General features: G+C 39.7%; 1 long non-coding RNA gene and 1 other non-coding gene across 2 annotated transcripts; both read right to left on the bottom strand.

The window, feature by feature from the left end:
* Positions 1–36151: 36151 nt before the first annotated feature.
* On the bottom strand, positions 36152–36258 carry LOC141593492 (small nucleolar RNA R71). Its single transcript, XR_012521572.1, has one exon. It is a non-coding gene; the product is annotated as a small nucleolar RNA R71 (small nucleolar RNA).
* A 31898-nt stretch (positions 36259–68156) lies between these two features.
* Positions 68157–71470, bottom strand: LOC141591051 (uncharacterized). The gene is made up of 3 exons (XR_012520616.1): positions 71113–71470; positions 68701–70957; positions 68157–68417 (listed from the first exon to the last, which is right to left on the bottom strand). It is a non-coding gene; the product is annotated as an uncharacterized LOC141591051 (long non-coding RNA).
* Between the last annotated feature and the right edge of the window lie 619 nt (positions 71471–72089).

Genomic DNA, 72089 nt, shown 5'->3' with positions numbered 1-72089 from the left:
GTACCAAATTAGTAAAACATTTGGCAAAGATGTAACACCCCCACATACCAAGGTGCTTTACCAGGACCACCCTAGCATGAGAGAATGTTACCATCTCGGTTTTCCGAGGCTAGTATATCAAAAGTAACCATTCCAAAACATTTATTAAAGTATAAAGAGTTAACGATTTTATGTTCCAAAACCAAATCCAAAACAAATGTTCACTAGTACTCAAACAACTGAAGCTAAAAAAGTAAATCTCATGACAACGGAAGCTAGACTCGAAGTGATGACTCCCAAGCTCGTCCCCAAAACTAAAGACCATCATCACTTGTCACAATCTGCTCACTATCCTCGAATGGATTACCACATATTTTAGAAAACAACAACGGAGGTAGTTCACTTCATAATCAAATAAGACAACTACGGTAAAGTTAAATTGTTGTTCCACAATCCACCTCCAACTCCCAATCACATCTCGTAACTGACTATACACTAAAGTGTGAAGCCCTGCTAGTGTGGGACCGCAGCCTTGCCCACCTAAGCCCCCGCTCATCATTGAGCGATAACCTTGTTCGTTAATGTGCACATCCCCTCCTATGGTGAGTTCCACATAGGGCGAATCTAGGGCGTGAAGGCACTCCCGCAAGTGACTCCGATCAGTCGAGGACGCACCTCGCGAACATCAACAACCATCTCAACACCAATACCATACTCCAATCAACTAACAACAATCAATCACAATATCAATCGTACAATCAATTACAACACATATCTTAAATCAATTAAATAGTAAACCGAGTAGGGAAACCCTACCTTAGCACAAATCTGACACGAGGCAATCAAGCAAGCTAAAACGGCTCCTCTACGAAATCTTCACCTAACAATAACCATACAATTCCAATTACAAACATGCCAAAATCCCCTTTCCTCCAAATCACAAACTAGGGCAAACCCTAAAAGACAAATTGCTAAAACTCATAGAACTAGAGGCTTACTGACACAATCGATGCGAAAGAAGGATGAACAAGACTCATGAAAGATCCACGAACTTGAGAGAGATTTGGAGATAATTGGAGTTACGTTGCAAGTTTAGGTTTTCGTAAAAGTGATTAAGAACTATAAATCTCGTTTATATAACTCTAATCCTCTCTAAATCAAATAACGGAAATAAACACTGTCAGACTGGATACTCGGTCGAGTATAGAGTATACTCAGCCGAGTATCCTCTACTTGGTCGAGTATTCCCTTACTCGGCCGAGTATTCCTGGACAGTAGCCTGACCAGAAATACACGACGCACTTACTCGGTCGAGTAAGCCATATTCGGCCGTGTAACAGACTTAGAAAATAATAGTATTACCGTCTTCCCTCCTAAAAAGAACTTCGTCCCCGAAGTTCACGCTATACACACAAAATAAAACCAACAACTACGATACAACTCCTCAACAACTACTCCCAGTACCAAACAACTCCCACTATAAAGGACAAAACACCTAACTCAAACTGAAAAGATGATAAAAACATAGCTAAGCTAACTCAAACTAACCCAAAACAAGTATGCGACCATCTCCTACCCCCCTTAAAAGACAACGGTTACGTCCCCGTAACCAAACATACCTGATCAAAAAGGTGAGGGAAACGCTCTCTTATCGACTCCTCTGGTTCCCATGTGGCCTCTTCCACATTGTGATTAGACCAAAGGACCTTTAGTAAGACGGGCTCACCGTTCCTTGTCTTGCGCACTTTGCGGTCTAAGATCTCCTTAGGGACCTCCGCATAAGTTAGAGACTCGTCAAGATCTATGTTCTCAACCTCAAGCACATGTGATGGATCACTCACATACTTCCGGAGCTGTGAAACATGAAACACGTTGTGGACTCGATCCAACGCTAGTGGTAAAGCTAACCAGTAGCCTACTTCTCCTACACGATCTAAGATCTCATACGGGCCGATAAACCTCTGGCTCAACTTCTCTTTCTTGCCAAACCGCATCACCTCTCGCATAGGTGACACTTTCAAAAGGACCTTGTCACCCACTGCGAACTTGATGTCCCTGCGGTGCAAACCTGCATAACTCTTTTGGCGATCTTGAGCTGATTTCATATTTTGACGAATCAGACGAACTTGCTTAATCATATCTTGTACCATCTGTGGTCCTAAAACCACCACCTCTGCACTGCCGTCCCAACAAAATGGACTCCTGCACTTCCTGCCATACAAAGCCTCGAACGGTGCCATTCCAATGCTGGTGTGATAGTTGTTGTTGTAAGAAAACTCAATCAAGTCCAGCCTATCTTCCCAACTCCCACCGAACTTCATGGCACAAGCCCTCAACATATCCTCCAAAGTCTTGATAGTCCTCTCAGTCTGACCATCTGTCGCCGGATGAAAATTTGTACTCATCTTTAAGGTCGTTCCCATCAAATCCTGCAACTCTTGCCATAACCGTGATATAAAACCTTGCATCTCGATCCGACACTATATCCTTTGGCACACCATGTAACCGAACCACATGTTTCCTATAACCCAAAGCTAGATGTATCTTGGTCCAAGTATCCTTCATCGGAATGAAGTGAGTTGACTTTGTTAAACGATCGACGATCATCCAAATCATATTGTTACCTTGCTATGTCCTTGGTTACCCCACGATAAAGTCCATAGAGATCGACTCCCACTTCCACTTTGGTACCTCAAGTGATTGAATCTTACCTTGCGGTCTTCGTTGCTCACCCTTTACTCTCTGGCATGTTAGACACTTAGCCACAAACTCGGCCACATCTCTCTTTATATTATGCCACCAAAACGTTTTCTTTAGATCCTTATAAACCTTGTCACCCCTGGGTGAACTGAATAAAGGGTGCAATGAGCCTCTGTCATGATTACCCTCCTTAAATCTACATCATTAGGAACACACCATCTCCCATCAAAACGAACACTCCCATCTGTGTGGATAGAAAACCTCGAAACCGTTCCACTCTCTACCCTTGACTTCTATTCTTGAATCTTTGGATCAAGCTCTTGTTTCCTCTTTATGTCATCATACAAGTCTAGCTCGATCGTCAAGTACACGATGGTATCCCCTTTCCGAATCATATGAATCCCCATCTTGGACATCACATCCCTCAGCTTCAGCAAAGACATAGTTGTATACAATGAATGGACACTTTTCCTACTCAAAGCATCTGCCACCACATTGGCCTTACCCCCGTGATAGATGATCTCCATGTCATAGTCCCCAATCAGCTCCATCCATCTCCTCTGTCGCATGTTAAGCTCTTTCTGAGTATAAATATATTTGAGACTCTTATGATCTAAAAACACCTTAATGGTTGCCCCATAAAGATAGTGCCTCCAAATCTTAAGATAAAAAACAATTGCACCCAGTTCCAAATCATGAGTAGGATAGTTATCCTCATACGGCTTCAGCTGCCTTGACGCATAAGCTATAACCTTCCCATTCTGCATCAAAACACAACCCAACCATTCTTTAAAGCATCGGTGTATACTTTAAAGTTCTCACTTCCCTCAGGTAAAGCAAGGATAGGAGCTGTGGCAAACGCCCCTTTAAGGTTTGGAACGCGGTCTCACAACTCTCATCCCAATGAAATATAGTCTCTTTTCTCATCAAATATGTCATAGGCCTCGCGATTATAGAAAAGTCTGTCACGAACCTCTTGTAGTAGCCAGCTAAACTCAAGAAACTCTGAATCTCAGCTATATTCTTCGGTGATTCCCACTTGGTCACTGCCTCAATCTTGCTAGGATCCACCGACACACCCTCTTTAGATATCACGTGACCCAGAAACGGCACCTTCTCTAGCCAAAATGCGCACTTGGTTAACTTGGCATACAACTGATTATCTCGCAAGGTCTGTGAAACTAACCTTAGATGCTCCTCATGCTCCACCTTAGTCTTAGAGTAGACCAAGATGTCATCAATGAAGATGACCACAAACCTATCCAAGAACGAGCTGAAAATCCGGTTCATAAGATCCATGAAGACTACTGGTGCATTCGTCAACCCAAAAGGCATCACTAAGTACTCATAGTGACCATAACGTGACCGAAAAGTTGTCTTAGGAATATCCTCATTTCCTATCCTCAACTGATGATAACCTGACCTCAGTCAATCTTAGAAAACACTCTTGCGCCACTCAACTGTGTCAAAAAGGTCATTGATCCTTAGCAAAGGATACTTGTTCTTCACCGTGACATGATTCAGCTCTCTATAGTCGATGCATAGCCTCATGCTCCCATCTTTCTTTTTGATAAACAACATTGGTGCTCTCCACGGTGACACACTAGGCCGTATATACCCTTTGTCTAACAGATCATGCAGCCGTTTCTTCAACTCTTCTAATTCTTTAGGTGCCATACGGTACGGTGCTTTAGATATATTACCTGTCCCCGGTTTGAGTTCAACATTGAAGTTGATATCCCTCTTAGGTGGTAACCCCGGTATCTCATCTGGAAAGACATCACTAAACTCCCCAACCACATGTATATCAGATGTCGTCAGCGTCTCCGCATGCATATCTCTCACTTGGCAAAGAATCAAGGGACACTTCTTCCTTAGACATGACTTCAAAGTCATTACAGATATGAACTTACACTTTGATCTCACAACAAACCCCTTATATGACACTCTGACACCCTTAGGACCCTTTAAGGACACCTTCTTTTGTCTGCAATCTATCGTAGCATCATACTTACCCAACCAGTCCATCTCGACGATGACCTCAAACCCATCCAAAGGAAACTCTAATAAGTTGACCAGTAAATCTACCTCCCCCACCAACATGGACACATCTCTATACAGCTTAACACAAGACACCGACTCCCCAGAAGGTATAAACACATTATCTTTTACAAGTTTATACTCCCCCCAAACCCATAGCTAAGGCATGACCCCTGGACACAAAAGAAAGGGTTGCCCCTGAGTCAAACAAAACAAAAGATGGTATATTATGAACAAGAAAGGTATCGGTAACCACATGAGCATCATTCTCTGCCTCCTGTTTCCCCATCATATAGAGCTTCCGGCTGCTTTTCTGACCTCCACCCTGAACCGAGGTGTTCGAAGTAGTCGGCTTAGCCGCCGAGTTCTGAGTCACACTGATGTTCGGGCGCTGATAGGATCCTCCACTATTGTGGTTGAAACCGCCATTGTTGTTGTTCTGCCCTCCACGGTTGTCCCATGACCCAGATGTCATGTTGCTAGCAAAACTCTGGCTCGGAGCCTAAGAAAAACTCCCCTGGTAAGCTCCTAAAACGCCTCCAACTCTGGCACTGGTATAGTCGTGCCTCTTGTGACCCACTCCGCCACAGTTGAAGCAGGTAAGGTTGGACTTGTCACTACTACTCCGTCTACCACCTCTTTCCCATGCTCAAAATCCCCCTGAATATCCAGACTCTCTAGAAAAAGCTCTAGACGGACCATGATTGCTTTTCTTGTGGCCTGACTGATTGCCATTCTCGCTCTCTGCCTTTTTCTTTTCAGTGTTTCTTTCCTTACCCTCCTTGGCTAAGTCCACCAACCTCTCAGCATGCCTAGCTCATGCGTAAAACTCCTTCAGATCGCTAAGTACCCCAGCCAGTTATATATCCATGATCTTAGGAGCTAACCCATTTTCGAAACGAAGAGTTAAACCTCGCTGGCCCAGCTGCATATCCTCTGCGTAACGTGACAACTCTGGGAACCGGTGATAGTACTCTGTGCCAGTCATATCATCAGCCATGGTGAAAGAATCGAACTCGGCCCTCAGCTTGTAGCGGATGTGCTCCGGCATAAATTGCTCCCTCATAACACTCTTTAGACCTGCCCATGGTATAGCATTGAGTCCCTCATCCTTGTAGTATGCCCTGGAATCCTCTTTTACGTTCTGCCACCAAACCGCAGCCTCACCTCTTAGGTAGTACACCACATATTCGACAGCCAACTCCACCGGACACTTCACAACCTCAAGAAGACTCTTCATCTCGCGGTGTTAGTTATCGAGCAGGTTAGGATCTCCGGTGCCCTCATAAGTTGAAGGGTTGAAGCGAGCAATGATGGTGCTTAGATGGGTTGCGTCCACCGGTTTCTCACCCCCATTTCCCACGTTCTTAAGAGCCTCCAGGAGTGCATCCTGCTACTAAATCATACGGGCGACCTCATCCATAGTTATCTCAGTGGCTTGGATGTATGTTGCTGACTTCTTTGGCGGCATATTGAGCTGATAGAAGCAAGGAAGCGTAAGCATATAGCCTACGGCTTAAAATAAACAAAACTCTCCGCCAAAGAAGTACTCGATCGAGTACGGTTAAATACTCGGTCGAGTACTGGTACTACTCGGCCGAGTGTTCCACTCTAGTAGACAACGTCAAAAACACATAGAACATACTCGGCCGAGTATGGATACTACTCGGTCGAGTATGCCTCACTCGTTCGAGTATGCCTATTACTCGGTCGAGTGATCACAACCAGTAGCTACTGCTATGTACACAACAACCAACACTCGGTCGAGTGCCTGGTTACTCGACTAAGTATCCCCTACTCGGTCGAGTACCCGCCCTGCTCGGCCGAGTCATGCCAAAACGAGCTATAAACTTGTGTTAACATACTTTATCATGCAATTATATATATATATATATATATATATATATATATATATATATATATATATATATATATATATATATATATATATATATATATATATATATATAATACTTCACTACCCTTTTGAAAGCCAAGTAATAAACACATATCATGCTCAAAGTCTATTATGTTCAACTACGCAATTCACTTTCTCATATATCACCATGTTCACATTACACAATTCTCTTTTCACTTCATCCAACAATTCACAAGATTAACAGCTACAAGTACGACACACATAACTTTAAACACACAATGGTTCCCAAGATTCCCACATGTTGACCGGCTCGAGATCGTAAGGGCCTGAATGCGACTTCGGGACGTCTCCCAAGTCTTTGCGGTAGCCCCAAACAACTCTCCCCGGGTTCATTTTATTTAGACTCCCTATGTTCATTAGGTTCATTGGTTTTAGGTTCCAGAACCGTCGTTCTGATACCACTTTGTAACACCCCCACATACCAAGGTGCCTTAACAGGACCACCCTATCATGATAGACTGTTACCATTTCGATTTCCCGAGGCTAGTATATCAAAAGTAACCATTCCAAAACATTTATTAAAGTATAAAGAGTTAACGATTACATGTTCTAAAACCAAATCCAAAACAAATGTTCACTAGTACTAAAACAACTGAAGCTAAAATAGCAAATCTCATGACAGCGGAAGATAGACTCGAAGTGATGACTCCCCATCTCATCCCCAAAGCTAAAGACCATCATCACCTGTCACAATCTGCTCACCATCCTCGAATGGATCACCACAGATTTTACAAAATAACAACGGAGTCAGTTCACTGCATAATCAAAATAAGACAAGTACGGTAAAGATAAACAGTTGTTCCACAATCCACCTCCAACTCCCAATCACATCTCAAAACTGACTACACACTAAAGTGTGAAGCCCTGCTAGTGGGGGACCGCAGCCTTGCCCACCTAATCCCCCGCTCATCAACGAGCGATAACCTTGTTCGTTAATGTGCACATCCCCTCCTGTGGCGAGTTCCACAGAGGGAGAATCTAGGACGTGAAGGCACTCTCGCAAGTGACTCCGATCAATCGAGGACGCACCTCGCGAACATCAACAACCATCTCAACACCAATACCATACTCCAATCAACTAACAACAATCAATCACAATATCAATCGTACAATCAATTACAACACATATCTTAAATCAATTAAATAGTAAACCGAGTAAGGAAACCCTACTTTAGCACAAATCTGACACGAGGCAATCAAGCAAGCTAAAACGACTCCTCTATGAAATATTCACCTAACAAGAACCATACAGTTCAAATTACAAATCCGCCAAAATCCCTTTTTCCCCCAAATCACAAACTAAGGCAAACCCTAAAAGAAAAATTGCTAATACTCATAGAACTAGAGACTTGCCGACACAATCGATGCGAAAGAAGGATGAACAAGACTCACGAAAGATTCACGAACTTAAGAGAGATTTGGAAATGATTAGAGTTACGTTGCAAGTTTAGGTTTTGGTAAAAGTGATTAAGAACTGTAAATCTCGTTTATATAACTCTAATCCTCTCTAAATCAAGCCGCGGAAATAAACACCATCAAACTGGATACTCGGTCGAGTATAGAATATACTCGGCCGAGTATTCCTAGACAGTAGCCTGACCAGAAATACACGACGCACTTACTCGGCCGAGTAAGCCATATTCGGCCGAGTAACAGACTTAGAAAACTGTAGTATTACAAAACATATGGATATTTTGCCACCATGTCAACCGAGGATAAGTGATAAGTGCAGGATGACTACAATATTTCTTCTTCAGCACATTCCACTTCATATGACATTCATCAACCGTTTTAGCTTCATCAACGTTTTTCAAAGCGCAATGTTCTACCGCTTTCCTAAAATTACCATTCTTTTCCATGTTCGTTGCTTTGGCCTCAAGTGCGTAAATGTGAAATAGGCACAAAAAATGATTGGAAGTGTGAAATACGAGAGAGAGAGAGAGAGAGAGAGAGAGAGAGCAGCAGCAATTAGACCACGCTCGTGATCAGTGACAATGACTGTTGGCATCACATATGGTCCCAACAATGATTCTAACCTTCTCGGAACCCAAGTATACCCTTGAGTAGTCTCTTAATTAACGCGTAACCTATTAAAATACTTTTTCCAACAGGTGTAATGCTTATACATTAAACCAATATAAGGTCGTACTTATTTGTCTTGTATGTAGAGTCGATTAGAACAACATCGGGCCACGCTTTAAACATCTCCACTCCCTCAGGATGAGCAAACCAAACATGTGTAAGAGCTTTTGTTTCTTCATCCACCATGAATTCATGGAGATAATTAACTTCGCTTGCTAGATGTAACATATATTGCACACTGTTTCTCCCATCCCTTTCCTTTGCACTCAATCGGGCATTCTCATTGTAAATTTGTTTCAATACTGGAACCGGATGATCAGAAAACCTAAGCGTAAATGCATGTCTAACCATCTCCGGTTTCACATGAGATTGTCGTTGCTGCTTAATAAATTCTTTCTATTCATCGGTTAACTTTGCTTCACGTCTATGACCTTCAAGAAACTTTCCAAACTTGTTAAAAAAAACCCCACTTAGGAACTACTTCCCACACATCTGAACTTCTATTTATCACCCTTATTGCAAATGGACACTCAAATCTCTTCGTTTTTTACTTTCTTTGCGGTTTCTTGGGAACCTTAGCATGACTTTTGTAAAGTGCATAACGCTCACAAGCAACAATTTTATACGAAGGACTCTTTTCCATGTAATACTTATATTTTACCAAATGACACCTTAACCCGTAAGCAACTTGATTAGAATGATCAAATGCTTCTTCGAAAGTGTGAAACGTATAATCAAATACAAAATTATGAGTATAATCAACACCGTCTCCTTGGTATTATTCAGCATTTTCCTAAATTAAAAATATTTACGCAAATAATTAAAAAAAGGACGAAACGTGTGAAAACCACAAAAAGGTCTCGGCCAAAACGTGTGAAAAACACGAAATTGCCTGGGCTGATTCGGGTGAATCACACGAAATTACCTGGGCTAACTCGTGTAGATTACATGTCTGGGCCTGGGCTCATTCGTGTAATCCACACGAATAGGCCTGGTTTGTTTTGTGTGATTTACACGAATAGGCCTAGGCTCACACGTGTATTTCACACGTTTTCGCCTGGGCAAGGACATACATCTGACCCGAATTCTTATTTTTAGCACGTCGACATAAAAAAAGGTGAAAAATTTAAGATACTCGATTAATACCTTATTTTCAGCTTGTCCTTCATTTTTCGTGTTACCCGTATTGTTATCATTGTAACCAAACCCGCTTCCCTCGCCTTTATCATAACTATAATACTCATTGTAATGTCGATAATGTTTTTCGGCATTCCAATCATTTTCGAATTGATTTCTGTCGTTATTGTGCGAATTTTCATTAGTATACGATTCACACGTGTATCGGAAAAATGGGTTGTCGTCACCCATTTCCGATTAATTGATAAAAAAATGTTAGGAATATTTTTTAGAAAGAGAAGGCAAAGTTGTCAATTTGAAAATGAAATTAGGGGCGGAATGCATAAAATAGGGGCGAAATTTAGCAATTTTGATTTGGCTCTAAATTACGGATTTCTTGAGCTCTATTTAAGTTGGGCCTTTAGCAGTGCACACTAGGGAATTTAAATGACTTTACAAATTGTTAGATAAGACTATTTTATGCATAGAGCTAGTTCAATAACAAAAAGTTCACATAAATTAGTTAGTAAATTTGAAAAACCAAATATTTTATATTGAGAATTTGCAAATTTAAATACGTCAGTTTTTATCATAAGATAACGGGTTATCAAAATAATGTTAATATAAATAAAACTATATACTCGGCCTATTATCCTACTGGGCTAGACTAATAAATGGCTAGTCCTATGTTATAAAACGGTTCTATAAAAGAGTAGCTGAAATGACCTAGTTTAGATTTAGGATTACCGGCAATTGGATTGTAATTGGTTCAATACTCTAATGAGCTTTGAGGTTATATTATCAATTATTGAGGTCATTTATCTTCGAAAATATCGTGAGGCGTAATATAACTCATGTTCTTTTGAATTTAATTTAATTTTATGTTTGTTCACTTAAATTTATTTTTGTTTTTATTTTGGTTTTTTCAGGTTCAATTAAATTTTGTTCGGGTTATATAAGATTGATTTTATTAAATTAACTTTAATACCTTATAGTGAAAAAGAATATCATGAGACCATTTCTTACGAGAGTTACTCCTAGTCTCCTAGCGTTGGCAAGTCGGACCCGACCCGAGTGACCTGGCCCGAATTCGAGCAAACCCGATCCGGCAGAACCCGAGAATATTGCAACCCGAAACCGACCCGACCTGATGACGACTCATAACCCGACATGACTCGATGATCAGTGACCCGAAACCGACTTGACCTGACCCGTTGGTGACCCGTAACCCGATATGACCCGATGATCAGTGACCCGAACCCGACCCTGACCTGATCCGATAATGACCCGGCCCGATTAAATTGATGAATCGACAATTATTAAGCTTAATATTGATTAAATAAAAGTGATTTTGTATTTAGATTGATATGTTTGACTTAATAATGAAGTAATTAGACCAAATAATGATTAAAAACTAAATTTAATTGTCAAAAATTGAAGTAATATGATAAAGTAATCCAACCCGATCCCGACCCGACACATAATTTAACCCCAAATGACCCAACCCGATAATGACTCGGCACAAACCCGACCCAACCCGTTACAACAAATGACCCGACCCCGACCCAATATGACCCGAAACCGATATGACCCGATTCGTCTTGACCTGACCCGACTGACCCGATTGCCACCCCTAATTACTGCCAACATAATCTTGTTATATCCCAATTAGCCCTATGACCCGACTCGTCTTGACCTGACCCGACTGACCCGATTGCCACCCCTAATTACTGCCAACATAATCTTGTTATATCCCAATTAGCCCTGTGAAGGACAATACTCATATGTAAGACCAACTAAAATTCATATACATTTCTCTTTCGACGACATGCCAATGAGTAGGGATGTCAGCGGGGCGGGTATGGGTACAACTTCCGCGGGTAATGGAGCGGATACGGGTACAAAAATTCCTCCCGCCATAAATGGTGGGGCGGGGATTGGTTTTACGTCATACCCACCAAATATCCGCCTACCCACCAATTATTAAAATATATATATATATATATATATATATATATATATATATATATATATATATATATATATATATAGAGAGAGAGAGAGAGAGAGAGAGAGAGAGAGAGGCAAGATCCGGTGAGTCCATCTATATATTTGAGTCCATAAGTCCATAAAACAATATCACGCACTATATAACACAATATCACGATTTTTTTTTTCGAAATTTTTTTTTTCAATTTTTTTTTTCGATTTTTTTTTTTTAAATTTTTTTTTTTCGAAATTTTTTTTTCAAATTTTTTTTTTTCGATTTTTTTTTCAAATTTTTTTTTTCTAAAAAGTTTTTTTTTTCTAAAAATTTTTTTTTTTTTTTTAGTGTAAGCTGTGATATTGTTTAGTATAACGTGTGATATTGTATTACAAAACAATATCACGATTTTTTTTTCAAAAACTTTAATTTCAGCTATGATATTGATTACCATAACGTGTGATACTGTAAGCTGTGATATTGTGTAACATAACGGGTGATATTATATTACAAAATAATATCACGATTTTTTTTTTTGTAGCATAAGCTGTGATATTGTTTAATATAACGTGTGATATTGTATCATGGACTCACGGACTCAAAAAGATAGGGTGGACTCATGTGATCCTAATTCTATATATATATATATATATATATATATATATATATATATATATATATATATATATATATATATATATATATATATATATATATATATATATATATATATAAACGACTACAAAAGAGTTGTTGCTCTTCCTACCAAAGGAACGTTGCACCATATATCCCATATAAGGGAATTAGTGATTATTTCTTTGTTTAAATATTATATAGCCATTGACAATATTCTTTCCGTAAAGAAGCGATATTTTTTATGTAATATATAGTTACATATACACATTGTATCAAACACAATAAGAAAGACAATAATATATTTCATGCTTCAATACTATCACGTTTCTAATATGGTATCAGGCTTAAGGATTTTTCAATATAATTCTTGCGCCTCCATCTCTCAAAATACCGTCACCGTGACAAATTCCGATCAAACTCAAACCGACACAAAAACAACCTCCTGTTTTTCTATTGTTCCGGTCGAAAATCCTGGCAGTAAAATCACCCAAGTCTTCTTCAATTGCGCCAATTACGATGAATAGTGTCGCGATCTTCGACTAGCTCTCCTTGCCAAAGGAAAGTTAGACTATATTGATGGCACGATCTCTAAACCTGCCACAACCGGTCCCGACTACAATTCTTGGCGCTCTGTGAATGCGTTGGTGACGGCTTGAATCTTTAATTCTATCGAAAAGGATCTCAAGAATTCGATTTCTCTACGCGATGAGGCCACGGAACTTTCGGCCGACATCAAATATTGCTTCACTCTGGTAAACGATGCTCAAATTTTTCAATTAGAATCTGACATAATTGCTTGCAAGCAGGGGCCAACGGAGAAAATCATGTCTTAATACGGCCGAATTAAGAAGCTTTGGGACGATTTGTTTGCTAATGATCCTATTCCCACTTGTAGATCCAACCCCTGCTCTTGCAATTTAGTCACTCTCCTGGTCCGTCGCAAAGAAAAGAAATGGGTACGCTCTTTCCTTATGGGTCTCGATACCCGTTTTGCTGTCCTTCGATCACATATTATTGGTACCGATCCCCTTCCGAATATGAATCATATTTATAGTCGTCTTTTAATTAAAAGAGGAATGCGTAATACTTTATAAAACTGTAATACTACAGTTTTATAAGTCTCTGGGTACTCTATCGAGTGGACCTTACTCTGTCGAGTAAGGGTGTTTTGAGTTACGAAACAATAGTCTGCCTGTAGGGTACTCGATCGAGTAGCCTTGGCACTCGATCGAGTAAGTGGCACTCGATCGAGTACGTTAGTTACTCGATCGAGTAGCTCGGTTGACGGGTAATATTTTGACGGGTTTTGTTAATGACATGGATTAGTATATATTTTATATCGTCTTCTCCCCTAAACACTTTTCATAATTCTAATTCACTCAAAGGAGGTTTAAAACTACGTTGTTCTCTTCATCCACGTTATTGACAAATCCCGGAGCTTGAGAGGTCGGATTTCATCGTTCTTTGTGTCCTTGTGATCCTTGCGTCAAGGGTAAGATCTACATACCAATTTTATAGCATTTAATTAACTTTGTTTAAACCCTAATTTGGGGGGTTGGGGATTTTTATGGTTAGTTGTACTAGTAGTAATTATGTGATCATGTGATAGGAGGAGGATTCGTAGAGGAGAGGTTTTGATACAGCTGTTGAGATCGTCTGCTTGTGTTTGCATTCCAGGTAGGGTTTTCCCTACTCAGTATTAGTCACATAATGTGGTTTGTTGTTGATTGTGATTGTTTTTAAAGTATCGTATTTGCATTGTGACGGTTGTTGGATTTGGTTGTTGTGGATTGTTGTTGATTGTATCCGTTTGTGTTCTTCGGGGTGCGTCCCTGGCTAAGTAGAGTCACTGGCGGGAGTGGCTTCACGCCCATTATTTTCCTTCTGTAGAACCCGCCACAGAAGGGATGTGCACATTAATGGATTTGGGTTTATCGCTCGATGGAGATAAGCGGGCTTAGGTGGGAACGGTTGCGGTCACCCACTGGCGGCGAGGAGTAACCTGTTGCGATGGGTATTCTGGCAGGGCTACACACTTTAGTGTGTAGTCAGTATTGAGGAGTTGGTGATGGAGTTCGGGTTGAAGTGACGATTAAGCTGTGTTGATTTCTGTCTTATGGTGATTATATAATTGTGTGATTAGTACTGACCCCGTCTTTGATTTATAAAACCGTGGTGATCCATTCGGGGATGGTGAGCCGTTGTTGAGCAGGTTTGATATGGTGCTTATGGGCTAGCTGGGATGAGTCATCACTTGCAGTTAGAAGAGTCTTTCGTTGTTGTCAGACATTGTTGTTTAGTTTTTAGACATTTAGTTTTTGGAGAACTTGTATCGTATTTTATCAGTTTGGTTTTGGATTGTAATCACTTAAACTTTATTACTATTTAAATTATGTTTCGTTATTGTCTTTTGATTATCATTGCCTCGGAAAATTGAGATGGTGATGTCCCTATACCTGAGTGGTCCTGGTAAGGCACTTGGAGTATGGGAGTGTCACAAAGTGGTATCAGAGCGATGATCCTGAAACCTGTAACCAATGAATCTAATGAACATAGGGAGTCAATTAAAATGAACCCGGGGTAAAAGTCGTAGGAGCTAATACAAAGGCTTGGGAGACGTCCTGAAGTCGCGAACTCGCCCTGCAATTTTGAACCGGTCATATGGGGGTACGTGTCAGAGTCGTATGTGTTGTCTTTTGTTCTGTATGTGTACCTAATAGCATGTGTTGTGAACTGTTCGATGTTGGATATGGAGAATTAGAAGTATGGATAAAAGTTGAAGGAGACGTGTTTGCATGTTGAATTGAATGAAAAGTATGTTGCGTGTTTATAATGTGACATTTTGATAACATGAATAGATCGTTTTAATGATTATATAAGGAATTGCGTGTATTTGCATGCGTAGTTATGTTTATTTTGTTAAACTTATATAACTTGTATATTATGTTGGGAAAGTGAGATGAACATGCAGGTAGTTTATACGAGTCTGCATGACTCGATCGAGTGGGGGGCACTCGATCGAGTGGGTGAGGCACTCGATCGAGTGGGTGTGACTCGGTCGAGTAGGTAGTTTGATGGTTTCTGGAAAGAACCGTGTTTTTGGGTACTTGATCGAGTACATAGGGGCACTCGATCGAGTAGGGGGCGCTCGATCGAGTGTCTTGTCAGCTCGGTCGAGTATGTTTTTGGGCAGGAGTCTGATTAGGTTCTGGACTCGAGGTACTCGATCGAGTAGGTTGGGCACTCGATCGAGTGGCCTCAACTCGATCGAATGGGTTCCGGTACTCGATCGAGTGGGGTCTGTGCAAGTGATATACTTGTTTTGGGTTATAGTTTGCGTGTTTATATCTACCTTTTCTTTTATAGTTACAAGATGCCGCCAAAGAGAAACGCCCTTTATGCTAGAGCTGAGAGCATGACCACCGATGACATAGTTAAGATGTTGGAGCACCAAGATGCTCTTACGGAAGCTTTGAAGAGGGTGGAGAAGGATAAGGATGTTGATCATTCAAAGATTAGTCTCTACATAGCGAGGTTTAACCCAAAAGAATACAAGGGGACCGGGGAGCAAATTATTCTGGATAAATGGCACAGAGAGATGGAGAACATCCTGGATTTGGTGCACTGCCCGGATGAGATGAAAGTGGAACAAGTTGCGTTCTACTTGAGGGAGGCAGCAGGAGAGTGGTGGGACAAAGTAAAGGTGAATGCTAGAGATATGTATGCGAGGCAGGGGTTACCTGCTATTCCTTGGAAAGAGTTTAGAAAGGCTATGAGGCGAGAGTTCGTGCCGGAGCATGTGAGGAGTAAGCTGAGAAAGGAGTTCGATGGGTTTAAGATGAATGCTGACATGACGGTGGCTGAGTACTACTGACAGTTTAATGAGAAGGCTAGGTATGCTGAGGATATAGGATTGAGTGATGAGAACCGAGCTCTGAGGTTTGAGAAGGGGCTGATCCCCAAGATCACGGAGAAGTTACCCGTGGGAATCCTTACGGATGTTAAGGAAGCTTATGAGAGAGCTGGGAGAGCTGAGAGGCTGGTAGAGATGACCCGAGAGAGGGGTGCTGAGAAAAGAAAGGCTGAGAGTGAGGGTGGTGGCCAATCTAACTACAAGAAGGGCAACCACACTCAGGCTAGGGCATATTCATCTGGTTCGGGGTTTAGTGCTGGGGCTTCCTATGGGCGTGGCCGTGGGAATAGTAGCAGTAGCTGGGGAATGACCTGTTTTAATTGTGGCGGTGTAGGCCACAAGAGACATGAGTGTACCAGTGCGGTGCCAGGAGGTTTTTAGAGATCGGCTCAGGGAAGCTTTTATCAGGGTCCGGCACAGAGTTATGCGAGCAACAGACCAGCTGGGTCATGGAACAACAGGGGAGGTCAGAGCAACAACGGTGGGGGCAACCGCAATGGCGGTAACTCTTATCAGAAACCAGCTATGAACACCAACAACAACCAGGGGTCGGGTGCTAAACCGGCTACTTCACTAGTAATCTTGTCAAGGAGAGTAGGCGAAAGACCGGTGGCAAGTCTGTTCACGATGGAGAAGAAAGCGATTGAGGACGACGCTCATGTTATCACCGGTACTTTTCTTGTTAATGGTATTTATACCTTTGTTTTGTTTGATTCGGGGCATCATCAATCGTTTGTATCTTGAGTCATGTTAAACAGTTGGGTCTGAGAGAGTATGAGTCTGTAAGAGAGGAAGTTTTTATACCTTCGAGTGAGTCTGTATCGTGTAGGGGGTTGTATAGAGATGTATCCATGATAGTTGGGCAAGTTGATCTACCTGTAGACTTGCTAGAGTTTCTTTTAGACGTTTTGAGATGATAGTCGAGATGGATTGGTTGGGAAAGTACAAAGCTACGATAGACTGTCATCAAAAGAAAGTGTCTCTAAGAGGTCCTAAGGGCATTAGTGTGTCTTATCGTGGGTTTATTGTCATACCCAAAGATAAGTTGATTGCAGCTGTCACCTTGAAGTCCTATCTGAGGAAGGGGTGCCCGATGATCTTGTGCCATGTGAGAGATGACAGGATGGAGAGTCCGGCAGTTGATCAGATACCAGTTGTGGGGGAGTTTCCAGATGTCTTTCCAGAGGAGATTCCGGGGTTGCCACCGAAGAGGGAGAAAGATTTCAGTGTTAAGCTGAAACCGGGGACGGGGCCAATCTCTAAGACACCGTACCGGATGGGCCCTAAGGAGTTGGAGGAGCTCAGGAAGCAGTTAGATGATTTGTTTGAGAGGGGATACAGTAGAATTAGTACATCACCGTGGGGAGCGCCAATTCTGTTTGTGAAAAAGAAAGATGGGAGCCTGAGGTTGTGCATAGATTACAGAGAGTTGAACAGAGTAACGGTAAAGAACAAGTATCCTTTGCCAAGGATAGATGACCTGTTTGATCAGTTGAGTAGTGCAGCAGTCTTCTCTAAGATTGATTTGAGGTCGGGGTACCATCAGGTGAATATTAGAGAGGACATACCAAAGACAACTTTCACGTCGAGGTATGGCCATTATGAGTATGTGGTGATGCCGTTTGGGTTATCTAATGCACCTGCTGTGTTTATGGATTTGATGAACAGAGTCTTCAATCAGTTTTTGTACAAGTTTGTGGTGGTTTTCATTGATGACATCTTAGTCTATTATAAGACTAAGGAGAAGCATGAGGAGCATCTCAGGATTGTGTTGCAGACCTTGAGGGAGCATGAGTTGTATGCCAAGTTGTCCAAGTGTGAGTTTTGGTTAGAGAAAGTTGCCTTTCTAGGGCATGTGATTTCAAAGGAAGGGGTAGTTGTGGATCCTGCAAAGATTGAGGCAGTTACCAAGTGAGAAGCACCAAAGAATGTAGCTGAGATCAGAAGTTTCTTGGGTTTAGCAGGATATTACAGACGGTTCGTGAAAGATTTCTCCAAGATTGCCAGACCTATGACAGCTTTGATGAGGAAAGAGAACAGGTTTCGTTGGGATGAAAGTTGTGAGACGGCGTTCCAGACATTAAAGGAGCGTTTGACCATGGCTCCAATCTTAGCATTGCCTGAAGGCAGTGAAAACTTTGAGGTTTATACAGATGCCTCAAAGAATGGGTTGGGGTGTGTGTTGATGCAGAACAGTAAAGTGATTGCCTATGCTTCTAGGCAATTGAAGCCCTATGAGGAGAATTATCCTACACACGATCTAGAATTGGGTGCAGTTGTGTTCTCACGATTTGGAGACATTACCTTTATGGGGCAACCTTTAAGGTATTTTCTGATCACAAGAGTCTCAAGTACATCTTCACTCAAAAGGAGTGGAACATGAGACAGAGGAGGTGGATGGAGTTGATTGGCGATTATGACATGGATATTATCTACCATGAAGGGAAAGCCAATATAGTTGCAGATGCTTTGAGCAGGAAGAGTGTACATTCTTTTTGCACAGCTATATACTTGATGAGGTTGAGAGATGAGGTTGGGAAGTTTGGGATACATATGATCCAAAAAGGGGATGCCATTGGAGATTTGACAGTGCAGCCTGATCTATATGATGATATTCGTGGTAAAAAGGTGTTAGATCCCAAGATGGTGGAGTGGATGGCTGGAGTAGAGAAAGGGACAGTGTCTAGATTCTCTATTCATACAGACGGTAGTTTAAGGTTTGATGGGAGGTAGTGTGTCCCTAATGATGAGGAGCTGAAAAAGACAATCATGACAGAGGCACATTGTACACCATATTCGGTACATCCAGGTGGTGACAAGCTGTACAAGGATTTAAAGAAGACTTTCTGGTGGCCTGATATGAAGAAAGAAACAGATGAGTTTATGGCCCATTGTTTGACATGTCAGAGAGTTAAAGGGGAGCAGCGACTACCACAAGGTAAGATTCAATCTTTAGAGTTACCTGAGTGGAAGTGGGAATCTATTTCCATGGATTTTATCGTGGGTTTGCCAAAGAGCCAGCAGGGTAACAACATGATATGGGTTATAGTGGATCGACTGGCCAAGTCAGCTCATTTTGTGCCAATGAAAGATACATGGACTAAGGCACAATTAGCTATGGCGTATCGGGAGAATGTGCTAAGGTTATATGGGTGCCTAAAGACATAGTATCTGACAGAGATTCGAGGTTTATCTCAAGGTTTTGGAAAGAGTTGCAGGAGTCTTTGGGAACGACATTGAAGATGAGTACAACATTTCATCTTGTGACAGATGGTCAGACAGAGAGAACAATCAAGACTCTTGAGGATATGTTACGAGCTTGTGTGATGGATTTTGGTGGTAGCTGGGAACAGAGGTTAGATTTGATTGAGTTTTTCTACAGCAACAGCTATCACACTAGTATTGGCATGGCGCCATTTGAGGCTTTATATGGGAGGATATGTAGGTGTCCGATTTATTGGGACGACAGTGCTGAGACAGTGGTTTTAGGACCAGAGATGGTACATGAGATGGTTGAGCAGATTAAGATGATCAGGGAAAGGATGAGAGCAGCTCAGGAGGCAAAAGAGTTATGCAGATCTACATCGCCGGGATATAGAGTTTCAGGTTGGGGACAAGGTTCTTCTGAAAGTGTCTCATATGCGTGGGGTCATGATATTTGGGAAGAAAGGCAATCTGAGTCAGAAGTTCGTAGGACCATATGAGATCTTAGACCAATTTGGAGAGGTTGCTTACCGTTTGGCTTTACCGTCTTCTTTGGATAGGGTGCATAATGTGTTTTATGTATCTCAGCTGCGGAAGTATGTGAGTGATCCGTCACATGTGTTAGAGGTATAGAACATAAAGCTAGATGAGTCCTTATCTTACCTTGAGGTGCCTAAGCAGATCCTTGACCGGAAGGTTAGGAAAACTAGAAATGGCGAGACAGTCTTGCTTAAGATTCTTTGGTCGAATCATGAGGTTGAGGAGGCTACATGGCAGGTAGAGGAGTCCATGAGAGAGTGCTATCCGTTTCTTTTTTATCAGGTGTGTATGGTTACGGGGACGTAACCTTGTTTCTTTTAGGGGGGTAGGAGATGATCGCGAAGAGTTTTTGAATCTTTTTATGTTGTTTTTGGTATAGTTAGTAGTGAGTTGTGTCGAGTTGAGTTTGGGTTGGTAGCATGTGTCGGAGTTTTTGTGTTAAGTTTTGTTTTGGTTGTAGTGTCGGGAGTGTGGTAGTATGTTTTTATTTTGTTGTGGTTTGAACTTCGGGGACGAAGTTCTTTTTAAGGAGGGAATACTGTAATACTACGATTTTATGAGTCTCTGGGTACTCTATCGAGTGGGCCTTACTCTGTCGAGTAAGGGTGTTTTGAGTTACGAAACAAAGAGAGTCCGCTCAGTAGGGTACTCGATCGAGTAGCCTTGGCACTCGATCGAGTAAGTGGCACTCGATCGAGTACATTAGTTACTCGATCGAGTAGCTCGGTTGACGGGTAATATTTTGACGGGTTTTGTTAATGACGCGGATTAGTATATATTTTATATCGTCTTCTCCCCTAAACACTTTTCATAATTCTAATTCACTCAAAGGAGGTTTAAAACTACGTTGTTCTCTTCATCCGCGTTATTGACAAATCCCGGAGCTTGAGAGGTTGAATTTCATCGTTCGTTGTGTCCTTGTGATCCTTGCGTCAAGGGTAAGATCTACATACCAATTTTATAGCATTTAATTAACTTTGTTTAAACCCTAATTTGGGGGATTGGGGATTTTTATGGTTAGTTGTGCTAGTAGTAATTATGTGATCATGTGATAGGAGGAGGATTCGTAGAGGAGAGCTTTTGATAGAGCTGTTGAGATCGTCTGCTTGTCTTTGTATTCCAGGTAGGGTTTTCCCTACTCAGTATTAGTCACATAATGTGGTTTGTTGTTGATTGTGATTGTTATTAAAGTATCATATTTGCATTGTGACGGTTGTTGGATTTGGTTGTTGTGGATTGTTGTTGATTGTATCCGTCTGTGTTCTTCGGGGTGTGTCCCTGGCTGAGTGGAGTCACTTGCGGGAGTGGCTTCACGCCCATGATTTGCCTTCTGTGGAACCTGCCACAGAAGGGATGTGCACATTAATGGATTTGGGTTTATCGCTCTATGGAGATGAGCGGGGCTTAGGTGGGAACGGTTGTGGTCCCCCACTGGCGGTGAGGAGTAACCTGTTGCGATGGGTACTCTGGCAGGGCTACACACTTTAGTGTGTAGTCGGTATTGAGGAGTTGGTGATGGAGTTCGGGTTGATGTGACGATTGAACTGTGTTGATTTCTGTCTTATTGTGATTATATAATTGTGTGATTAGTACTGACCCCGTCTTTGTTTTATAAAACTGTGGTGATCCATTCGGGGATAGTGAGCAGTTGTTGAGCAGGTTTGATATGGTGCTTATGGGCTAGCTGGGATGAGTCATCACTTGCAGTTAGAAGAGTCTTCCGCTGTTGTCAGACATTGTTGTTTAGTTTTAATTAGACATTTAGTTTTTGGAGAACTTGTAACGTATTTTATCAGTTTGGTTTTGGATTGTAATCACTTAAACTTTATTACTATTTAAATTATGTTTCGTTATTGTCTTTTGATTATCATTGCCTCGGGAAACCGAGATGGTGATGTCCCTATACCTGAGTGGTCCTGGTAAGGCACTTGGAGTATGGGGGTGTCACAAAAACTCTATCACTGAACCCCGTCTCGAGCCCATAATTTTCGCTGCTTCTGTTAATTATAGGGGTAGAAATACAGGGAGGTATCTCGTGAAAACCGGGGTAATTCTACATCTCACACTGACACACCCAAACCTAATAACACCCCTAAACCGTTTTATATTGCTTGTAAATGACCCGGTCACAAGTTTCGATCTTGCTTTCATGGTACCGAGAAGTTCCCTGAATGATGGGGGGATAGACCCCGTGACCGTATCTACCTCCTCCCCGACGCCACTGAGATGAGTCAAGCGGGGTTTGTTCTGGATGAGCGGGGTCGAAACAAACGTCACTGTACTCATGCTCCTCGTGCTCACATGGTAAGTCAGACTCCTCACACTGCTCCCTCGTCCTCGACACCTACTGCCGGCTCGAATGATTTTGATTTAAACAACTTGACTCCTACCGAGCGTGCTGAACTATCCCAACTATGGCAGACTCACAAGTCATCATCTTCTGAACGGTTAAATGGTAATGTTGCTCTTTCGTCTTGGATAATTGACACGGGGGTATCTCACCACATGTCGGGATGTTGATGCGTGTCATTTATATGATGTTTTACATCTCTTTTTACACGCATTTCAGAGCTCATTTGTTTAGTTTATGCTACATTTCTCCCTATTTCCGTCTACTTCCGTATTTTGTGCTTTGTTGCAGAAATGTGAAGAATCCGACGGGAAATCAAGCCAAATCCGTCCCCGAGTAAGTTGCATTGTAAATGACGTGAAGAAATTGCTTAAGGAACGAGCTTGGTGCGCGATCCAAAGCCCAAAAGACAAGTCCACGTAGAATAAAGAAGTCATGTAGCAGCTAATCCGGTCGATCGACCATCCAAGTCAGTCGATCGACGACCTATCGGGTTCCGAAGCTCATTGCTGAGAGCAGTCGATCGACCAGCCTGAGTGGTCGATCGACCAGATTTCGATTCCAGACGGAATTAAAAGATTGAGAAACTCAAGGCCCGTGAAGTTTAGGTTTTAGGAAATAGTTGTTGCGCTTATTTGCTATATAACGTAACATAACTTTCAGCTTTTATCATCAAGTTTCATATCACATACAAAGATTTTTTTAGTTCTAGCTTATTTCGGAGTTAGGGTTTTGGGTTATCGACTTTAACGTTGGATTTCTGCCTTTGCTCTTAATCTTTCCTCTGAAATTCTCGGTAATCATTCTGCTTTAATTCCATTTATTTGTTTCGCTTTTTCATTAGTATTAGAATTGCTAGATTTGTGCCCAAAGCCAATTATTGTTATTGTTATTTGCTATCTATTTCAAATCATGAATTCAGTACCCTATTGTCTTAGTTTATTTGTTGTTTTTACCTTCGTCATGAGTAGCTAAACCTATAGTGCTAGGATGTAGGCGATTTATGGCTAGGCGGCAATAGGTTAGACACGGACTGAACCCGCGTGTCAGTCGATCGACTGACATTGTTGGTCGATCGACCCGACCTTGTAAGGATATCTTCGTTTTAATTGTTTTTAATCTTGTATCTGACGAGTTGAATGCATGCGACCAATTAGATACCTATTTTGTGACCGACCCATTAGACCGAAAGGTAGGGTAGGTTATTTGACCGTCAATTAATTCGACTAAACCGTGCAAGCTAAAGATCGAAAGATAAGTATAGTTTAGACCGTTAGTCACTTTTCCGGACGAAAGTTAGTATTAGTGACATTAGGGACCTATAGCGAGATCGAGAGATGCTATTTGTTAGGAGTGGACCGAGAGGACCTCTTATTTCCCGCCTTACCCGTGTTTGATTCGGACCGACCTAGTTTGTTTGCGCCGAAGTCGTAATGACCCGAACATCTTAGTACCTTTCTTTTACCTGTTTAAATCTTATCTTTAGTTCATTTTCTTCTTATTGTTATTAGTTATAGACCAATTCAATCAACCCCCATAATAGTTACCTCGTATTGATCATAGAACAACTAGAATTTACAACCCTCCTTGGGATCGACCACTGTTACCACTAGCCTAGGTTAGTCTTAATAGGAGATTATAAATTTTATCTTTGGTACTCACAATGACGGGTATCAAATTTTGGCGCCGTTGTCGGGGAGGCAATAGTCCTAATTTTAGTTGTTTTTATTTTCATCTTTCTCGCTTAAGGGACTTTTGTTCCTTAAACTTTTCTTATATTCTTGTTGTAGTTTCATCTTATGCGCAGTCACGGGGTGGAGAATTATTACCATCCGACTCCGAGATAGAGAAATCTTTGCGCGGGTTGAGACGAGCACGAAGGATATTGTCGACAGAGGAAGAGCCGAGTACTCACAAGCTATCTCGAGCACGATCTGTTTGAAGAAGACCAACAGCTTCACCCACCTCTTCTAACAAAACAGCTTACCTCTCCGAAATCTCAGTCATGGCCGAGGAAGCGAGTATAGCTAGTTTTTCTGAGCCAACAGCCGCCGACTTGTACAAAGGGTTCGAATTACGGAGAAGCCAGAAATTCGAACCAAAGCCCGCCTACATTACTATGGTCGAGAGAAACCAGGTTTGGGAGCCGCAAATGAAGATGCAGCTAAGCACATGGAGACTTTCATTGACTACTGCAGCGCCATTCCCCCACCAGCTGGCGTGACCCAGGATCAAATCAAGGAGACCATGTTCATCTTTTCCCTTCGTGATGCCGCAAGGGAATGGTATAGGGATTTGGACAAGACCGTTCGAGATCACCGATTGGAATACACCGGCATTGGCGTTCTACAAGAAGTATTTTTCTGCTTCAAGGACGATCGCCATTAGAGCTCAAATTACGGGCTTTAAACAAGGGCCAGATGAGAATTTCCACGAGGCATGGGTCCGATTCAAGAAGTTGGTGCGGACCATACCGCATCATGGGATTGCAAAGTGGAGTTTGTGCAATCATTTCTACAATGGGTTGTACGACGATCAGAGGGCCATTTTGGATGCTGCTGCCAATGGGAGATTCGCTGAAAATTTGGGAGCAACCAAAGGGTGGAAAATCATTGATGATCTCGCTACCCACAAGGCCGAGTATGGGAATTCGAGAGGGAACCAGAGGAGAGCTGCTGAATCTTCCTCTGTTGCTGCACTTGAGGCTCTTACTGCAAGATTTGACAAGTATGAGTTAGGAGGAGTCTCTAAGGGTGGGATATACCAAGTCAATCTTTGTCGACGGTCCCTTCGTCTCGTGAAAGATGTGGAGTTGAGGGCCATGTCTCAAGAACGCCCTAGTCCTTTGAATCTTGTGGCCGCCTTTCAACACTATAGGCGTAACAACTCCTACTACGAGCCACCGCATCCGAACTTGAGTTGGAGGAGCCGAATTTCAAAACCCAACTCAACCTCCGCCACAAAGAAGCAGCCATATGTGCCTCCGCATCAAAAGCAACAAAGAATACCAAAAGCCTCCTTATAAAGCCGCAAAGAAAGAACAAACACAAAATTCTCGAGTTTTCCGAGCTTAAGAATCTGCTGCTAAAGGAGTCCCAAGCAAGAGAGGCCGGGATGAAGTTACTTGAGAGCCAAATTGCTCAACTAGCTAGCAAAAGTAACACTCGAGCCCCCGGACACCTACCCACTCAACCCGAACAAAAGGAGACCCTAAATGCCATCACCTTGAGGAGCGGGTCCACCCTTGACGGTCCCCGCCATGGTTGAGGATGTTTGTCGAGAAAGATGAGCCAGAAGCAAGCCAAGAGAAAGCTTCAACGAACAATTCAAAGAAAAAGACGTCACAGGAAAATCGGGCGATCGATCGACATACCTAGTCGATCGATCAAACACGGGTTCCAGGAGCTTCGAATCAGAACCCGATCGATCGATCGAGGAGGGCGGTCGATCGACCATAATCACTGCTGATGCTGAAGAATCTCGTCCTTTAATGCCAAATAATCTACGAGACTACTTGTTTCGGGGTACCACATCCCAAGATTTTGGGGGCGACCGAGTGTCGATGGGTCGATCCCCGGCTCAAAGTTCGACCCAATGACGGTCAATGGGTCTCATTTGAGACGGTCTGAGGAGGGATCTAGCTTCAACAAAGAAAAGGTAACGGACTTCCAGCCAAAGTCCAAGGACGCCGGCGCGCGCGAATTAGAGGAAAGGGCTAAGGTGCTCCTTACGCCCCATATCCGGAGAGACTCGTGCCAACCAAGGAACAGTATCTTTCAAGTAAGTTTGAGAAAGTTATCCGTAGTCTGAATGTGCAAGTCCCCTTCCTTGAGCTAGTTAACCAAGTACCCGCTTACACCAAATTTATGAAACAACTCGTTGTCTAAAAAGCGGTCACTTGAAACAAAGGCACACTGTCGCACTTACCAAGGAGTCTTGTTCTTATCTGTCTCACACTGCGCCCCTTAAGTTAGAGGACCCGGGCAGTTTTTCCGTCCCTTGTAGCATAGGTACCTTTTCTATCGAAAAGGCTTTATGTGATTTAGGAGCTAGCATAAGTGTCATGCCCTTAAGCCTAGCTAGGAAGCTTAGACTGACCAGGTTTACTATTACTGAGATGACAGTCCAGATGGTTGACCGCTCTGCGGTCGAGCCTATAGGAGTCCTAGAGGACATACCCGTCCAGATAGGGAAGTTTTTCTTCCCTGTCGACTTTGTTGTCCTTGATATGCCTGAGGATGACCATATTCCCATCATTTTGGGAAGGCCATTTCTGCACACTGCTGGTGCAGTCATCGATGTTGGCCTAGGTACCCTAACTTTCAAAGTGGGAAAGCACTCTATTGTTTTTGCCCAGCCGGCCAAGAAAAAGGATCCCATGTGGCCTGTCACCTGTAACACGGTTTCTGAAAAGAAATCGTACTTTGTGCTTCCTGAATTGCCTATCCCTATTACTACTGCTGTGTTAACCCCTCCGCCCCAGACTGGGAGCAAGAAGGAGGAGAAACTTGTTGTTTTAGACATTGCAGGAGCTGGTTTGGGGAAGGAAGAACAGCTGGATGCTCCAGCTGAGACAGAGCAGATCGTTTCAAGAGGCGGTCTTGGATGCCTAAGTTATGGGACTGACGAGGAGGTGGAAGATGAACCGGTTAAGGTGAAATGGGCAGATTTGGAGTCCGACGATCCCGAGGGAATCCTTGATTGGGGAGATGACGACGCTGATCAGCTGAACTCTCCGACTGTCAATGCTGAGAAGGGTGCAAATGATAAAATGGGCACCATTGAGGCTACCTCTAGTAGCCAGAAGCCGACGAAGTGGGCCATACCGTGGTCCTTTTTGATCAACTATTAGTTGATCAAATTCGTTATAAACTTAAATTTTATTGCTTTCGAACTATTTTTTATTTCTTTTGTGTGCGCGATAACTTCGCTTTTATTTTGTTTTGCTTAGGATTTTAAGTACTTTAGACTTCGTTCTGGGTTTTGCGCAATTTTGGGCGCGTACTATTGTGCATTTGCAGGTATTTAGAGCTTATTAGCTCAAATCATTGAGCAATTACGAGGAAATAGAACATCAAGAAGAAGTGTTCTCGGTCCGATCGACCGGCATCCTTGGTCGATCGACGAGTTGCGGGTTACAGAACTACTGTTCACGACCAATTGGTCGATCGACGCTCTTTAGGTCGATCGACCACGCTCTTTCTTTATTCGCTCACGACCTCTCCCCTGCTGTGTTTGGTCGATATGCGGACTTCAGGGAGTTTTTCTACTCCACTTCATTTCCGTCGCATTATCTATTTCTTTTTTTTTATGCACAATTTTTAAGTTCAAAATTGTTTTCTTCGGTCTTACGCGTGGTAATTTTTGTCTTTCGATTTTTATCGGTAGCATCACTGCCATCAAAAACCTCCTAGCTCACGCCGGTTTGGGAGGTTTCCCTTTGCTGCGCTTAAAGTCTTGTGAGTTCCCAAGTCTTTCCTTTATGTCATTATGTTTTTATTTCCCTTTTCTCGCAAATTCCCATTTCTCTTTGCTTTCATTACATGATTTTGCACAATGGGGACATTGTGCGATTTGGTTTGGGGAAGGGTTTTGCGTCGCATATCATATGTTTGCATTCACGTTTACTTTTTGTTTTGCATTGTTTATTTCATTTCACATATATATACAGAAAATCAAAAGAAAAAATTGAAAAATTTCAAAAATTTCCATAAAATGCATGTCTATTTTAGCATATAGGTCGAGTCGGAACGGTAGTATTTCAAGGATGATTTAGCTTTTGCACCTGTTTTGCCTGAGCCTTGCTTGACTTACATGTTATTGGTAGAATCGTATATGCATATCTACGAGTTTTCGTTGAATTACTTGCTGAACTTGAGACTTGACTTTAATAATTGGCAAGCTACATCATATTTCTGAGGTTTAGAGCCTATAACTGGTGTCATCTATGACCAGTTTATTTAGGAATGTGAGTAGTTACTCCTTATGAGACATGTTTCCTTAATTTGCATGAATATGAATTTGATCTGCTTAATACCTGTATGCATTCGGTTTGTGGTTAGTCGACACATGTGGTAGAGGTTCCCTTTTCTCATTTTACCCATAAGCTCCACATCTGCCAAAAATATCCTTTTTGTCCTATTTACTACATACTACACATAGCCTGCCTTTGTCAAGCTAGTAGCCTAGTTTTTGGGATTGTTACGCGTTTTTGGTAGCATTTGCTCATGTTTGAGATATTGTTGGGAAGATGAAAAGAAGGAAAGAAAAGAAACAAAAAAAGAAAAAAAAAATGGAAAAATGATTCGAAAAAAGAGAAAAAGAAAGAAAAGTTCCTGTACTGTTCAAAGTAGTCGATCGACTGATCCTTTAGGTCGATCGACTGACGTTCGAGAAAAAGAAAAAAAAAAAGAGAAAATCAATTCGCATGATTTAATCCTTATCCTTTGGCGATATTTGCTCCCATGATCCATGTATATCTTGTGGGGAGTTTTATTGATTTGATAGTTGGAGATTGTGAGTTTTGTGCTCGTTATAGCACCGTTTCGTTCGTTATTGAGCAAGAAGTTGGATATTGTCACTTGGTTCCGTTTTGGTACTAGCTTGATCACCTGTATCCCCACTTCACCATAAAATGTTTTGCCTCTTCTTACCCATACCTCACAATTCCATATATATACCTCGGCATGTGTCAATGGTCATTTGTTGGTTGGAATGCATATGTACGGTCGTAGAGGTCATCTTCATATTTTATTGCTGGCATGTTTTCATAGGTCGTAGTTAGGTGAGAGTCTTTACAAAATTAATTCTTTCTATCTTACGAATATATCACCTATGCTTATTTGAGTGATTTGAGCGACCCGTGAGATTCCAGTTTGATAAGTCTTTACAAATCAACGGTTCAAAGACTTTTAACGACATTATAATTCGTTTGCATGATTCACATTACTAATTGATTGTTGGTTGTGCATTAAATTGGTTTAGGCCCTACGGTTTGCATTTCGCTCTGAGATTGAACTCGTTCCATTAGGTCATTAGATCGAGTCTAGTTCTTGCTTGGGGACAAGCAAGGTTTGGTTTGGGGAGATTTGATGCGTGTCATTTATATGATGTTTTACATCTCTTTTTACACGCATTTCAGAGCTCATTTGTTTAGTTTATGCTACATTTCTCCCTATTTCCGTCTACTTCCGTATTTTGTGCTTTGTTGCAGAAATGTGAAGAATCCGACGGGAAATCAAGCCAAATCCGTCCCCGAGTAAGCTGCATTGTAAATGACGTGAAGAAATTGCTTAAGGAACGAGCTTGGTGCGCGATCCAAAGCCCAAAAGACAAGTCCACGTAGAATAAAGAAGTCATGTAGCAGCTAATCCGGTCGATCGACCATCCAAGTCAGTCGATCGACCACCTATCGGGTTCCGTGGCTATCATTCTTTGAGGAGCGATCGATCGACCCGGCTGAGTGGTCGATCGACCATTTCGATTCGATTCCAGACGGAATTAAAAGATTGAGAAACTCAAGGCCCGTGAAGTTTAGGTTTTAGGAAATAGTTGTTGCGCTTATTTGCTATATAACGTAACATAACTTTCATTTTATCATCAAGTTTCATATCACATACAAGATTTTTAGTTCTAGCTTATTTCGAGTTAGGGTTTTGGGTTATCGACTTTAACGTTGGATTTCTGCCTTTGCTCTTAATCTTTCCTCTCGAAATTCTCTTAATCATTCTCGCTTTAATTCCATTTATTTGTTTCGCTTTTTCATTAGTATTAGAATTGCTAGATTTGTGCCCAAAGCCAATTATTGTTATTGTTATTTGCTATCTATTTCAAATCATGAATTCAGTACCCTATTGTCTTAGTTTATTTGTTGTTTTTACCTTCGTCATGAGTAGCTAAACCTATAGTGCTAGGATGTAGGCGATTTATGGCTAGGCGGCAATAGGTTAGACACGGACTGAACCCGCGTGTCAGTCGATCGACTGACATTGTTGGTCGATCGACTGACCTTGTAAGGATATCTTCGTTTTAATTGTTTTTAATCTTGTATCTGACGAGTTGAATGCATGCGACCAGTTAGATACCTATTTTGTGACCGACCCATTAGACCGAAAGGTAGGGTAGGTTATTTGACCGTCAATTAATTCGACTAAACTGTGCTAAAGATCGAAAGATAGGTATAGTTTAGACCATTAGTCACTTTTCAGGACGAAAGTTAGTATTAGTGACATTAGGGACCTATAGCGAGATCGAGAGATGCTATTTGTTAGGAGTGGACCGAGAGGACCTCTTATTTCCCGCCTTACTGTGTTTGATTCGACCGACCTAGTTTGCTTCCCTAAGTCAGTAATGACCCGAACATCTTAGTACCTTTCTTTTACCTGTTTAAATCTTATCTTTAGTTCATTTTCTTCTTATTGTTATTAGTTATAGACCAATTCAATCAACCCCCATAATAGTTACCTCAGATTGATCATAGAACAACTAGAATTTACAACTGCCTCCTTCATGGATCGACCCTGTTACCACTAGCCTAGGTTAGTCTTAATAGGAGATTATAAATTTTATCTTTGGTACTCACAGCGACGGGTATCAGATGTCTCTCGCACTTTTCTAATATTCGTAAAAAATTTCCACTTTCAGTTGACCTTCCTAACGGAGATCGCACAAGTGCCACTCAATGTGGTGACATTATTCTATCACCTCGTCTCGTTTTAAAAGATGTTTTATATGCCTCTAATCTTCACTGTAATTTGATTTCCGTTTCTAGTCTTCTTCTTGACGATACACTAACTATTCAATTTACTCAAAAATCATGTTTAATACAGGACCGTTCCTTGAAGATAGTGATTGGTGCGGGTGAGCAACATGAGGGATTTTATTATCTGAAGGGTGTTCGAAACGATGAGGCTAACGTGTTCATGGTGAATTCAGTATACAAATCTGAGCTTTGGCGTCGAAGGTTGGGGCACCCTTTATCGAATATTAAATCATTTTTTTTTTCTATTTTGCATAGTAATAATTCTCGAATTATTTCCTATTTTCATAGCAAAACTTGCGAAATTTGTCTTCGCGCCATACAAACTCGTTCAAGCTTTTCTTTAAGTTCGAACAATGCTACTTTTTTTTTTCTCATTCCTTGCGACCTTTGGGGTCCATATTCCGAAAATGGGTCATGTGGTTCCCGTTATTTTCTAACTATTGTTGATGATTTTTCCTGTTCCATTTGGGTTTATTTGTTGCTTCACAAAAGCAAAACTCGTCAAAAAGTTTTAATTTTTTTGCTATGGTCGAAAGGCAATTTAATAAGAAGATTAAATGTTTACGAACCGACAACGGCACTGAATTTTCTTGTCTTACACCGTTTTTTAATGAACAAGGAGTCCTTTTTCAAACATCAAATATCGACACTCCCCAACAAAATGGGCGGGTCGAAAGAAAACATCGTCATATTTTAAATGTTGCTCGTGCACTCCTTTTTCAAGCATCTCTAACAATATTTTTTTGGGGAGAATGTGTCTTAACCGTGGTCTACTTAATTAATCGGACTCCCTTCAATCTCCTACTTGGTAAAACCCCTTATGAACTCCTTTTTAATAAACCTCCACCAATGGACCATATGCGCATTTTTGGTTGTCTTAACTATGCAAAAACTATCAACCGTAATCACGATAAATTTGCCTTGAAAAGTCAAAAGTGCATTTTTATTGGGTACCCTTTTGGAAAGAAAGGATGACGTCTCTATAATCTTGATACGGGTTCGTACTTTGAGTCCCAAGATGTGATCTTTGTCGAAAATGAATTTCCGTACAATTCCATTAATATCCATGATGATACTGATGACCCCAATTCTCTTTTACATGATGATTTTACACCTATTGATCAAGTTATCATGATCACTCAACCACACTCCTATCCACCTTCCATTACACCATCCACTAACGACATCTCCCCGCCCAATAATGATGACCCCACGACCTCTCCCTCCACCAACCCAACTGCCTCCACCGAGCCTTCGGCTTATGAATTGCAACCACTGACCACCCTCTTGGGTCGTGGACACCGAACAAAACTGCCTAACTCGAACCTTAAAGACTTCGTGGAGAACACCACTCGTCCCTCGACTAATTCTCTCGCGGCATCATCACCGTCTTCGGGTACACGTTTCCTGATTTCTCATTATGTTAGTTGTTCTAAGTTTTCTCCTAACCATCAAGTTTTCTTGTCGGGCGTGACTAAACATCACGAGCCTAGTACTTTTAATGAAGCAATGCAGGATGCTCAATAACGGGACGCCATGAAACTCGAACTTGATGCGCTGGAGAAGAACAACACTTGGACTCTTGAACAATTACCACCAAATAAAAAGGCTATTGGTTCTAAATGGGTAAACAAAATCAAATATAATGTCGATGGGACAACTGAACGATATAAAGCCCGTTTAGTTGTTATGGTTAATCGACAAGTTGAAGGCGTTGACTACAACGAGACTTTTGCTCCTACAGTTAAACTAGTCACCGTCTGCACTCACCTTGCCCTCGCCGCAGCCAATAAGAAGTGGGAACTCCACCACATGGATGTCCATAATGCTTTCCTCCACGGCGATCTTACCGAGGAAGTATATATGAAGCCACCACTCGGTTTTTTATCACAAATTAACGGAAAAGTATGCCGCCTACGCAAATCTTTATATGGCCTCAAACAAGCCCCTCGATGCTGGTATGCTAAGCTCGCTGCCGCTCTTCATCAATACGGGTTCAAACAGTGTCCCTACGACCACTCACTCTTCTCCCTTACCAAAAACGACACTGAGGTTCATGTCCTTATATATGTCGATGATTTAGTCATTTGTGGTAATAATCCTCAAATGATCCGCCAATTCAAGACATACCTTTCTACCTGCTTCCACATGAAAGATCTAGGCACTCTAAAATATTTCATTGGCCTCGAAATCGCACGCAATCCAACCGATATTTTTGTATATTATTATGACTTTCGATAATGTTATTTACTAATTTTATTGAAAATCTTAAACTAAGATTATAAATAAGAAAAATTACGGAAATTCATAAAGATTAAATTACATCTTATTTTAAAAAGTATCGACAAAAAATATGACATAGGTGGTTGGTGGGTAAACGGGGCGGGTACGGGTCTAGAATTTCATTTGGTGGGGCGAGTTGATGTGACCATTATTTGAGCATATTTAGTCCCCGAATTAGCCTTGTTCCCATGCTTTTTAGTGCATATTTGGGTCATTTATTGTCGTTAGTCCTTTGTTTTGCATATTCTTTGAGGTTTTGATCACTTGGTAGGAAAGGAGTGCAAACCTTGCATTTTCATGGCAAAATGGAGCTAAATTGATTGAATTCAATGACCAAGCATCAAAGAGAAGACAAGACTAGAAGGCCTTTGTACATATTATAGTAGTTGGGCAATGATGAGAAAATATCTTTGCATCTCCAATGAAATCCCCAAGGATTGTATGAAGAAAAAGGAAGAAAAGAAGAAGGGAAGAAGCTGATCAAGAATCCGAGCGGATTGCCCTCTGGACGCCCGTCCAGCACAAGGAATCCGAGCGTCTTCCTCAGAGAGACGCTCGTCCAAAACCACCACAATCCGCCCGTCCACCCAACAAATCCGCTCGTCCAAAAGACCCACAATGCGCTCGTCCCGTGCCCTGGACGCTCGGATTGTGTGACAGCTAATTCGTCTTCTACTTGTTCTATGAAGGATGCGCATACCTCGGGAAAGACTGGCAAAAAGGAGACTCACATATTTTTCTGAGAAGAGAGATTCCTCAAGGACTTAATCGTCATTTAAGCCCATAGTAAACCCTAATTTGTGTACCTAATCCCCACTATAAATACCCCATTAGTCTAATTAGATAATCATGTTCTTCTTAGCAATCTCTAGTGTAGTTTATATCATTCTAATCTCTCTTTAATCTTGTAATCAACTTTTAATCAAGTCTTAATACAAATCTAATTTCCTTAATCTTTCTTTTGTTCATCTTTCATTTTGGGTAATTGAAGATTATTTGGGTTATTATTGGGAGATTGACAACCTTCCAATCAATCATCAAGTACTTCTATTATTATTTGCTTTATTATTGGAATCATTAGTAGGTATAATTCTCTTAATCCCTTTTTAATCATTGTTAATTATCTTCATTTATTCATCATGTTTTACTTTGTTGGTATGATTGACAACCTTGCTAGCATGTTCAACATGATAATGAGTGAGTAGTTTCCTTAGCTAGGGTTAATGGGTAATTAGGGGAAACCAACATGGGGGATGATTCATGCTTAAATTAATATGTTTTCATAGTTTATTTGCTTGCTTGTTGTGATCTCAACTTATGCACATGTTATGTTTGATGAAATGCGAGCCTATGAATCCTTGCATTTTTTTACCCATCACCTATCTTTTCAATGAGACTTGTAAGACATAAACCAACTCGAGTCTCATTAGACCATGCATATAGTTGAGTAGGTAAGATTAAGTCGACTTGTAGGTGTTGTACAATCTAATCGATTCGGCTCCGGAACCCAAACTTTCCTAGGATTGTAAGATATAAACCAACTCGATCCATCACAACAATAATTGCTTGCTTATAATTTGAGAATATGTTTGTATGATCAATTCCCATGAATCCCCTATGACCCCATGACACCCTAGTGCCTTTTATCAATTGTTTACATCCCTTTTTAATCATCTTGCTTGTTTACTTTCATTGTTATTTAGTTTAGTGATCTTCTATTCCAACCACAAATTGTGACACCCCTAGACACCGCTACTTGCAATTGAAATTCTCACTTCAATACCCGTCCCTTGGGATCCAACCTTTACTTGCCTCTTTACTAATAGTAGAGTTGTTTGTGGAGTTATAAATTTTGTTTTGGTCTAGGTGCTCCTAACGACAAGTACCGAAAACTAAACCTCAAAGAGGGCTTGACCAAAAATGGCGCCGCTGCCGGGGACGGTGTTAACTTGATTTAGATTTTCTTAGATTGTTATTAGTTGTGTCTTTCTTTGCCTTGGGGAAGTAAAACTCCTCAAGGTTTGTTCTAATTATTTTCAAGTTGTTTGATATTTTGCATGTCTAGAAGATCACAAGGTAACTTGTTAACCTTTGATCACGAAATTGAAAGGACTTTGACAAACAATAGAAGACTTGCTAGAGGTACTTTGAGAGGTATTGGTGAGGTTGTAGTTATTCAACCAAACACTATTGAGTTCGTCAACCCTTTTGCAAGAGAAGGTGAGGAGAACCCAACACAAAATCAACCCACAATGCCTAAATTTTCATCACATTCCGTACCAACTGAGGAGAACCTACCCAATGGTACTCCCACACCACAACACTTAACCGGAAATTTCATTGCCAAATCCGCATTTATCCAATTAGTCGAAAGAAGCCAATTTGGAGGGATGCCTAGTGAAGACCCTCACTCTCACATGGAGACTTTTTGTGACTATTGTGATGCGATTTCTCAAACCGGTGTAACTCAAGACCAAATTCGATGGGTCTTATTTCCTTTTTCTCTAATTGGCACCGCAAAACAATGGTTGAAAGGCCTTGATAAGGCTACTCTCGGAATTGACTCTTGGAAGAAATTGGCTCTAACTTTCTACAAAAAGTTCTACCCACCGGAAAAGACTAACATGCTAAGAGCTCAAATTACGGGCTTTAAGAAAAGAGATGAAGAATCCTTGTATGAAGCTTGGGAGCGATTCAAGGGAATTTGTCGCTCATGTCCTCATCATGGACTTAGCAAGTGGTTCTTGGTACAACAATTTTGGAATGGTCTTTATGAAGACTCAAGAAACATTCTCAACATGGGATCAAATGGTATGTTCACCGAAGTTGACGATAATCAAACTTGGAACAAGATTGAGGAAATGGCGGTCCATAATTCACAATATAGTAGAACTCGCAAGGCTACTAGAGGAGGAAAGCATGAAATGGACTCTATTACTCAATTGGGTGCTCAACTTAGTGCTCACATTGATACCATCAATTTGAAGTTCGAAAAAGCTATGGCTAGACTTGAAGAAGCCTTAAAATCACCAAAGCAACATGTTAATGCCATGACGGCATCTTCATCAATCCCAAGTGGGATATGTGAGAATTGTGGAACTTTGGGACATGACCAAAGTGAATGTAGGGGAACAAATGAACAAGTCAATGCTTTTCAAGCATACAAGAGTGGTACCCCTTATTCAAATTATTACAATGAAAACACCAAATTACACTAAAATCTCTCATACAAAAGCCAAAATGTTCAAAACCCTCAACCAACATACACCCCACCTCCCATGAGAAACCAAAATCAAAGACCCTTTTACAACCAAAACCAAGGTTACCAAAACCAAACTCCATACAATCAACAAAATGACCAAGGTTTTGATGTTCAAAAAGCGGTCCTCCAAATGCAAAAGAATCAACAAGAGTTTTTCACTCAAATGCAAAAGGATAGTCAAGCAAAGGAAATCACCATCAACAACATCCTAGCCCACACCAAAATGTTGGAAACCCAATTGACTCAACTAGCATATTCAAGCTCACAAAGACAAAAGGGGCAATTACCACCTCAAAGTAATCCCCCGAGACATAAAACGGTTAATGTCATTCACTTGAGGAGTGGTACGAGGTATGAAGCACCAAAGAAGCAAGTTGAGGATGAAGTTGTGGAAGCTAGTGACAAAGAAGAAGTTGTGCAAAACTCCAAGGTTGGAGAACCATCAAAAGAAGAAGTTTCAAAGAAAAGTGAAGACAAGGCCAAGGAGAAGGAACCCATTGTGATTAGACTTCCTTTTCCAAGTCGTCAAGCTAAGCCCAAATTTGATGACCAACTTGGAAAATTTATGGAAATTGTGAAGAATTTGGAAGTCTCGATTCCTTTCACGGAATTAATCAATCACGTGCCGGCCTATGCAAAGTATATGAAAGACATCCTTATGAAAAAGAAGTCGTTCCGGAAGCTTGAAACTATCGCCTTCACTAAGGTGAGTAGTGCAATCCTTCAAGGGAGTTCACCTCCGAAACTTAAAGATCCGGTAAGCTTCTCAATACCGTGTACCATTGGCGACACAACGATCAACAAAGCCCTATGTGATCTAGGGGCTAGTGTGAGTGTTATGCCGTATTCGGTAAGTAAAAGGTTAGGGATGGGAGAGCTTAAATGTACCAATATCACACTCCAAATGGCCGATAGATCGACGAAGACACCATTAGGGATATGGGAAGATGTTCCCGTAAGAGTTGGGAAATTTTTCATCCCGGTGGACTTTGTCATTGTTGACATGGAAGAAGACTCCAATATTCAAATCATTCTAGGTGGACCTTTCTTGCACACCGCGGGAGCGGTGATAGATGTGAAGCATGGAGAGCTCACTCTAGAAGTGGGAGATGAGAGCATAACTTTCAATCTTGACAAGACCATGAGAGCTCCCCGTTTGCATGAACCATGTTTTATGGTTGATCATTATAGCCGGAAGGATGATAGGAAGAAGTCGGAATTCCAATGGAAAAAGAAAGTTGATGATGCTCCATCAAAAGAGTAAGTGAATTGTAACAAAGAGAGCTTAAAAAGCTCACCCTTGACAAGTGAAGAGGATGGCCTCATTGGCCAAAACAAGAAAGGAGGAGAGTTGTCTCTATCAACTCAAGAGATTTTTAATGATCAAGTAGACGAAGTTTGTGGTCTTTGGGACGATGAGTTTGAAGGGATTTTTAATCCCTACATTGGTAATGCTATCGATCAAGACCAACATGAAGGACAACAAGTGCAAAGATCTATTGAGGATCTTTATCATGATAATGAACAAGCTTTTGACTACTTCTTCGAGGTGTTGAGTAACATCAACAACACCTTGAACATGCCCCCATGACATCTCACTAAGGATGAGAGTTTGGTGGAGTCCTCTCCAAACCACGATCTGTAAATATTTTTAACTCCCTAACTTGCATTTTAATTCTTACATTGTATTTTTTGTCATTTTTGGATTTTTTGTGCCTTGATCAAGATATTCATCATCTTTTAGAGAAGTGAGGGAGGGACTAATGATTTTATTGATGTATAGTGCTTTAACTTAATGTGGGGATAGCAATTGCCTAGGCTATTCATGCCTTTGTAGTGCCCCTACAATGAAGAACACGGGATTTGAAGAATGAAAATGACACGGGATATGCAAGTGCACGGTTAGTCCTGAATCCGGGTAGACTAGGTGGAATCCGAGCGGCTTCTGGGTAATCCGCTCGTCTTATAGGAATCCGAGCGTCTCTGGAAGAATCCGTCCGTCCAAATGAGCTGTAAAATCAAAAAATTTGGTCTGTAAGAGAATCCGAGCGTCCTAGCTGAGAAGACGCTCGTCTGAAACTGGCCGCTCGTCTTTGCAAAAAGACGCTCGTCTTTTTGCCAGTGCAGATTAAGAAAAGTTCCTGTAAGAGAATCCACTCGTCTTTGAAGAAAGCCGCTCGTCCTGAATTGCAGAATCCGCTCGTCTTCACTGAAAGACGCTCGTCTTTAGGCGAGTTTTCCTGAAGCCAATTTGAGCAGAATTCGAGCGTCCCGACGGGAATCCGCTCGTCTTCCCCTGCAGTTTTGAATTTTTCGGGTGTTTTAATACCCCTTCTCACATTCATTTCATTCATTCATTCATTCAAACACTACCCATAAACCCCAAAACCCTCATCCTCTCCATCACCAAAAACAAAATTTCCTGAACCAAATTCAACAAAATCAAATCCAAACTTCCTTACAACAACAATTAATCACTCCCTTTGCAACAATAATCAATCCAAGCACCAAAATCTTCAACCTTTGAGTCGATTTTTGAAATACAAAGACAAATCCTTTCATCTTAAATCGATTTGGTATAATTAGAAATTGAAGATTTTCAATCTTTTCTTGGTATAATCAACAATGGCAAAAACAAAAGGAGCAACAAAGGCATTCAAGGCAAAGACACTTTCGAAAAGGCAACAAAGCCTTCAAGCAAAGAAAGCTTCAATGGCTATGGTGGTCTCTAATGCAAACTTGGAAGTTCAACAACAACAAGATCCTCCCTTAGAAGCAACAACAACAACTCCAGAAATCGCTCAATTACCCAACTATCCGGAGGTAATTTTCATTTCTAACTCCCATAGGGATACATTTGTCAAGTATGCTAAGAAAGCCATTTTGCCCACCAAATTCATTTGTGAAGATGTCTTGAACAAATTGGGTGTCCTTGAACAAACAAAAGCCTTCTTTGAAGCCATGGGTTTGGGTAAATTGTTTACTACAAGAGAATTGACATACCCCTCCCTTACCTTGGAATTCTTAAGTTCATTGAAAGTGACTAAGGTAGAGACTAGAGAATACATCGAGTTTCGTCTTGCCAATGTGAATAGGCGCATCACCTTTGATGTTTTGAGTAAGGTATTAGGCCTTAGTGATACACCATATTATCACAAGATGCCCGAAAAGTATGTGTAGATACCCGTATCCGTCGATATTGGAATTTATAGAGAACCCGACAAACACCCGATGATGATAGGACACATGTATTCTTTAGTTGTCATTGTCATTATTTGGAGCTCGTTTTACGATGTAGAATGGGCGTCGTCGATGAAGTATTTTATTAATTTAAATGATATTTAAATTAATGTTTTTTTAAGTGAGTTCATTTTATTAATTTAAATGATATTTAAATTAAAGTCTTTTTTAAGGTGATTTCAACTTATTTTATTTTATTTTGAATTTATTTTCCCAAGTTTATTTTATTGAAAATAAAATAAATATTCGATTTGAAAAATCATTTTATGAGTATATTTGGTTTGAAAAATCATTTATTTTAATGTGTTAATTGATTTGAAAAATCGATTTGAGAATCGAAAAGAACTCGTTTTGAACATGTGTTTTTGAGCTCGGTTTTAGCTCGGTTTTTGAGCCCGTTTTCTTTACGAATTGGCACGAATCTCGAGTACACTAACCAACCTAAGCCTCTACCCATCCACCCTTGTTCGAACCCCCATAACCACGGCCCAAATTCCACCCCAAACACCCCCCAACCAGCCCGCGCATACAAACAGCCCCCCTGTTTTGCGTGATGAATCCCGAGCCCAAAACCCGCTCCAAACACCACCAAAACCCGTGCCCATTAACCCTAACCCATACCCTAATATCATACCCATATTACCTTACCTTAACCACCAAGAAAACCCCCCATACGAACCCTAGAAAACCCCCAAAGTCATTGGACAAAGAGCTATGCACGAGCAGCAGGCCCGTCCGCTCTCTCCCCCTTTACCCTATTTTAACTCCTTATAAATACCACCCCTTCACCATACATTCATTCCTCTAAGTTCTCCCCACATCCTACCATCACTCACAAGCATCTCTCTTTTCACTAATTTTCTCGCTAGCATGGAAGTGCGTGCTTAACACCTTTCCATTTGCACTCGTTGACAAATTAGAATTGTTTTTAACCTAGTTCGTAATTATTTAATTTAATTTATAATTAATTAACCTTTAATTTGTTTCACTTGTTTCTAATATTGTAAATTTTGTTTTTATTATTTTTTAAGGTTCAAAATATGTAAATTTAATTTAGTGATTTTTTCCGTAATTTATTTTGCTGATTTCGAAATTAAAATGCAATTAACTTTGTTTTCTACAAAAACCGTGCAATGCACGGGTCTGTTCTGACTTCTGATCCGTGCACTGCACGGGTCTGCCAGTTTTGATTTCTTTTCTTCTTTTGTTTCTTTAATTGTTTACTAATCCTATTTTAATAAATATGGATTGGTGAATAATTATAATGACTTGGGTTCAATTTAATCAATAAGTTGTACCTAATTTATTTCAAACCTTTGTATTTGTTTAATTTAATTTAATTAGTTTAATTCTAGTCTAATTTGTTTACTAATTAATAAATCGGCTAACATCATTAATCAATCTAACTTAGTTTTAGCCTTTGTGTTTACATTTATTTTATTTGTTAAGTCATCATAGTTTAAGTTGTTTTTTGTTAGTTTGTATTGTAATTTTGTATCATGTATATAGGTTTTATTTTAATTGAGTCAAAATAATTTCGATAGTTGTTGTAATTAGATCGAGTTGTAATTTATTTCTCGTTGTGTCGGCATGAAATGCCTGGGTTGTAATAGGATAGATCCCAATGGCTCCCCCATTCCTCCTAAGCCGTGTTTGCGCATCTTTTATTTCAAATCAACCAACATGCTAAAATAACTTTGACAAAGTTAGTTTAGTTGCATTTAAAACGACATAGAAATTGTTGTCACATGTTAGGGTTTAAAACGATGTTTGCATATCATATATCGTAGTAGCTATGACCTTGTTTGAAATCCGACACTTGACTTAGTAGAGGCCGTTATTGACGGGCGGGGTTAGGTGTCCTTATGGGCTTCCTAACACGTACCCTCACCCCTTACTCAAGATATATGGTTTGTGGATCCGTCTAAATACCATTGGATTACGAGAGTCATTCAAATCGAGTGATATAGGGTACAAGTCTTTATCTTTAATCACTCGTAGTCGATTGGCTTTATGCTTTTCGATGAAAGGTGTAAAGTTGACTTGAACGGTTCCAAGTTCCCAAAAACTTGGTGGCGACTCTAATTTGTCTTAATTCGATTCGAAAGAACCTCGAGTCGATTATGCCTCATCGTGGATCCCGCGGACGCAGCTTCCCGAGGGCCTTGTCCACGGCCGACTCTGTTGGGGAAAAGAGGACTAGTTACACTTTGTTTCTAGGGTCTTTTCCTCCGAGGTGAAACTTGAAAAGAAAGTGTTGGAAAGTAAAACATTACTCATAGTGCTACGATTCATGCATAAACCCTTAAGGACTTGCCCGGGCCGTCCCAGCGTTTCTTCGTGATGCGTGGGGGGCGACGTCCCACTATGCTAGGAAGCTGCACATTGCTCGCTTCCACTTCACCTCGCGTGGTTCTTGATGGTGGGGACGATCTTCTAGGTACTCTACCTTAAGACACCTTGCTCTATAAGACCGCAAAAGGATGGAGGGCATAGACCTTCTTGTAGAAGACTTGCCGAGACTTAGAGATGTCTAGGAACATACATCCTTGTAACATGAGAATGACAATGTGCAAATTGTTTTCCCGAGTCTTTTCGAAATTTCCCATGTCCTTTTCAAAACCGAACTTTTGAACAACTTACTTTCAAAATAGCATGGTTTTAAAAACGGAATGCTTTGCCCAAATAGGACTAGAATTTTCGGCCCAAAATGAGCTTTTATAGCCGGCATGCTGCCCATTTCAAATCTCATTTTCAAATCAATCTTTCGTTTTTTTCAAAACCAATCCAAAATGCCTCTCGAACCTCAACCAAGCATGAAATGCGTCAAGTCGTGTCCGGGTCATGGCCGTGTTAGGCCGGGTGTGTTTCGTTCTAAGAGTCTAGAACACGACCTTGTTGGGTCACCCAAGCTCACCTCTTGGGCTTTGAGTCATGTTGGTCGACCTTTTGGTCTAGGATAGTCCACAAAAACGTCCAAGCTAGGCCATTTAGGGCGTTTCACCCGAACCTATGGGCTATGTTAGTCCAATCACGGGTTTAGTCACACCGAGTCCAGTTTAGAATCGTGCTATGACAGTTTGAGTCATGTCGTTTTGCCGAGTCTAAAATGAACCAAGGTCTAAATCCAACCGTGAGTCGAACCTTTGGTTAGTCAGTCTCAAGTCGAGTCTTTGTTTGAGTCAAGTTGGGGTCGTGTCCTTAAGTGTGGAGGGGCTCTTACTTTAAATATTGACTCGACGGGGGTTTTCTTGTAGAAAGGCCGCCAAAAACCCGACGTCAAGCAATGGAAGATGCTGTTAACAAGCTTACCGAGGCCGTGAACCTCATGATGACCCGAATGGATGCAATCGAATCTAAGCTGGGTGAAGATTCCCCTTCACCTCTGACTGATCTGGAGAAACGGTTCAAGTTCATTGAAGACCGTCTGAAGCTCTCCCAGGGGAAGAACATCCACTATGAAAATGCTAGGGCCTATGCCTCAGTTCAGGATAAGTTGCCCACGAACATGGTACTCACTGACATCCCAAAGTTTAAGGGCACAGAAGATCCAATCCACCATGTTAAGGCCTATAAGGGGTACTTAGCACTGAAGGGAGTACCTGCTGACATGCTCTCTGAAATTTTCGCTCAATCTCTGGATGAACACCCGAAGGCGTGGTTCTACAATCTGGACCTTAAGAACTTCCCTACTTTCGAAGATATCACGGTGGAGTTTTGTAAGCACTATGCTGACAATGTCAAGATTCGAACCAATATAAGAACGCTAGAGGTTATGACCCAGAAAGATAAAGAAGGCGTTACCGAATTCCTTGCAAAATGGCGCGCTGAAAGCGTGAAGTTAGCCAAGAAGCCTGACGAAGTTGAAATGGTAGATAAGTTCGTAAAGAATCTACGACCTATTTACCGCAATGCTCTGAAATACCAGAATTTTGGCTCTTTCAAAGAATTGATAAGAATCGGGATAAAGGTAGAAGATTATGTCAGAATGGCAGAGGCTGAAAAGCCGAAAGGGTACCAAGGGGCCTCATCATCTAAGGCCAAGGCCCCAGCAACCACCCATATTGATGAAGCCATCAATCTCTTAGAAGGGCAATCGAAGAAGTCGCAGCGCCAAACACCTAGGGCATTCACCGATATCGGATGCACTTATACATACGCTCTCCAAAGGCTCATAGCCCAAGGAAAGCTGAAACCTATTGGTCCAACTCCGGACCCTCCCGCTGATCAACAAGGTAAATGGTATAAACCAAATGCCTACTGTGCCTTTCATCAAGGGAAAGGCCATGATACTGAGGGATGTTATCGACTGAAGCACGAAATTCAAGACATGATTGAGAGTGGAACACTCCCAATCCCAACTGTTAAACCCAATAACATCACCAATCCATTTGGCGATCACTCTAACTTTGTTTCTGTTGAAGACAATGTCGATTATTCCCATCTTATCTACCCATGTCACTTGAAAGGGGTGTTTATCGGGAAAATATTTGTGGATTGCTTTGAATTCTTGCCAAACCCGAAGAATGAAATTCAAGTCGGGAGTCTTGCTCTAGAATGTACTCCTCTCGTTAACGAAGTTAATAAAAGACAATTCGATTCACCAACCTTCATCATCAAGCGTAGATCCTCGAGGACTACCTCGGGATGGAGGCAGACCATCAAAGGGATCAAGGACTAGAACCGAGCATTTAAGCTGACAGCTGAACAAGGGAAAGCTCATGACCAGATTTGAAATTATGAGTCGGGATCTGTTTTCTTTTCTTAGTCGAGTCGAGTCTAGGACTTTCTTTTTTTGAAGTTGAGTCGTTTGTTCCGCGATGACCTAGGGTGTGTCCTAGGAATCGTTCCTTCGAGTCTGTTAAGCTTTTTTCATTCCAATAAAAAGTTGCAGTTTCGTTTCCAAATATGTCTTGTTTCCAATCCTCAATCATTCCGAAACATGATAAAATGCACAACACACTCAAAGGCATCTCTGGGGTAGAAATATGTCCTGTTTCAAAATGTAAGGTACACTAGGATCCCGTGTTTGATTCTTTTACCTATTCCATGTCTGGTGGTAGAAAACCTCCATCTGAACCAATGTTTGTGACAAGCTTTTAGATGATTCTATGACAAACCCGGACTAGCTCCTTGTTTCCCCTATCGATGATGGAAGGCAAGCCTTTTCCCCAACAAAATCATCCCATCTTGAAGAGAGAAGATATCAATCCGTTCTAATAAGGAATTGTTAGTTCCTACCCAAATTAGTTGGCGAAGCCCAGTTTTCAAGAGGTATCCAGTTATGACTAAGAGAATGAATAGAAGATCATTTTCAAAAATTAGAAAAAGAGAAAATTTGGAAAAATGAAAAAAAATGGAAAAAAAGAAAAATGAAAAAAAGATGAAAGAAAAAAAAAAGGAAAAAAGATGTTGAAGTTATTGCGGAATGCTTTTTGGTTGAATGTCGAAGTTACGGAAGCCAGAAGTCAAGTCAAGTACCCATAGTTGAAGTTCAATGGGCGAAGCCCAAAAGCTTAATTAGTAACCTCTTTACCCTCTAAGTCCTTCCTGAGACAGTTACAAAGGGATAGTCGGGAATTTTGAGAATCATTCTGCTTGTGCTGTTACACCCAGTCTTTAGGGTCCAGATATGGAAATTTGAACCCACATTGTTTTCCAACCCATTTGTACTCGTGGTTCATCAAACCCGAGACACCCATTCCAATCACATCAACAGCCATAGCTCTTGGCCTTAGCACCACAACACAAACCTTCAGAATGATGGTTAACCATTCCAACTTGTTATTACCAAGCTCCACATCCCAAAAGATCCAAGCCTTTTACACCTAAACCCAAACACGGGATTTAACGGTACTTTACAGGCTAGAATGGGATATGACATGATACCTTAGGTGAAACCTTCGAGTGTGTACACACAATAAAAATGCCAATTTAATGCACCTTGATCGAACTACGTCGGATTTGATTTCGCTCCACGCGAATACGTAGGCAGTCCTTCAGAATAAGGGATTCAATCCACTCATCCTGTACAAGTTGTCATCTTGTCGGTTTCTTACGGGTCATAACCAAGTCCAAATGAAGCCACCTTTGTTTGAGTCGGTCTTAGCACTCGATGTAGGCTAGGATAAGGATATAGGTTCAGATGAGTAGTGTCAAGTCTCGGAATGAGCTTTATCTAACGGTGTAGGCAAAGATGCTCAATCAGATAGATGTGGGTTTGTGTTGGGAACAGAAAATATGAAAAACCCGCTGAAAAAAAAAGAAGGCGTGGAAGAAAAAATAGTAAAAGCCCGCTGAAAAGAAAGAAGGCGGTGGCAAGAAATGATGAAACTCGCTGAAAAGAAAGGAGGCGAGGAGAAGAGTGACAGAATGTTCCCAACAAGAATGATGTGTGATGTCTAAGTTATTCTCATAAAATCAGTCCGTGTTTAGTGTCTGGGTGAAGCCAACGTTGTTGCTCTGTGAGTTTAATCCACCTTGTCAATGCCAAGTGATCTTGATTCCCATGTGCCCTCGGGAGCACGCCCATGCCGTACGATATCTCCGTCCCAAGTTCGACGACCTAGGGATTCCCATTTGCCATCTTTTGGCGCCAGAATGGCCAATTTACATTTCTACCCCCAGCAAGTCGATATTTGAATTTAAACTCGTGCACACTTACGAATTTATTTTCTTTTTTTGTTTTACGGTAGCGGGCTACGCCCACGTTATTCACGGGTCATACAGAGTGTCTGAGTCGTATTTCATGCTCACCAATCAAGGTTCGATTTCAAAAATTTCAAATTTCAAAAACCTTTTGCGAATTGTGGATAGATGATCCAAGTAGTAGAATCTTTGCGGGTCGATGGCCCAATCATTCAAAATTTTCAAATTCAATTTTCGGGTCGATGGCCCAATCATTCAAAATTTTCAAATTCAATTTTTGAAGGGCCGATGGCCCAACATACCAAGTGATGTCAAATTTAAACTTCGGGTCGATGGCCCAATTATTCAAAATTTTCAAATTCAATTTTCGGGTCGATGACCCAGTATTTCAAATGATTCAATTTCAAGATCGATGATCCAAATGTGCTTATGTGATGATTATTGCTCGTACATTTTCTATGTTTCAAATATAGCAGGATATGCTTCAACTGGGGCTCTAAAGTCTTCGACTTTAGAGCCATTGCAAATCAGGGCTCGGCCGTTGGCTTCGAGACCATTATCAAGATGTAAAGAATGACATCCACCAAGAATTCAATTCAATACAAGAGTATGAAATGGAAGAATTCCGTAGCTGAAAGCAAATGATGAAAGTGGCGGCAACCTCCTTGGAAAGTCCCGTCCCATTCGGACAAACGCCAGCAGATGATAAATTTTGGGCAAATGTCAGCAGATGATGAATTTTGGACAAATGCCACCGATGATAAACTTTGGGCATGTGTCGGCGATTCTTAGCCGAACTACGACGCTGGTTTGATTCCGTCAGAAACGGATACGTAGGCGCCTAAGGATAAGGCTCAACTCACCATATATGCAATTTTATGGGTCGACGACCAACGACGATAATTTGACACAACAAAGCAAGAGTCAATCCCCAACGAAGTTTCGGTATGATCTCTTCTTATGGTCAAGTAGCTTATATACGCAAGTCTAATGGACTATAAACGACCCGAAGAATCCTCCGGTCGAGAGGGACCTGGGGTATACTTTGACTTTCGCCTTGTCCAAGCCTCGGTCAAAGTGGGGCTCAGAGATACCCGTATCCGTCGATATTGGAATTTATAGAGAACCCGACAAACACCCGATGATGATAGGACACATGTATTCTTTAGTTGTCATTGTCATTATTTGGAGCTCGTTTTACGATGTAGAATGGGCGTCGTCGATGAAGTATTTTATTAATTTAAATGATATTTAAATTAATGTTTTTTTTAAGTGAGTTCATTTTATTAATTTAAATGATATTTAAATTAAAGTCTTTTTTAAGGTGATTTCAACTTATTTTATTTTATTTTGAATTTATTTTCCCAAGTTTATTTTATTGAAAATAAAATAAATATTCGATTTGAAAAATCATTTTATGAGTATATTTGGTTTGAAAAATCATTTATTTTAATGTGTTAATTGATTTGAAAAATCGATTTGAGAATCGAAAAGAACTCGTTTTGAACATGTGTTTTTGAGCTCGATTTTAGCTCGGTTTTTGAGCCCGTTTTCTTTTACTTAATTGGCACGAATCTCGAGTACACTAACCAACCTAAGCCTCTACCCATCCACCCTTGTTCGAACCCCCATAACCACGGCCCAAATTCCACCCCAAACACCCCCCAACCAGCCCGCGCATACAAACAGCCCCCCTGTTTTGCGTGATGAATCCCGAGCCCAAAACCCGCTCCAAACACCACCAAAACCCGTGCCCATTAACCCTAACCCATACCCTAATATCATACCCATATTACCTTACCTTAACCACCAAGAAAACCCCCCATACGAACCCTAGAAAACCCCCCAAAGCTGCTGGACAGCAGCTATGCACGAGCAGGCCCGTCTGCCTCTCTCCCCCCTTTACCCTATTTTAACTCCTTATAAATACCACCCCTTCACCATACATTCATTCCTCTAAGTTCTCCCCACATCCTACCATCACTCACAAGCATCTCTCTTTTCACTAATTTTCTCGCTAGCATGGAAGTGCGTGCTTAACACCTTTCCATTTGCACTCGTTGACAAATTAGAATTGTTTTTAACCTAGTTCGTAATTATTTAATTTAATTTATAATTAATTAACCTTTAATTTGTTTCACTTGTTTCTAATATTGTAAATTTTGTTTTTATTATTTTTTAAGGTTCAAAATATGTAAATTTAATTTAGTGATTTTTTCCGTAATTTATTTTGCTGATTTCGAAATTAAAATGCAATTAACTTTGTTTTCTACAAAAACCGTGCAATGCACGGGTCTGTTCTGACTTCTGATCCGTGCACTGCACGGGTCTGCCAGTTTTGATTTCTTTTCTTCTTTTGTTTCTTTAATTGTTTACTAATCCTATTTTAATAAATATGGATTGGTGAATAATTTTAATGACTTGGGTTCAATTTAATCAATAAGTTGTACCTAATTTATTTCAAACCTTTGTATTTGTTTAATTTAATTTAATTAGTTTAATTCTAGTCTAATTTGTTTACTAATTAATAAATCGGCTAACATCATTAATCAATCTAACTTAGTTTTAGCCTTTGTGTTTACATTTATTTTATTTGTTAAGTCATCATAGTTTAAGTTGTTTTTTGTTAGTTTGTATTGTAATTTTGTATCATGTATATAGGTTTTATTTTAATTGAGTCAAAATAATTTCGATAGTTGTTGTAATTAGATCGAGTTGTAATTTATTTCTCGTTGTGTCGGCATGAAATGCCTGGGTTGTAATAGGATAGATCCCAATGGCTCCCCCATTCCTCCTAAGCCGTGTTTGCGCATCTTTTATTTCAAATCAACCAACATGCTAAAACAACTTTGACAAAGTTAGTTTAGTTGCATTTAAAACGACATAGAAATTGTTGTCACATGTTAGGGTTTAAAACGATGTTTGCATATCATATATCGTAGTAGCTATGACCTTGTTTGAAATCCGACACTTGACTTAGTAGAGGCCGTTATTGACGGGCGGGGTTAGGTGTCCTTATGGGCTTCCTAACACGTACCCTCACCCCTTACTCAAGATCTATGGTTTGTGGATCCGTCTAAATACCATTGGATTACGAGAGTCGTTCAAATCGAGTGATATAGGGTACAAGTCTTTATCTTTAATCACTCGTAGTCGATTGGCTTTATGCTTTTCGATGAAAGGTGTAAAGTTGACTTGAACGGTTCCAAGTTCCCAAAAAACTTGGTGGCGACTCTAATTTGTCTTAATTCGATTCGAAAGAACCTCGAGTCGATTATGCCTAGTGTGGATCCCGCGGACGCAGTTCCCGAGGGCCTTGTCCACAGTATGACCCCGCTCCTCTTTGGGAGGCGATTTCTGGGAAGAAATTCGTGAGCTTTCATGCTTGTCGCGCTCTATTAGTCCACCATCCGGGCATTAGAGTGTGGCACAAGGTCCTCGGGAATGCTATAATAGCAAGAAAAGGCACTAATCACTTTACAAAGCTCGATTGTGTTCTACTTGAGTCGGCCTTAAATGTCGGAAGGGAATTCACTAAGCCCTACAATGCTCTAAGGCTTTTGATGGAAAGATGGCTTAATGTTGATTGTGGCAATGAAGGCACCGCTCATATTGTAAATGGAGGTCTAGTTACTCTCTTGGCCAAGCACTTTGACGCAAATTTCAACAAGGATAGCACCTATGTGGCGATCAAAGGGGGTCATCTCATTGAAATGGATGCCATGATTTACAAGTACAAATGGGTCAAGCATAACTCTCTTGACACCAACTATGGGTGGCTAACCAATGATGCTAGATCTTTCACTTTGCCTTCCAAGATATGCCGATTAAGTGCTCATCGAACAAACTACCTTCTTCCACTCTCCAAGGGCGCCGAGTACATCATTCGTCAACAAAGGGGCGAAATTGAAGAGCCCTCCTCCTCCATTGTCACACCACCCTACCCATTCAAATATCAAGATTTCAAACCCAAAGATGTTGAAGTGGGCAATGACTACATGACTCTCCTCATGCAAGAGATGCACAAAAAAGCTTATAATGATCGAGTAGATGCATACTTGGCTCAATATCCACCCCTCCTTCATTTAGCTAGGCAAGGACTACTTGATCCATTATGTCCTTTGCCTAGTTGGGCGAATAGGGAAGTCTTCTTTCCAAGCACATCTAGGGGTGAAAGATCGGGTGAAGATGAGAATGTCAATGATGAGGTTGTTGATGATGAGGGTGTTGATGAAGAGGTAGATGAAGTATAAGAGGCTAATGAAGATGATGAAGGAAGTGAGCAAGATCAAGGAAGTGAAGATGAGAGTGGAGATGAGTCAGCTTCTATGGAGGAAAATGATGACAATGATGATATGGTGGAGGACTAGCAAATTTTGGAGGCTCCTACCCTCTTGAGGTTTGTCTAATTCTTTCATTGTTTTCTTTATTTTTATCTTGATCATAGTTTGGAGAGTCCTACCAACATGAGGACTAACACCTCGGCCCCATTGAGGTGTTCTTTTTATTGTTCCCATTTGAAAAATCCAAAATGACAATATATAGTTTCATGCATTGGATCTTGTGTGCATGAACTACCCCAAAATTTAAGACATAAGAAATAATGTCTATCTCGGTTTAGGGAAGTACATGCATACGCAACGGGAGGTAATCTAAATTACGCTCTCCGTCATAAACAAAAACCCATGCATCATGTAGTGTAGATTAGTATAGCTTGCATTTAGTATAGAAATCATGCATCATACTTGCATAATTCCCTATCACATTGGCCATTGAGGACAATGCCCATATTAGTGTGGAGATGGGAAATTCTAACTTAACTTTTATTCAAAAATCCAAAAAAATCAAAAAATTCGAAAAAATCAAAAAAATTGAAAAATTGAAAATCCAAAAACAAGTTCCTTTCCTTTGTAGTGTAGTCTTGTACATATTGTTTGTATATATTATGTTTGTCTATCCTTGTTCACATTGATCGACTACGCCACATCCGAGACATGAAGATATTGAAGACCGCATGGTATGATCTTTCCAATCTCCTTTTTCCTCTTTATGTTAATGACTATGTGGCTTTATTTTGATTGATGCGGTACAAACAATGTGAATTTAGGACTTGCATTTAGATTATTTGGCATACTAGTTGGTAGAAGCATATGCATTAGGATGTATATATGTTAGTTGCATCATGGCATGTAGTTTGCATGTTAGAAAATTTTGCGAAACCGTCTACTTGGGAAGCTTGACAAGTATATATAGGCCCTAGTAGATGCTTTTTCTTCTTAAGACTTTGCTTGTTAGAATACTTGTAAAACACCCTATGATGTGTCATGCTAGTATCCTTTGACCCATGGATTAAAGCCTAGTCAAGAGTACCTTGTGGTGTGATAACTCCTTGGCTACCGTTTATTCCAAGGTGACCCTTGAAACCATGCAACCATCATTCATCCATGTTCTACCACATTTTTGTCATCAAAGGGAATGGGCACAAAAAGAACTTGATTTGAGTTCAAGAAATGAAATGAAAAGTGAAAGAAAGTTTGCAATTGCATCAAATGAAAAGAGGAGCAAAAATAGACTCCTATGCTTCAAATATAAGGCACCCTCACTACATATGGGGTGACTTTGAAAATGTTCAAAAGAAAAATGCAAAAAGTTGAAATTTGTCAAGTATTGAATTGCCAAAAATCAAAAGAAATGGCAAGAAAGTGTTCTCAAATGTTATATGCCACAAGAAATTGGGGGGAAAAACAAAAACAAAAGCAAACTCCCAAATGAAACTCAAATTCTATTGATCCCTTTATCCATCGTATCCATTTTTGTGCATGGTAGAGAGGGGACGACCCTTCTTCTTGTCTAGGCAAGAGGGGGAATTCCGCGATCCTCCAGTGTTTCTAACACCATAGGGAGTCTACTCTTGACGAAATTATTTAACGATTGAGGACAAAGGTACCCTAGCTTGACACAACTTGTAGGTGATTTATTGGTATCCTTCTAGGCTTAGTAGTTTGAAGAAATTGCATCTATGAAGGAGTGTGTACCCTTGAATTACTTCCCTTGTAGATAATTTCCGCCACTTAGATGAGGAAAGTGGCTATTCTTTTGTAGATGCATCCATTACTTGATTTTGTGTGCTTAATGCTTGGATGTATCACCATTTTGGCAAGACCCACCTTGCCTTGCAAGAAGGCATCCTACCTCATGGTTGTCTTGTTGTGAGTTGAAGGGGCGGAGTGAGACCCACTAATTGTCTCATATCGGCTATGCTATTAGGTTAGTTTAAATAACGGTCCTAGTTTTTGTCACCTCTTTACTCGGGACGAGCAAAGGTTCAGTTTGGGGATATTTGATGTGACCATTATTTGAGCATATTTAGTCCCCGAATTAGCCTTGTTCCCATGCTTTTTAGTGCATATTTGGGTCATTTATTGTCTTTAGTCCTTTATTTTGCATATTCTTTGAGGTTTTGATCCCTTGGTAGGAAAGGAGTGCAAACCTTGCATTTTCATGGCAAAATGGAGCTAAATTGATTGAATTAAATTACCAAGCATCAAAGAGAAGACAAGACTAGAAGGCATTTGTACATATTATAGTAGTTGGGCAATGATGAGAAAAGATCCTTGCATCTCCAATGAAATCCCCAAGGATTGTATGAAGAAAAAGGAAGAAAAGAAGAAGGGAAGAAGCTGATCAAGAATCCGAGCGGATTGCCCTCTGGACGCCCGTCCAGCTAGGGCAGAGCAAAAAATCCGATTATCCAAACTGATCCGATATCCGATCCGAATCTGATCCGCTCCGAATCTGATCCGAATGTTTGGATATCTGATCCGAAAGTTAAGTTTGGTTTGGATATCTGATCCGAAATCGTTGGTTTTGGTTTGGATATAGATATTAGAATTAAAACATTTGGATATCCGATCCGAAACTATAGTTTTCTAGTATAATTTCAAGAAAATAAAATTTTATTTTATGCAACTTAATTAATGTTTAAAATATTAGAGAAATATCTAGGTGGTACTTAAATTTTATGTCGAGAACATTGGAATAAGAATACTAAAGAAAATCATCATGTAAGACAATGAATATAATCGTGTTTCAAACTTAATTTTAAAGTAAATTCTAAAATATGGATATCCGATGGATATCCGCATCCGATCCGATTGTTTTGGATACCCGAACATTGGATATCCGAAACATTTGGTTTGGATATTAGATATCTAAGCTCAGGATTTTTAATATGGATATCCGATCCGAACTAGCACTTTGGATCAAATACCCGATCCGTACTCTGCCTACGTCCAGCACAAGGAATCCGAGCGTCTTCCTTAGAGAGACGCTCGTCCAAAACCACCACAATCCGCCCGTCCACCCAACAAATCCGCTCGTCCAAAAGACCCACAATCCGCTCGTCCCGTGCCCTGGACACTCGGATTCTGTGACAGCTAATTCGTCTTCTACTTGTTCTATGAAGGATGCGCATACCTCGGGAAAGACTAGCAAAAAGGAGACTCGCATATTTTTCTGAGAGGAGCGATTCCTCAAGGACTTAATCGTCATTTAAGCCCTTAGTAAACCCTAATTTGTGTACCTAATCCCCACTATAAATACCCCATTAGTCTAATTAGATAATCATGTTCTTCTTATCAATCTCTAGTGTAGTTTATATCATTATAATCTCTCTTTAATCTTGTAATCAACTTTTAATCAAGTCTTAATACAAATCTCATTTCCTTAATCTTTCTTTTGTTCATCTTTCATTTTGGGTAATTGAAGATTATTTGGGTTATTATTGGGAGATTGACAACCTTCCAATCAATCATCAAGTACTTCTATTATTATTTGCTTTATTATTGGAATCATTAGTAGGTATAATTCTCTTAATCCCTTTTTAATCATTGTTAATTATCTTCATTTATTCATCATGTTTTACTTTGTTGGTATGATTGACAACCTTGCTAGCATGTTCAACATGATAATGAGTGAGTAGTTTCCTTAGCTAGGGTTAATGGATAATTAGGGGAAACCAACATGGGGGATGATTCATGCTTAAATTAATATGTTTTCATAGTTTATTTGCTTGCTTGTTGTGATCTCAACTTATGCACATGTTATGTTTGATGAAATGCGAGCCTATGAATCCTTGCATTTTTTTTTACCCATCACCTATCTTTTCAATGAGACTTGTAAGATATAAACCAACTCGAGTCTCATTAGACCATGCATATAGTTGAGTAGGGAAGATTAAGTCGACTTGTAGGTGTTGTACAATCTAATCGATTCGGCTCCGGGACCCAAATTTTCCTAGGATTGTAAGATATAAACCAACTCGATCCATCACAACAATAATTGATTGCTTATAATTTGAGAATATGTTTGTATGATCAATTCCCATAAATCCCCTATGACCCCATGACACCCTAGTGCCTTTTATCAATTGTTTACATCCCTTTTTAATCATCTTGCTTGTTTACTTTCATTGTTATTTAGTTTAGTGATCTTCTATTCCAACCCCAAATTGTGACACCCCTAGACACCGCTACTTGCAATTGAAAATCTCACTTCAATACCCGTCCCTTGGGATCTGACCTTTACTTGCCTCTTTATGTAGAGAAAAGAACAGCCACATAAATTGTGGTCCACCAGTACAAGGAAATCATCAAAGAAGAAAAAGGGAAGCTGTAGGGTAACCATAGAGTATGCTAGGAATTGGGTGTACATTAAGTTGATTAAGACTAGAAGTTGTATCTCATGAGTAGAACAATTATCCTCTGGATAATAACTGAAATGTAGGTGTATATACTTGGAAATGCTGTACTCTGATCATTCATTCAATACAACAAAATTATCTCACAAAATCCATTCTCAACAAGAAGTCTTCTACTCCTGACTATGAACTCAACATAGCATTTAATCAACATGGTATCAGAGCTACTCAGGATTGAGGAGACTGATAACCGTATTTCTTGTTGAGCATTTACTGTGGTTTATCTCACAAGTTTCCCTTATTTAAGCTGAGGTTTGGTTAGGAGCAAACACATCCAACCTACCCTCCTTATCTCTTCCCAAAAACCCTCATCTTACCAGTATGACAAACACTACCACATCTGACACTTCAACCAACATCACAATGGTGAATCCAAATAACAATCTGGTTCCCACTGCAACTGCCATCCTAGAAACTTCTGATCCACTGTACTTTCACCCAGCTGAGAGTGCACACCCTATAGTGGTAGACACCAAACTCTCTGGGATCGACAACTACTTTGAGTGGAAACGCCAAATGGAGATAGCACTCTGTACCAAGAGGAAGCTGGGAATGCTGACAGGCCTGGTGAAGAAACCAACTGATGATCCATTGAGGGAAGCAGCATGGGTCACCTGCAACAGCCAACTCATAGCCTGGATACTTCACAATGTGGAGCCATCAATCAGAAAATCTGTGATGTACACTCCCACAGCAAAAGAAATTTGGGACTACTTGCAGAGACAGTTCTCTGTAAGCAATGGTGCACGAAAGTTCAGGCTCAATAAAGAGCTAGAGGACTTGGAGCAAGTGGATAAAAGCATCTGTGAGTACTTCACAGAGCTTAGGATTCTCTGGCAGAATATAGAACTCATGAGTGACTGGCCACCAATTAGTCACATGACTCTTGAAATTGGTGCTTGGTTGGAAGCTCATCTCAAGGAACGGAATGAGAGGAAGCTTTTCCAATTTCTTAATGGACTCAACTCATCCTACTCCACCCTAAGGAGCAATATCCTCATGATGTCTCCTTTACCAAGTGTTGAAGAAGCTGCTGCTATCCTTCAACAAGAAGAAGCTCAGAGAAAGAACTACAAGAGTAGTGTGAAGGTGGAAGCTGAAAATGCTACATTCTATGCCAACCAGCGAAATGAAGAGAACATGAACATCCCCTACTGTACCAAGTGCAAGAAAAAGGGACACTCTCTCAGCTCTTGCTGGACTATTGAAGGATACCCTGAGGGGGATGCCCTGCACCAATACTTCCCTGCAAAGCAAAGATCCAGTCAACCAAGGGGAGGATACTCAAGGGGAGGATACTCAGGAGCTGCATCAAGAGGATATAAGCCTGGAATGCACAAAGGAAAGTTTACACGCTACCCAAGCAAAGGCAAGATGGCTGCCAATGCTCAAACATCAGGTGAAGCTGAGGATATGGGGGACATGGCAGGAGCTGTCACTCTGACAACAGCTTAGTTTGAGCAATTGTTGAACAATCAGAAGGGAAAGGGTATGACTTACCCAGAAACAGAAGATGAGATGGAAGCAAATTTTGCAGGTATGACTCTCTCAAATTCACACACAACATGCAATAAGTCCATGGAATGGATAATAGATTCAGGGGCCTCGGATCATATGATCTCAGATCTAGGTCTTCTGGAAAACTGCACTCAATTAATATCAAAACCAAAAATTAACTTACCTAATGGAGTCTCATCTGGTGTTTCACACTTTGGTACCTTTCAACTACAAAATGGCATGATTCTGAACAAAGTACTCTTTGTTCCTACCTTTAAACATAACCTCTTGTCTGTCCAAAAACTCATAAGGGATGAGAAATGTGTTGTGACATTTTATGAGCATATGTGTGTCATACAGGACTCTCATACCAGGAAGATTAAAGCTTTGGGCAGAGAAGAAAGGGGCATCTATTATTTACTAAATAAGGACAGTAGTGATCCACATAGATCATGTAAGATTAACCCCTATTTTGACACTAGAAATGGAATGAAGGAACCAGAGAATGTATTCCTGGGTTCATGTAATGCTAATCAATGTAATGAACTGTCCAACTTTAATGAAAACATTTGGCACTTGAAGTTGGGACATACTAGCACTGATAAATTAAAACATATACCTAGTATTGACTACAGTCCCCCTTCCCACAAGGATATGGCCTGCATCACATGCTCCATGGCCAAATAGACAAAATTTCCCTTTCCTGTCAGACAAACCAGAGCCCCTCATGCATTTGACCTTGTACATGTTGATGTGTGGGGGCCCTATAGAAAGGAGACCAGAAACAAGCAAAGGTACTTCTTGACCTTAGTTGATGATCACTCAAGAGCCACTTGGGTCTATTTAATGAAACATAAGTCTGAAGTACCACAGTTACTCATTCAATTTTATACTTTTGTCAAAAATCAATTTGGTACAAGTATCAAAATACTCAGGTCAGACAATGCTCTTGAGATTACTGAAGGAGACAGCAAGAAATTCATCTTCTCCACAGGGATCTGGCAACAAACTAGTTGTGTGGACAGACCACAACAAAATGGGGTAGTGGAGAGAAAACATAGACATTTACTGGAAATAAGTAGAGCCATCAGGTTCAACTCAGGCTTACCTCTCTCTTTTTGGGGAGACTGTGTCCTGACAGCTGCCTATATCATCAATAGATTGCCTACCAAGGTCCTCAACAACCTGACACCCTATGAAGCGGTCCTTAACAAACCACCTAAATATGACAGGCTGAGAGTCTTTGGATGTTTAGTCATGGTATACAACCCAAGCAGAGCCAAGGATAAATTCCAACCAAGGGGCATCCCTTGCATCTTCCTTGGCTACCCCTTGTCTCAAAAAGGCTACAAAGTCTATGACATAAACAAGAAAATTGTTTTTGTTTCGAGAGATGTTAAGTTATTTGAAGCCATGTTCCCTTGTAAGATCAAACACTTTGGACATCACTGAGCAACTCTCAAGTCAGAACAGGTTGTCTCACCAGGAGAAGAGTTATACATAGAGGAAGCTCACCTTCCCATGGAGATTAGCACTCCCCCTATTCCTGCTTCTCAGGGGGGAGAACCTACTGATTCCAGCATCCCAGAGAATGCCAGCAGACCTCAGAGGGTCAAAAGGGCCCCAGCATGGACTAAAGACTTTGAGGTTGACAACCCTGCCATGGCACCAGCCACTGTTGCAAATGTGGCCCAACTTCATCTGGTTAAGTCCTTTGCTGGTGTTGTCACTGTTGATAATTCCCAACCTGACCCCATTCTCTTCAAAGATGCTGTTCAGGATCCCAAATGGGTTGATGCCATGAATTCTGAACTGCAAGCCCTGGCCACCAACAACACTTGGGTCCTTACTTAATTACCCAAAAATAGAAAGGCCATTGGATGCAAATGGCTCTACAAAACCAAATACAACCCAGATGGCACCATAGAAAGACACAAGGCTAGACTAGTTATTCAAGGGTTCAGACAGAGATATGGGTTAGACTATGAAGAAACCTTTGCACCTGTGGCCAAGATGTCCACTGTGAGAGCTCTCCTTGCTATTATCTCCATGAAAAACTGGTACACCTGCCAGATGGATGTGGCAAATGTCTTCCTACATGGAGACCTGGAAGAAGATGTGTATATGAAAGTGCCACCTGGATATAGTGAGGGAGGAGTGGTATCATCCAGAGGACAGGGGGAGAGTGGCCCCACCATGAACAACATGGCCTGTAAACTGTTGAAATCTCTTTATGGCCTGAAGCAGGCACCTAGGCAATGGTTCTCCAAACTCTTACAGGTCCTTCTACAGTGCAATTTCAGACAGTCTCATGCTGATCATTCTCTCTTCATCAGACAACTTCATGGCCACACTACTGTTGTGCTGATTTATGTAGATGATATGGTCATTGCAGGTGATGATCCATCTGCCATTCAAGCTCTCAAAGACCAGTTAAACTCTTCCTTTCACATGAAAGACTTGGGAGAACTAACATACTTTTTGGGTCTTGAAGTGGAAAGAAGTACAACAGGCATTTTTATCTCTCAACGAAAGTACACACTAGACCTGCTCAAAACTTTTGCCATGGATAAATCCAAGCCCCTGAAGTTACCAGTCAATCCCATCCTCAAACTGGAACCTGGCAAAGGCACCCCTTTACCCCAACCTGAGAGCTACAGGCAGCTTGTGGGTAAGCTCATTTACTTGACCATCACCAGACCAGACATTGCCTTCTCTGTCCAACTCCTGAGTCAATTCCTCCAGGCACCCACATCTGATCACATGCAGGCAGCCAGAAGGGTACTGAAGTACCTCAAATCAACTCCTGGTCAAGGTGTCCTATTTGCCAGTAACTCAGCAGCTAAACTCACTGCCTACTGTGATTCTGACTGGGCCTCGTGTGCATACAGTCGCAAGTCTACCACAGGCTACTGCATCTTACTTGGACAATCCCCTATCTCATGGAAGTCCAAGAAGCAGTCAGTAGTGTCCAGATCCTCAGCAGAGGCTGAGTACAGGGCCATGGCCATGACAACTTGTGAAGTCACCTGGTTGTTCCAGCTCCTTCAAGACCTAGGGCTTCAACATCCGGGACCTGCACACCTCAAGTGTGACAATCAGGCAGCCTTAGCTATAGCTGCAAACCCAGTGTACCACGAACGTACCAAGCACATAGAGGTGGACTGCCACTTCATCCGAGAAAAGATTCAACAGGGTATACTCACTACTTCCTATGTCAACACCAAAGAACAGGTAGCTGACATCCTCACCAAATCTTGTCCTGTTGCTCAACATCAATACCTACTGTCCAAGATGGGAGTTTCGTCTGGTCTCCACTCACATCTTGAGAGGGAGTGTAGAGAAAAGAACAGCCACATAAATTGTGGTCCACCAGTACAAGGAAATCATCAAAGAATAAAAAGAGAAGCTGTAGGGTAACCATAGAGTATGCTAGGAATTGGGTGTACATTAAGTTGATTAAGACTAGAAGTTGTATCTCACGAGTAGAACAATTATCCTCTGGATAATAACTGAAATTTAGGTGTATATACTTGGAAATGCTGTACTCTGATCATTCATTCAATACAACAAAATTATCTCACAAAATCCATTCTCAACAAGAAGTCTTCTACTCCTGACTATGAACTCAACATAGCATTTAATCAACACTTTACAAATAGTAAAGTTGTTTGTGGAGTTATAAATAATGTTTTGGTCTAGGTGCTCCTAACGACAAGTACTGAAAACTAAACCTCAAAGAGGGCTCGACCACGAGTACGGGTATGGAAACTTGTACCCGTCATGGGTGGTGGGGCGGGTATGGATATGGGAACTGCTTGGTGGGTACGGGTACGGAGGAGCCTATATCCACCACCGCCCCGCCCCAATAACATTCCAATGAGTTTATTAGATCTCACGTATATGATTAATGTCCATATACTTCCCTGTAATGTTTTTTATAAACTTTTTAAAACAAATAATTTTGTTGGTTACAAATTACGAAGTGCTTAGTTTTTTTGTTTAAAAATGGGGTGATTAGTGTTTAAAAACTCTTGAAAGGAGCAGAAAGGCACGCCCATGCAAGTTATTTTTGCAACCTTTGAATGTGTGGTACAATACTTTTCTCCTAATAACGAATCTTATCAAACTCCACCAACTCTTAAAATGCCGCAAAACCATTTCAACAGCCATCTTTACGCACACACCATGCACATTAACAGGCCAAATACTAAATATCTCCTTAAATGTCTTATATTTTGGATTGGGAGGGAGCCAGGACACGAATGTACGTTGAGTTAGAAAATTTACTTATTATTAATAATAATACAAAAAAGTTACAAAATGCATGTAATAGGAGACTTGAAACCTCTTACTATTACTCCTTTTTTGCCGGTTATTTGTTTACCATTTTATATCAGAAAGAATTTTAATGGGTATTTTTTTTATTATACTCATCCAGGTTGTTTACTTGTAGCAATCACCGTAGATGGTCTTCTATTAGAATTAAGAAACTATCTAAGGTGGTTTTAAAAGTCTTTTTTGAATAAATATAACTAAAACATTGGTTAAGTTTAATTCGTTTCTCTGGCAAATGTGAGGCAATTTTATTACTCAATACTCATATAGAACCGTTTTGTAAAACAGATGCATGCATATATATAAATATTTATATCATTTATTAAGTGAATTTTGAGTAGGTTTATTAAAAGACTGACTATAGACTATAAATAAATTTTTGTAGAGATCAATTACAAATTGAAATTAAAAATAACACCAAAAATAAGAAAATGGTATTCATAATATAAAATTATTTTCTTAATAAGAATGGTCGGTCTATACTAATACGGGTACGCTCTATAGCTGATCAAATGACCCGGCCTGATGTTTTTTCGGGCCTAGGCTTTACCTTTGGTCACAAATGCTTCCCTCCCATTTCTTTGTTCTTTGTGTCAAAAGCAAAGGTAAACAAATGATCGGAACGGAGAAAGTATCGTCTCTCACAAAATTTTGTTGTTAAAAACATATAAATAAAATCCTTTTACAATTTCATAACCTAACCCTTAAACAGGACCATTAATTTTATGCTAAAATGTACTTAACCTAACTTGATAATATTCGAATCCCCCTTTTAACCTAGCAATCAAAGTATCAAAATTATAATACTCCCTAATACGGAGTATACTTCAAATTCCAAATTAGTTGAAGTTCATGCATGAACCAGCTGAAATAAAAGAACAATGACATTTTAAAGATTATTATCTTAGTTTTGAGAGGCCTACCAAAGTGACCCAAAGCTAAAATTATGTTATGTTCTACTTTGGCTCTATGAAAAGGGTTTGTACCATTTGGTGTTATTGCAACAATACAACACGTACAATATTAACTATTTTCTTGATGTGATGATGAAAATGGTGTGTCCATGTGGGCCTATGATTCTTATCCCTAGTTCACTATAGAAGTGTTTATTTTTGCCAATCCAATTTGGATGAGATCGTGATAGATGGAGTTGATGTTCTCCGCGTCTACTCCAATAATATAAAGTGTTCACTCTATCTCATTCGTTTGATTAATCACAAAATGATTACTCTTAACAAATAATTCCTCTCTTCCATTCCGTTATTTGTTTATTTTTTTCATTTTAAGGTATCTAATTTATTTGTTTACCTTTTATATTTGGAGTATTTTTTATGTAAGATTTGATCATTCATACTCATTATAATCCATTTGTCATTTAAGAACATCCGCAAAGGTGAGACTCCCCATATTTTCTCTTTCATTTTCTTATTCGTCCACCTCATTTTCCACTAACTTTTACATTTACCCTCCCCAATTCATATCTACATCTATACAACAATGGGTTCCCCAACACACACCTAAATATATGGGAACCTCTCCAAAAGAACACTTTTTATCCTTTTTAGTTTTTTCGGGGACCTCCTCTATAAATAGTGGAGCCTCTAATTAAGGGAAAGTGTGTGCAATAATGAGGCTCCTCATTTGAGAAGAGAGAGGACATATGGGGAGACATTTCCCCACCTTTGCGGATGCTCTAATAATGCTAACCACAAGTGGTCCCCTCTCATCTTGTTAATAATTGTGTCAAAACTAAAGATAAACAAATAATCGGGACGAAGGGAGTATTGTGTTTTCTACTCCCTCCATTCAACTCCACAAGGCCCTTTTCTATTTTACACACTATTCACAAATGAAAATATATTCACTATCAATTTTCTCTCAATACGTAAGTGAAAATATATTCATGTGAAATCTTGTTTGATTCGTTTTTACGAGTACATTAAAAATATATAACTTTTATAATTTTTGAAAATACGTAGCTAACGATATTTAACGCATAAAACACGCGTTGGCAAATGAAAAAAAAAAAAGGGCCTTGTAAAATTGAATGGATGGAGTCTCCTAATCCCAATTTATTGAGATCAGGATCGTCTATCCCAAAAGTTTGTCCCAATCTCTGTCCCACTCACCAAAAGACGCCACGTACACTAACAAAAAAAATAATCAAATAACAATCACGTGGTTTTGGCCCCACAATGCCAATCAATTAAAAAAAATTGAATTGCTATGCATGTAGTCCACGCCCTGGGTAATATATCTCATCCCTTATTTACTAAATGAATAGATGATTCTACATTTTTTTCCGTCTAAAATATTAACTTCTATTTGGGCTTTAAATTTTTACATTCTACTATGGGTCAAGTCTAACGTCAAAAATGATTGCCAAAAAATATGTATAACGTCCTTCTATTCTACTATTGGCTAAATCTAGATCATATCAACTCTTGCCCAAAAATAACATAAAAATTGATTGCCAATAAATAAGTATAAAATCCTCAATCATTGCCAAAAAATAAGTGTACTGTCAATCATTACTATAATCTCCTATATACTAAGAGAATAAAGGCCCTGTTCTTTCTGGCTTATTTTCACTCTACTTGATTCGATTCATTTCGTCGATTCGATTCGGCTTCGATTCGATTCGATTCAGCTCCATTCGATTCGATTCGATTCGATTCGGCTCCATTCGATTCGATTCGGCTTTCACTCGGCTCATTCATTCGATTCGATTCGATTCGATTCACCATTTCACTTTACTCATCTTAAATTTAATAGTTATTATTAATTTTGTTATCAATAATACTATTTTTTTAATATTATTCTTTATTATTATTATTATTATTATATTTAATAATAGTGTTAATAATAATGTTATTAATAATTTATTTATTTATTATTATTATTATGAATATTATTATTAAAATGAATAATATTGTTGTTGTTGTTGTTAAAATGAATAATAATGTTATTAATGTTAATAATAATATTATTTATTATTATTATTGTTATTATTATTAGTAGTAGTAGTATTGTTGTTGTTGTTGTTATAATTATTGGTATTATTATTATTAAAATTAATAACATTTATTATTAATATTATTGATGGGGCACGCCCAAACCGATGACTTGACCCAAGAACTAATACGGGGTCATACAAGTCAACACGCTTGCCAACATGGTTACGGATTAAGCGATACTCTACGAATCACGAATTGTTAAAAGCGAATTCTATCAATCGATTCATCGAAAATACATATAACACATTTTCTATAAGCAAATCGCGAATCGATAAGGCGTATTCATAGCGAATATGGTAACTATGCTTGCCAGCCATCATTTAAGGTACACATAGAAATCTATAAATACCTCATTATTCACCCATCAGTGGTAAAATACTTCTCACCAACAACTTCCTCTCTCTAAAAGTAAGACTACTCGAGCTACTATGAGAGGGCACGAAAACCTTAGCTTCAAGCAAGGTCCCAACTATCCAACATTACCGTAAGGCATCAGAGAAGGACCTATTGCGAATCCTCTGAGGCCCTATTTGTTACGCGTGAAAGATCTATCCGGAGAGAGCAAGCATAGGTTCGAGGTGTCATCGTCTGAGAAGAGCGCGTTGACCCGACCCGGATTCAAGCAACGCTTACTTGAGTGTTTTTATTCGAAACAATTATTTTTACTAATATCATTATTAATATTGACATTATTATTTATTATTGTTATTAAGAATATTATTAGTAAAAAATTACAATTTTTTCATTATTATAATTTATGATTATTCATATACTCCTCCCTCAATCCCGGTCAATTGTTGTCTTTTGATTTTGGCACAAAGACCAAGGAAAGAGGAGTGGCCAATTATAAAATGACAAGCGGACCAAATTGAGTGTGAATGATCAAATTGTTCATCAAGTTCATTCTTAAAATAGAAAGGACAATAATTGAATGAGACACTCCAAAATGGAATAGGACAACAAATTACCGGGACAGAGGGAGTATAATATTATAATTTTTTTCTTAAAAATAATAATTTTAGTATAAATAGTATTATACTATGAATATTATTATTATTATTATAGTTGATAATAACAATAGTATTAAATATTATTATTATTAATAATATTAATATGATTATTTGATTGATTAAATTCAATTGACTTTATTATTTCGATTCGATTCATTTCGGCTCTATTTCATTCATTCGATCCAGGGGTCACTCCATTCGATTGATTCGATTGATTCGACTCCATTCAGATTCGATTCATTCGGCTCGATTCGATTGATTCGATTGATTCGATTCAGATTCGATTCGATTCGGGCTTCAGCTCTAAAAAGCCAGAAAGAACAGGGCCTAAAACTTATCAAATTTTGCCCTCCATACTCCATCTATTTATATAAGGAAAGTAATGAGATCTTTTTTCAAACTATTATATTTTCTTTAATGTATACTTTTTTTATTAAATTTTCAATTATAATGTTTTAATCAAAATAAATTAAAAATGGTATAAAATTATAAAATACAAATTGCTAATCTTTCTTTGAAAATGACTTGAAGCATACTTGCACTCTATAAAACAAAAATATAAACTAATAATATTATTAGCTTTGTGAAAAAAAAAAATCATTAAGATGATTTAAAGAAAAGTAATAAAATGAAATCCTTAACTTTGTGATAAAAAATTCATTAAAATACAAATTTTATGACATACTCAAATTTTTTATTAGTTTTGCAGTTTTTTTTTTCTCATATCAAAATATAATAAGGTGAAAAATGAAAAAGTTAAGGTATAAATTTGAATGAGAAAGTAATACACACTAAAATGTAAATATTTTATAAATGCCTCGCATTTACTGCGCGGGATCTATACTAATCTCCTATAGACTAAAAGATTAACAAAGTTAGAATTTTCCCGCCTAAGTTTTGCGCCTAAGACGCAATATTATCCCCTAATTAATATTATCCCCTAATTAATTTTATACCATAAATATTTCATGCTTATATTATAATTTGTACATAAATGGAATTACAATATTTATAGTCATATTATTTACCATATACGGAGTATACGATTCTCAAAAAATTTGCTTCCTGTCTCCATTTACTTAAATAAGAAAAAATTTTCATCCAAACTTCATTTAGTTAAATAAGGAAACAAGTGAACATTAAACTATTAATTTTTCATTAAAATATAATTTTATATCAAATTAAAACAATTTTTTAACTAGCTTAAAATAAAAGTTTAAATACAAATTGCTAATCTTTGTTAGAAGATAATTTGACTATACTTTCTGTCTATAAAACAAAAATATAACTCATATTATTAGATTCCTGAGAACAAAAAATCATTAAAATAAGTTGAGAAAATTACAAAATAAAATTATTAATTTTGCGATAAAAAAAATTGATTAATATATACACATTTCATGACATTTTAAATGTAAAAATGAGTTGATGAATAGTAGATTTATAAAATGTAAAAATAAGTTAATGACAACATTTTAATTACAACCTTCTCTAACACAACCTCTACAAATACCGTGCTGTAGCACGTGATCTATACTAGCTATACAGTAATCCGTAGTAATTAGCAGTAATTAGGGTTATTAATGCTTCATATTTTATCTTTGTCCATCAATTTCTAATTAATCAACATCATCCTTGCTACCGTAAGTCACCCTTTTCAATTATTTTTTTAATTTGCAATTCAAATATCAATACAAATTGGCTTTTTTCATGCATTAGACTGTAATATTTTTTTTTTCGAGTAATAGCACAATGTTCTTTGATTGATTCCAATGATTTTGTAATTTCAGTTGGATGCTTTATCTAACAATTAAACTACATCATGAGCAAAAACATTTATGTGATAGATATCCATTCAATTACTTCTGCTCAGCATTTGTGAACCTAGCGTGTAGAAATTCGAGAGGCGAGAAGATTTCATTAAGACGATTATATTATTGATAGTTGTACCGTGTCATACATTATTCATAGGCATTAGTATTTATATTAAACTCATGCCTTGCGGACCAAGACGACAATATTGCTAGAATCTACGCTTACCAAAATACAATATATTTCGTTGTCCATACTATTCTTATTTCCTTATACCAAACTATCTCGAGATACTCTCGATATCTCCTACCCCCCCCCCCCCCCCCCCCCCCCACACACACACACACACACACACACACAAACCCATGGAGATTTTTCAAAATTTCCATGGGTTTGCAAAATATGGAGAGAAAAAAAAATCAATTTATTCAACCTTCAATCTTCGGTCTTCGAAGAATTTCTTGCGTGACAACTCGCCAGTCAAATTTGCGTGATAACTCGCCAGTAAAATTTGATTGCGTGACAACTCGCCAGTAAATAAACAAATCCGTCGAACGAAAACTCGTCTTTCGAAGCCGACAAATTCATCGATCAATATTTGTCAAGAACACTATTCTTTTCGAACCTGACAACTTTAATTAACGGGAAAAACATCCGTCAATTTCACATATTTGGAGAACGCCAATTTTTACGAGCTCCACTTCAATCAATCAATCTTAGCACAAAGACTACAATGTTCGGATTACCATTATTAGATGGTACCTTGTAAGTACCATCCAATTGAAAAATTCGCAAATTCACATGAAAAGAAGAAAGTAGTCCAGAGGCTACAACACACACACAAAACAAGAGCACAACAGCATACGTGCCATGAAAATCGAAGATTTTTTTTTTTTTGCCAAAAGACGATATATCAACACGATAAAATCCCGCCGGAGGGCACCATAATTCTTTGGCTCCTCCGGCAGGGTAGCGGAATTTATTTATTTAGGCCTCAAGAGCGTGAGGCTCTGATACCATGTATAAATTCGAGAGGTGAGGAGATTTCATTAAGACGATTATATTATTGATAGTTGTACCGTGTCATACATTATTCATAGGCATTAGTATTTATATTAGACTCATGCCTTGCGGACAAAGACGACAATATTGCTAGAATCTACGCTTACCAAAATACATATATTTCATTGTCTATACTATTTTTATTTCCTTATACCAAACTATCTCGAGATACTCTCGATATCTCCTAACATCTCGTGCCTGATATTTTCCATCTACAAATACCTTGTTTTTCAAAACTTCAAAAATCTGTCATCACAAATGAAAAGAGATTAATATATAATATGATAAACAAAATAAAAGGGTTAACTAACCAAATGAGATATGTGATCTAAATGATGTAACTTAATCTTATTTTTTACGTTTTGAATTAGAGCCTGTCATAGATGTTTTACAAGAGTCGCAACGACGTCGTCGTCTAGAATTTCAGCAAGAAGAAATTGTTGCTGATGGAGATTCTCGTATTTTAGGGGGGCTTGAGAAAAGTTAATAAATTGGTAAATGATGAGTGATTTATAGTGTAATTACTTACTAAAAATAGAAAGGGAACAACTATTTGCCGATTGAGTATTCTACCCGAGTGTGGGTGGAGATCAGATGTGCCCGTATACTACACCTGATGTTGTAGTCTTCGATTTTATGTCGGACTTTATTGAGTTATCAATACACAAAACTTTTCCCTCAAAAAAAAAATTGAGAGCAAAGAGGACAATAAAAATTGGGTTCGAGGGAAAAATTATTTATCTATATTATTTTAGAGTGTTTCAACAATTTAATTACATTTTTATTCTAACAGAATTTATGAAATTGAGGAATAAGTTAGTGTCTATTTTATTTCGCTTATTATCCAATATCTCTAGTGCTAACAAATGTCCCCATCCTCATTACATCTCTCTATTATTCTTTTATCAAAAATAAAAGTAAACAAATCTCATGAACGAAGAGAAAAATACAAAACCAACACACCCTTCCTAAAGATACTCTTAACCATATGATCAACATACGGTTGTAAACTTGCTCTTGTATCATTTAGTTTAACTTATTTTGATAAATCGATTATGAATAAGGATAGTGTTGTATATAAATTTAGCCTCAAATCAAGTTAGATCAACTTCGGTGACCACTTTTTCGTATCCCATCAAATTCAATATCAACCGTGTAATCATTAGAGGTGGCCACGAGCCTAGTTAGGGTCGGGTCGGGTTTACCCAACTCGACTCTGAAGCGGCCTTTAAGGATATAACGGCTGGTCGGGTCAGTTCAAGAGGATGTCGATCCTGAACCGACCCTTGAGCGGATCATGGGCAGGCAGGGTCACGGGACTAGGGTAATTTTTTTGTTTTTGTTTTTCATGGGTCGTCATTGGTGGGCCGAGTTCATTTTCTAGACAGTATATGGGTCATACAAGGTCAAGGCCCTGGAAAATGCATACCGAAGGGACGGGTCGGTCGGGGCGATCCGTGCATGTGTCCGGCTCTAGTAATCATATTAGATTTAGTGAGCTTCATGTAGCCATGGCAAACGTGTCAATCGAGTCGGGTTCGGGTAGGGGCCAGTTTGAGTCGGGTCAGTTCGGGTCTCTTATTGATTTCGGGTTAATTCGGGTCGGCTCAGGTCATTTCGGGCTTCGGGTCCGTTTCAGGTTTGTTGGTCGGGTCTGTTTCGGGTCAAAGAATAAGAGAGAAAAAGTCATTTCAAGTCTTTTCGGTTCAATTAGAGTAATGTTTTGTCGGGTCATTTTCGAGTTTGGTGGTTTTGAATCGGGTCGTTTTCGGGTCGGATCCGTTACAGGCCAAGAAAGATTGGGTTATGTTCGGGTCGAGTTGGGTAAATTCGGATTTTGGGTCACATTTAAATGATGTAGTTCGGATCAATTTCGGATTTTGGATCAACTTTTTCAGATCGGGTCAATCAAATTGGGTTTCTTTTGCCAAGTCTAGCTTCATGCTCAAACAATGAAGTAATGAACAAATAACACCAGAGGCAAATCAAAATCGAAGGGAAGAGGGACATCTTGAGACTATCCTAAGTAGTGGTCGCGCTAACTATGTCGCGATCCGATTTTACTCTTAATCTCACAATATTAACCTTGGCCCATTTTCACCCTTCCAAGCAGAAGGTCGCGACCTAGGTCATCAACCCACTCATTTTCCATCTTCCAACCCTTTTTGTTTTGTTTACAACTAATGATAATATGACACCTATTGGGTCACTAATTGACCTAATAAGGTCAAGAGCAACCAAAGAGGTCATAAATTGACCTCTTTAACCAAAAGATCACGTTAATTTGCAAAGAGGTCACGCTTATCCCGTGCTTAATTGTTGGTTAAGACGATCCAGCAAGGTCACGACCTCCCTCGTGACCTTACTTGGGGATGGTATGAGGAAGCAACGAAAGGGTGAGGCATGCAAGATGAGTACATGACCCTATAAGGCTATCTAACTGGTTATGGGCCCCATAATAATTTAAATCAAGTGGGCCAATCTAATCTTAACCCAATAGCCAAACACCACCTTATCCAAGCAAGTACTATGACACTAAGACCATCCCCAAGCAAGGTCACCGACTGGGTCGTGACCTTGTCGGGTCACGCTAATGACTCCTTAAACTAGGATTAACAAGATGATTTTGGTGACCTTGAACAAGTGAGGGTCACCAGGTGACCCTGAATTGAGAATTGTGAATTGTTGGTGACCTTGTATGTGGCATCATTTGATTGGTTGCTGGACAAAGATGAAAGAGAAAAAGGACTGAGTCCAAAAAAATGCGCTAGAGTCTTCTGCCATTTCTGAAAAAAATAAGAAGATTGAAATATTGATTAATATCTAAATTAATTGAAAATTATATACCAAAATCAAAATAAAAAAATATGAACATATAAAAAAGGGTTATATTTTTTAATTGCCAATAAAATAAACTCAATTTTGACATATTTTAACCCACTTTAACTAAATCGGAGGTGATGGGCGATGGTGATGATGGTCTTCGACGATGGTGATGCCCGATTGTGGATGATGATGATGGTGATGCGATAATGCGATAACTGCCCTGGAGCGATGGTGATTTATTGATTTATTTGCTTCGAGGAAGTAATAAATTAGAGAACAACCTTGATTTATTTGTTTATTTGGGATGGAGAATGAAGGAGATGATGAATTGATTTGGGAAATAAAAAGAATTTGATGATATTTAATTGATTTAATTAAATAGAAGATGATAACTGAGGTTTAGATCTCAGAGGATCAAATTACTAGTTTTGTTGGAGCCTTGGAGGTTTGCACTAGAGAAGATGATACTGTTAATGAATTGGATATGTTTTGGTGTGAGGATGTGGTTTAACCACGTCCTTATTTTTGTCCCCTTTTTTTTTTTTTTTTTCTTTTTGCTTTTTTCAAATTTTTTTCTTAATACCCGGATAAAAATTAATAATACGGTATTTTTATAAGTTGGATCACATACGAAATAAAATTAAAATACTTATGAGATTAGAGTAGTTCTTATTTTGTTGAAATATTTACAAAATTTCAAAAATAAGTTATTATAATTTGTGAATAAATAATAATTGTAAAAGTAAGAGAGAGGTTTTGGTGGGGTAGTGAATGTGGTAAATGATTGAAAATGTTGGAAAGTGGAAAAATGATTGGGTTGGTGACCCAGGTCGTGACCTTCTGCTTGGAGGAGGGTGAAAGTGGGTCAAGATTAATAAGGTGCGATTAAGAGGAAAATTTTTGGTGACCCGATTAAGGCGACCTTCTGCTTGGGGATGGTCTAATGTGTGTTTGTCATTTTATTCAACTGTTGTTAATAGGATGTACCTGACTGGACCCTATTGATGCAACTGCTAGGTTAAATGCAGTACCTCATTGGGATTCATCTGCATAACTTCATATATGTACGTGCTCATGTCATTTCGTTTCGTT

This window comes from Silene latifolia, chromosome 7 (assembly GCF_048544455.1).
Source record: "Silene latifolia isolate original U9 population chromosome 7, ASM4854445v1, whole genome shotgun sequence".
NCBI classification, from domain to species: domain Eukaryota; kingdom Viridiplantae; phylum Streptophyta; class Magnoliopsida; order Caryophyllales; family Caryophyllaceae; genus Silene; species Silene latifolia.
The sequence above is the reverse complement of the archived record's forward strand: the minus strand, read 5'-3'. Positions and strand labels throughout refer to the sequence as shown.